This window comes from Schistocerca americana, chromosome 2 (genome assembly GCF_021461395.2).
Source record: "Schistocerca americana isolate TAMUIC-IGC-003095 chromosome 2, iqSchAmer2.1, whole genome shotgun sequence".
Lineage (NCBI taxonomy): Eukaryota > Metazoa > Arthropoda > Insecta > Orthoptera > Acrididae > Schistocerca > Schistocerca americana.
The window spans coordinates 300,838,806-300,910,894 of NC_060120.1; positions in this window are offsets into that span (position 1 = coordinate 300,838,806).

Here is a 72,089-nt window from a genome sequence, read left to right on the forward strand (position 1 = left end):
GCACCTTTTTCAGCTCCTCCACCATTAGTGTTGCGGAACGTAGGTTGCAGGGAGCCATATGCAAAGCGCAGGTGTGGGCCCTCGCCCATGGGTTTCACTTTTCTCCTGCGAAGACTTGTGTTATGCACTTTTGTCGGCTTCGAACTGTCCATCCCCACCCTGAGCTCTATCTTCAGGATGCCATGCTCAGGGTTGTTGAGACTTACCGTTCAGATGTGCCGCAGGGGAGTGTCATAGGACCGTTGCTATTCACAATATACATAAATTACCTTGTGGATAACATCGGAAGTTCACTGAGGCTTTTTGCAGATGATGCTGTGGTGTATCGAGAGGTTGTAACAATGGAAAATTGTACTGAAATGCAGGAGGATCTGCAGCGAATTGACGCATGGTGCAGTGAATGGCAATTCAATCTCAATGTAGAAAAGTGTAATGTGCTGCGAATATATAGAAAGATAGATCCCTTATCATTTAGCTACAAAATTGCTGGTCGGCAACTGGAAGCAGTTAATTCCATAAAGTATCTGGGAGTACGCATTAGGAGTGATTTAAAATGGAATGATCATATAAAGTTGATCGTCGGTAAAGCATATGCCAGACTGAAATTCACTGGAAGAATCCTAAGGAAATGCAATCTACAAACAAAGAAAGTAGGTTACAGTACGCTTGTTCGCCCACTGCTTGAATACTGCTCAGCAGTGTGGGATCCGTACCAGATAGGGTTGATAGAAGAGATAGAGAGGATCCAACAGAGAGCAGCGCGCTTCGTTACAGGATCATTTAGTAATAGCGAAAGCATTACGGAGATGATAGATAAACTCCAGTGGAAGACTCTGCAGGAGAGACGCTCAGTAGCTCGGTACGGGCTTTTGTTAAAGTTTCGAGACCATACCTTCACCGAAGAGTCAAGCAGTATATTGCTCCCTCCTACGTATATCTCACGAAGAGACCATGAGGATAAAATCAGAGAGATTAGAGCCCACACAGAAGCATACCGACAGTCCTTCTTTCCACGAACAATACGAGACTGGAATAGAAAGGAGAACCGATAGAGGTACTCAGGGTACCCTCCGCCACACACCGTCAGGTGGCTTGCGGAGTATGGATCAGGACATACAATTGGGTTCCGTGTTTGGTCCCTCCTTGGTGAACTCGAGTCCTTGCCTCTTCCATCTGCTTTCTAGGTCCGCCCACATACACCACCTTGGTGTATTCGTCGGCCGCAGCTTCAGCTGGACCTCTCACGATGGCAAAAAGATTCGGTTCCTCCTGCAGTCTTGCGCCGCCAATTTCTTGCTCTCCTAGACGCATCCCGTGACTCGGAGGTTATCTATACCGATGTCTCGATGGTTGATGGCCATGTGGGGTATGGTTCAAATGGCTCTGAGCACTATGGGACTTAACAGCTATGGTTATCAGTCCCCTAGAACTTAGAACTACTTAAACCTAACTAACCTAAGGACAGCACACAACACCCAGCCATCACGAGGCAGAGAAAATCCCTGACCCCGCCGGGAATCGAACCCGGGAACCCGGGCGTGGGAAGCGAGAACGCTACCGCACGACCGCGAGATGCGGGCCATGTGGGGTATGCTTATGCTAATGCGGACTATGTAGACCAGCGCTCCTCGCCAGAAGGCTGCAGTGTTTACACCGCAGAGCTCACAGCCATTTTTCGTGCCCTTGGGCATATTCGTACCAGCACTGGAAAGTCCTTCGTCATTTGCAGTGACTCTCTCAGTAGCCTACAGGCTCTTGACCAGTGCTACCCACACCATCCCATTGTTGTTGCCATCCAGGAGTCTGTTCACGCTCTTGAACAGCGTGGACGTTCGGTGGAGTTCATATGGACACCAGGACACGTTGGGATAGCGGGAAACGAACTCGCCGACAAGTTAGCCAGAGAAGCTACCCGCAAACTGACGTTGGAGATCGGCCTCCCGACAATTGATCTCTGATCGGTGTTGCGCCGTCGGGTCTTTGGGATGTGGGGAGACGAATGGCGCACTTTGTCTGCACGCAACAAGCTGCAGCGAGTAAAGGCGGCCACGACTGTGTGGGGTTCCTCCATGCGGGTCTCTCGCAGGGATTCTTTTGTTCTCTGTAGGCTCCGCATTGGTCACTCTTGGCTGACGCATGGTCATCTGCTGCGTCGAGAGGACCCCCTCATTGTCGCTGTGGTGCAAACATGTCGGTGGCCCATATGTTGTTGGAATGTCCTATTTTAGCCGCCCCCAGGTGAACTTTTAATCTCCTGGGTGATTTATCATCTCTTTTAGGTGACAATGTCTCTATGGCAGATCGGGTTTTAAGTTTTATTCGCGCAAGCGGCTTTTATAGATCCATATAATTTTATTGCGTCACCCTCTTTTGTGCTGTATCGTTTAATTGGTTATGTGTTGTAATTCGACTGCACCCTAATGTTTTAGGCTGGAGGTTTTAACGTGTTGCAGAGTGGCTGGCTCATCCTTTTATTTTCGTGATCAGCCAGCCACGATCCTCTGCTGTACAGTTTTAATTCTTTCTGCCTTTCTTCTCTATGTTGTTTTTGTTGCTGTGCTCCGTTTCCCATGTTGCTTTATTATTGACCTTGGGGCTTTTCTTCCCCTGGAATTTTTCTTTTAGTGCTTCGAATGACTAATGGATGGCTTCACTGTGCTCTGTGTGTTTATGAAACAAGGGACCGATGACCTTTGCAGTTTGGTCCCTTTAACTTTTAAACCAACCAACCAACCAACCTAAGATACGGCAGGACCATAGAATCTACCCCTGTCGAAATACTTACTGTCTCGCTCTCCGAGGTGCAAATATTATCTTCAATTGGTAAGGACTAAGGGAGTTGTTATTAACATACTAAATTGCTGCTGCTGTATCATACATGCACAACACCAATATGGAGGTAGCCTTTCATTTGTGTTGATCAAAAGGCCATGCCCTGATTGTGGACAATGAGGAAGTTGACAAGCTGGCTACGGTCACAACGATGATTGGCCTATGAGAGCAATCTATCCCAGCAGATGATCTCATTGTAGTAGTTAGAGATATGGTCAAGTAGTGTATCTTCCTATATTTTGCTGAGCATCCGAAAGTTGTGCGCCAAAGATAATATTCATTTCCTGCCTGCGAGCATGCAATGTGCCAGGAGTTCGGAGATCTGCTGGCATTCTTTTATGGCGTAACTTTTCGGATACAAAGGAATTGTTAGCTATCGTGCGATATAGACGGAATAAAATCTCTTTTGCAATACTACATAAAATGAATTGTAATTATTTTAAACTGTCTGGATTGTAGACGGTAGTAATAATAGTCATAACAACATTAGGCGAGGGAATAGCATACTATACTGTCTCAGCAATGAACTTCAAAGATGATATCGTATTTTCAGCGACTTCCGATTGCGATTATCTTGACCCATCTTCATAACATTATTCAGTTTGGATCATTGGAAAGCGGATTTGCGGCTGCAACCTGCACTTTGGATCGAGCCGTGTTTGGGGGCAATTTCCATTTAACTTCTTGTAATACAAAACTATGGTTGCTGGCCAGCCGAAGTGATAGTGTTACACCTTGCACAACGTAACAGAATTAGAATCAAGAACACCTGCCTAGATGAGTAACTTAGAAGTAGATATCCACGGTGTATCGAAGCAGTTTAAATCATTTTACAAAGCCAGATCTTCCGGTCCAGATTATATACCAGTTAGGTTTCTTTCAGAGTATCAGAGTATGCTGATACAATAGCTTCATACTCAGCGATTACATACAGCTGCATGATCGAACAAAAATCCGCACCAAAACACTGGAAAGTTCCATCGGTCTCATCAATATGCGAGAAATGGAACAGACGTAATCCACTGAATTACAGACCCATATCACTGACGTCAATTTGCAGTAGAAATTTGGGACACACCCTGTGTTCGAACATTATGTATTATCTCGAATAAAAGGATCTGTTATCGCATAGTCACCAAGAATTTAAAAAATCGTTTTTGTGAAAGTTATGAATGCAGTGAACATGGCTTCTGAAACTGATTTCATATTTCTTGTTTCCAGAAGGCTTTTGTGACCTTTCCGTACAAGTGGTTCGTAATCAAATTGAGTGTCTATGAAATATCACCTCAGTGCTGATTTAATGTCAGACAGGTCACATTTAGTTGTAATTGACGGAAACCCATCGAGTGAAACAGAAGTGTTATCTGGCGTTCCCCAAGAAACTGCTACGGCCCTCTGGCTGTTCCTGATCCATATAAATGATTTAGGAGACTCTATGAGTAGCCGTCTTAGATTGTTTGCAGATTACGCTACAGATGTCGTCAAAAGATCAGAACCAACTGCAAAATGATTTTGACAAGAAATTTGTATGGTGCGAGAAGCTGCAAGTGACCTTAAATAACAAAACGTATGAGGTCATCCACATGAGAACTAAAACGAATCCGTCAAATCCCAGGAATCTAAAGACTACTAATTCAACTTAATACCTTGGAATTAAAATTCCGAACAATTCAAACTGGAACGATCTCCTAGATAACGCTGTATTCGGGGAACCAAAGACTTCTTTTTGATGAACACTTAGAAGATGCAACAAATTCACTGAAGAGAGTGCCTGCATTACGATTGTCTCTCCTCTGCCAGAGTACTGCTACGCGGTATGGGATCCTTACCAGATAGGACTGACGAAAGACATAGAAGTAGTTCAAAGAAGAGCAGCTGGTTTTGTATTATTGTGAAATAAGGGAGAAAGTGTCAATTATATGATAATAGGTCGGATGGCAGTCATTAAAACAAAGGTGCTGCTCCGAGACATTTTCATGAAATCTCGTTCCAACTTTCTCCTCGAATACGAAAATGCTCTGTTGACGCCCACCAGTATAGGTAGAAATGATCATCGTGATAAAATAAGAAAAATTAGAGTTCGTACGGAAAGATTTAAGTGTTTGTTTTTCACTTCTCGCTGTTAGAAAGTGGAACAGTAGAGAAACGGCGTGAGATTGGTTCGATAAACCCTCTATCAGCCACTTACGTGTGAGTTGAAAAGTTGTTTTGTAGATGTAGATAGCGAAAAGAATTCCGCGAGATACAGAAAAGCATTTTCGTAACATAAGATTTATATATTTCTTTGTAGTTGTGGCGACTTTATTTCTCATATACAACAAAGCGTATGTGTAATACCTTACAGTTCTCAGAAGACGCACTGATACACGAGGAAGTTTTAAACGATAAAAATTGTACTGATATTCAGTATAACTTGATTAAATATCAAACTGGTGCAAATAATTGAAGCTATTTCTTAAATAGTGGTACTCATTCACGACACGATTAATTAATCACAGTGATTGTCGAAACGAAACAGTTTTAAACAAATGGGAAGCTACGATTAACTGGAAGAACACTAGGAAGCTTCTCTCATCTAAAAGGAAACAAAATCATACCACCCAGAATGAAATGCTGTGTATGAATAAGTAGGACTGAAAAGGAACTTCGAGCGCCTGCCGTAAACAGCGTCGTAGGATTGGTTGATTAACCGAAAAATCCTGATTGGTAGACAATCGATGAAAGAAATATAATAAATCGCAAAAACCAAAAAGAGTCCTCCACAAAGGCCCTACTTAACGCTCCCCTACAGAGGGCATATGTAAGACGAGTAACAGCTGACATAGAGGCATACAATCAGTCCCTGGTACCACGTGGAGTCCATTAACTGGGTGAAAACAAAATTTAACAGTAAGTAACTTGAAGCAGCAAAAAACCGTAGTGATAGCCATGCGTGTTAAGCGACACTTGCACGAGGGGGAGGCCCGGCAGATTAATGACGAGCGTCGGGGTATCGTGCGGCTTGGATGTGATTTTAGGCTGTTTTCCACATCTCACTAGGTGAATACGGAGGTGGAACTTATAGCAGAAGAACCCGAAAAAGGTTACATGCACTACAAAAGAAAGGCAATAAACAGGAAGTTAACAACTATAGAGGAATTTCTTTCCTACCAGTTGCATGCAAAATATTGTCCGAATTTCTACTGAACAGAGCAGAAACAACACTGGACAATCATTTAAGTGAATATCAATATAGTTTTAGGAAAGGCAGACAATGTTCTGAATAAATATTTAACGTGAAGTCAATCATTCACCATAGATTACTGAATTCAAAAGATATTGTAGTTTGTTTCAGAAATGCCTTTGATTCCCTTGAGAGAAAAACTAAAGATAAAATAATCAGAGAATTTGGTTTACAGTCTAAATTAAATAAGATAATTCCTGAAATACTTACACAGTACCTAAAGCGAAATTTATGGAAGCGATATCTTACCCCTTCGAAATAAAAACAAGATATACAGCAAGGTGATGGCCTACTCAAGATTATTTTTAATTGTGTCCTACAAAAACAGTGAGAGTTTTGGACGAAAAATTGACTGAATATAAAAAAGTTCCTCAATAATATTGGGAAGAGGAAAAAAATATTGGAATAAATTGTCTCTCATTTGCATATGACTTTGCTATACTTCCCAAAAATGTAACGTCTAGTGTAATACAAATCTGTCTTTTAGAAGAAGTAGCCAGTAGAATGGCTTAATAATTTCTATAGGAAAAAAGAAAAAAACAGATTGTTAATAAATTTCTGGAGAGAGATATTGGTCAAATAGAGAAGGTTAAATAATTTAAGTATCTGAAGGACATAATAAAAAAAAGACTTGGAGAAAGCCGCTATTGAGGAAAGGATACACAAAATGGGAAAGTTATACGATATAACGAGAGACCTTTACAATAAAAATGACTGTCCAGGGATGCAAAAATAGAGCATTACCATACAGTAGTGAAGCCAGAGCGACTATATGGAAGCGAATGCCTAGCATTAAACTCTAATACAGATAAATTAGAAGTACGAGAAGGAGAATAAATGGGGGAGGAATAGGTACACGAAAAGATATGGGAGGTTTGAAATTACGACGTGATGATAAAATTTATCAGAACATAGAAAGCATATCAGAAGTAATAAGATAAAGAAGACCGGAATTTTTGGATATCTATACCGAATTCAAGTGCTTAGATTAGCCAAAACGAAATTGATCCATGATGTAAAAAAGGATCGGTTAAAAATAAAAAATAAAGAAAAAACTGAAACAGGTGTGTATAAAAAAAGTATTGAACATGGATGTATTCCAATGTAGATGAGTGAAAAACGAAACAGCTGGGCAGAAGTGTCCAGAAGACAGGGAGAAGAAGCATAGCGAGCAGGTAGGTGCAAGAGTACTGGAAGAAAAGGAAAGAACGACAAATAAGAAACTGAATTTGGCATGTGGTCGTTAGTTAGCCCATACGAGATGAAATATAAATGTTAAACTGTTATCAACTCAAAAGTTTATTAGAACACCACCGTGCTTTACTAGCACATTGACTGTCACGTGAGCCAGTGTGGTCTCACAGTTACACGGGTTGTGACACCACGAAAGCTATATTTGGTTCACGTATCAGAGATGAAACGTTTCTGTGGCGTTATAATGTGGATGGACTTGGTAAAAATGCCAAATTTAGTTTGCTGTTGGGTCAAGTCGATGCATTACTCCAACAAGGTTAGCTCCATTACGTCGCGTAATCGGTTTGAAATACTCTTCAGACTATTTCATGCTTTTAGTAATGAAACTGGACTTGAAGGGGATAGACTCCACAAAGTCCAACCTCTCTTAGATCTGATAGTACCAAAATTCAAGGACACGATTGGTCCTCAAGAGGAAATTTATATTAATGAGAGAATTATCCCGTTTAGAAGATCTGTCTTTTCGACAATTTGTACGCAACAAAATGCATAAGTATGGGGTAAAAGTCTTCAAACATTGCCTTCCATCTAGCTATACATGGAATCTCAAAGGCTAAGCTGGTAAGGAAGCAACTATAGGTGTTTGTGTTCCACAAAAAGTAGTTATGGAGTTACTAGACCCTTTGTTGAACAATGGGAGCACACTGTATTGTGACAGTTGGTATAGTACTGTACTATTGGCTACAGAACTAATGAATACTTCTACCCACCTCGATGACACTCTTAGGACTAACAGAAAAGGTAACCCAGAAACTTTAATGTCTGCAAAACTGAAAAAAGGGTAAACAGTATGTTCACAGACCAATCCAAAAATCTCCGTGATGAAATGGAAAGATAAATGGGGACTAGCTGAAACCCTCAGCTGCCGACAGGTGTTGTTGATTTACCTCGATGTGGACAGCTGAAAACGTATGCCCCGATCGGGACTCGAATCCGGGATCTCCTGCTTACATGGCAGACGCTATATCCATCTGAGCCACCGAGGACACAGATGATTAGCGCGACTGCAGGGATTTATCCCTTGTAAGCAGGAGATCCCGGGTTCGAGTCCCGGTAGGGGCACACATTTTCAGCTGTCCACATCGAGATAAATCAACAACACCTGTCGGCAGCTGAGGGTTTCAGTTATTCATCATTTATTCCAGGGAAAAGCTGCACGGTCATCAACAGTATTCTGTTCTTTCGAGAACAGTTACTGTCTTCGTATATATAGATATATGGGATGTTTTGATGATTTCTACCAAACATAACGATGGTATGGTGCCTGTAAAACGTAAACATGCTGTGGCAGTTTTGAAACCCAAAGCAGTCGTGGCCTACAATGCCACCAAGTCGTTTGTTGATGTATCCGATCAGATGAGCTCTACTGAACGACACTTGGGCTTACGGTGAAATGTTACAGAAAGATAATTTTTGAAATCCTTTGTGGAACATCTGTTGTAAATGCTCAAGTGTTGACAACTTGGCAAACAAAGGATCCAAGTGTCGCATACAAATAATTCTTTTCAGGGAGCGCTTTACTGCTATTGAATGGCAAAGATCCACAACCACGAGAGGGACCAAAGCAGGGTAGTCGAAGATGTTCGGGCTGTTATAAGCGCCTGCGAAAAACAGAAGGAAGAAAGGATACTGCCAAGAAAGTGAAGAGGATGTGCACTAAATGCAATAAATGTGACAGTTTTGTGTGCAACGAGTGTTTTAGTGATATTCACAATGCTGTATTGAAAAAGCAGAATATTATAAGATCTTTATTCATGACCATTATTGTCAGACCAAGTAAAAGAAATTGTAAATAATTTTATAACCCTATGTAGCGAATATAATCAAATAAACTAAATGTTTCAATCATTTCTTGAAAAACGATTTTTATGCCTATTGTGGTTTTAAATCATGTGAGCCACATGTAGCTCATGTGGCCACAGATTATAATTGTGTTAAAATGTTGTCGTTGGGCCACGAGAACCATATATGGCTCACGCCTGTTATCAGTCTGGATCAGTCATAAATTGATATTTTGTCAAGCAACTTAATTCTACATGTTCAAAAGAAGACTTCTGATGCAAAAAATCAATTTAGCTTCAGAAGTAATATATGTGATTAAAACATGCCATAGCAACGCGTGGCCCAAATTTCGTTTTGTTAGTCAATGTGCTAGGTACGATCCTCATGAGAGGTGCTTTGGCCTAGCCTTCCTCCGACCTTTGAACTGCCAAACCAATTAGAGGGGCTTCACGAGCCCGGCACAACTTGGCACTTTTAGTATTAACGAATCTTTGCCATAGGTAAAAGAAGCAATATGTGAGGAAAACCAATCCCTAACACCGACTTGGGACAATATCCCGAAACTCTGGATTGTGATCTGGCACTTCCCCACTGAGCAACCGAGCTACAAGAATTTCACCGTAGAATGAGTGATGCCGGCCGCGGTGGTCTCGCGGTTCTAGGCGCGCAGTCCGGAACCGCGCGACTGCTACAGTCGCAGGTTCGTATCCTGCCTCGGGCATGGATGTGTGTGATGTCCTTAGGTTGGTTAGATTTAAGTAGTTCTAAGTTCTAGGGGACTGATGACCACCGCTGTTAAGTCCCATAGTGCTCAGAGCCAATGAGTGATGAAAGGAAAGCTTCGAAAACACTAATTAAGAGAAGGTGAACGATGGTAGGACGTGAGTGAAGACACCAGAGAGCAACTTCCATCGAACTGGGAAGGGCCAAAGAGGGAAAAATAGTGCGGGAAGACAGAGATGGAAATGCATGCAACAGATACTCAAGGATATATTTTTTTATTTATCTGGCCATCTTCCGCAGCAGCTAGATAACCTATTATTATTGTTTTTCACGTCTTACGCTTACTGACATTAGAGAGCATTTTACACCAGACGCATTTTGTTTTTATTAATCATCTTCTGTGATTATTCTGGAAATACGTTCACATTACATGGTTGTACATTTTGGTCTTTGTAGACTAAAAACAGTATTTCTTTTTGCAGTCGGCGTGCAATTTACTTACTGTGTTTCTGCCTCTTAATTGCATATTCTGCAAAGCACTGAGTTTTTTCTTTGTTGTTAGCTGACGCTGAGGTCGGAAAAATCTTGTTTGTGCATTCAATTTTGGGAGTTTTTCGCCTTTTTTGAAACCATTTTGTTTTACACTACGTTGGCGTTATTTCCAGGATTTGTAGAAAGAATGGTTCAAATGGCTCTGAGCACTATGGGACTCAACTTCCGAGGTCATCAGTCCTCTAGAACTTAGAACTACTTAAACCTAACTAACCTAAGGACATCACACCCATCCATGCCCGAGGCAGGATACGAACCTGCGACTGTAGCGGTCTCGCGGTTCCAGACTGTAGCGCCTGGAACCGCTCGGCCACCCTGGCCCTCACTTGGTAGAACTTCTTAATAGAATTAGAACTGCACTTGTGATATGGTCTCTGCTTCGTATTCATTTGTTTTCTGTGAAGACTGTAAGTATTTCAAAGCTATGAATGCATTTTTCTTATTCCTGTGTGTACTTGTTTGTGTGTACATGTGTGTGTGTGTGTGTGTGTGTTAATACGGTGTCTTATGTGTTCAGCAAAGGTGTGAGTGGGAGGAAGGGGGGCGGTGAGAATAATGGGTTGAGATTTGGGGTGGGGGGAAGGATAGTGCTTATAAGGAAAGCAATTGGGGAAGAAAGCAATTGGTGGCATATGTAGGGCTGTGGTCATTGTACGTTAGTACAGCAGGCACTATACTCCTACATGTGTCACCCACTCACTACCACAGAATCCCCCACCCCACTCACCACCACCACCACCACCACCACCACCACCACAGTCAATCCCATTTGCCACTGCTGCATCCTCCCAGTTGCTTTCCCTATAAACACTATACCACCGCCCCCCCCCAATCCCTACCCCCACCCCCACCCCCACCTCACCCAAAAAGAGCTCGAAGTCGAACCGTGACTTTCGGCCCCCGTCCACTCACATCTTTGATGAACATATAAGCCATCATCACTAGTGAATACTTACTCATTTACACCCACACGCACAGACACGTACATACATACACGCGCGCACACACACACACACACACACACACACACACACACACACACATGATCTCAAAAAGAATTACAATTGGCAACGCTCACAAACCACACAGAAAACAAGTAAAGAAACACAAACGCTGTGCTGAGTGGTGAACACATTCTAAAAAGTGAGGTGAATTGGTTTCCAAAGAGATGAGAAACTGACAAGCGTGAATTTACAACCAAGTTTATTTCAATTGTAGTCTCCAGTAGCAACGAAGGAATAGGCAGCGGTTTACAGAATATGTAAACGAGAGGCAGAAAAACTGTAACTAAATTGCACATCAACTTTACAAATAAATAATGTTTTAATCTATAAATACCAAAATGTACAAACATTGTTGTTGTTGTTGTTGCGGTCTTCAGTCCTGAGACTGGTTTGATACAGCTCTCCATGCCACTCTATCCTGTGCAAGCTTCTTCATCTCCCAGTACCTACTGCAACCTACATCCTTCTGAATCTGCTTAGTGTATTCATCTCTTGGTCTCCCTCTACGATTTTTACCGTCCACGCTGCCCTCCAATACTAAATTGGTGATCCCTTGATGCCTCAGAACATGCCCTACCAACTGGTCCCTTCTTCTTGTCAAGTTGTGCCACAAACTCCTCTTCTCCCCTATTCTATTCAATTCCTCCTCATTAGTTACGTGATCTATCCATCTAATCTTGAGCATTCTTCTGTAGCACCACATTTTGAAAGCTTCTATTCTCTTCTCGTCCAAACTATTTATCGTCCATGTTTCACTTCCATACATGGCTACACGCCATACTAATACTTTCAGAAACGACTTTCTGACACTTAAATCTATACTCGATGTTAACAAATTCCTCTTCTTCAGAAACGCTTTCCTTGCCATTGCCAGTCTACATTTTATATCCTCTCTACATCGACAATCATCAGTTATTTTGCTCCTCAAATAGCAAAACTCCTTTACTACTTTAAGTGTCTCATTTCCTAATCTAATTCCCTTAGCATCACCTGAATTAATTCGACTACATTCCTTTATCCTCGTTTTGCTTTTCTTGATGTTCATCTTATATCCTCCTTTCAAAACATTGACCATTCCGTTCAACTGATCTTCCAAGTCCTTTGCTGTCTGTGACATAATTACAATGTCGTCGGCGAACCTCAAAGTTTTTATTTCTTCTCCATGGATTTTAATACATACTCCGAATTTTTCTTTTGTTTCATTTACTGCTTGCTCAATATACAGATTGAATAACATCGGGGAGAGGCTACAACCCTGTCTTACTCCCTTCCCAACCACTGCTTCCCTTTCATGTCCCTCGACTCTTATAACTGCCATCTGGTTTCTGTACAAATTGTAACTAGCCTTTCGCTCCCTGTGTTTTATCCCTGACACCCTTACAATTTGAAAGAGAGTATTCCAGTCAATTTTGTCAAAAGCTTTCTCTAAGTCTACAAATGCTAGAAACGTAGGTTTGCCTTTCCGTAATCTTTCTTTTAAGACAAGGCGTAAGGTCAGTATTGCCTCACGTGTTCCAACATTTCTACGGAATCCAAACTGATCTTCCCCGAGGTCGGCTTCTACCAGTTTTTTCATTCGTCTGTAAAGAATTCGCGTTAGTATTTTGCAGCTGTGACTTATTTAACTGATGGTTCGTTAATTTTCACATCTGTCAACACCTGCCTTCTTTGGGACTGGAATTATTATATCCTTCTTGAAGTCTGAGGGTATTTCGCCTGTCTCATACATCTTACTCACCAGATGGTAGAGTTTTGTCTGGACTGGCTCTCCCAAGGCAGTCAGTAGTTCTAATGGAATGTTGTCTACTCCCGGGGCCTTGTTTCGACTGAGGTCTTTCAGTGCTCTGTCAAACTCTTCACGGAGTATTGTATCTCCGATTTCAACTTCATCTACATCCTCTTCCATGTCCATAATATTGTCCTCAAGTACATTGTCCTTGTATAGAGCCTCTATATACTCCTTCCACCTTTCTGCTTTCCCTTCTTTGCTTAGAACTGGGATTCCATCTGAGCTCTTGATATTCATACAAGTGGTTCTATTTTCTCCAAAGGACTCTTTAATTTTCCTGTAGGCAGTATCTATCTTACCGCTAGTGAGATAACGTCTACATCCTTACATTTGTCATCTAGCCGTCCCTGCTTAGCCATTTTGCACTTCCTGTCGATCTCATTTTTGAGACGTTTGTATTCCTTTTTGCCTGCTTCATTTACTGCATTTTTATAATTTCTCCTTTCATCAATTAAATTCAATATTTCTTCTGTTACCCAAGGATTTCTACTAACCCTCGTCTTTTTACCTACTTGATCCTCTGCTGCCTTCACTACTTCATCCCTCAGAGCTACCCATTCTTCTTCTACTGTATTTCTTTCCCCCATTCCTGTCAATTGTTCCCTTATGCTCTCCCTCAAACTCTCTACAACCTCTGGTTTAGTCAGTTTATCAAGGTCCCATCTTCTTAATTTTCCACCTTTTTGCAGTTTCTTCAGTTTTAATCTACAGTTCATAACCAATAGATTGTGGTCAGAGTCCACACCTGCTCCTGGAAATGTCTTACAATTTAAAACCTGCTTCCTAAATCTCTGTCTTACCATCCTATAATCTATCTGATACCTTTTAGTATCTCCAGGGTTCTTACATGTATACAACCTTCTTTCATGATTCTTGAACCAAGTGTTAGCTATGATTAATTATTATGTAATCATATTTCCAGAATGGTAACAGAAAATGCTTCTTTAAATAAAAGTGAAACGTGTCTGGTGTAAATCACTTTTTAATTAATTGCAGTAAGCTTAAAACACAAAAAGCGATAATAATTGAAATTAAAGACATTAGGTGAGGCACTGCTCTGTGTGAGAAGAAGAAATCGGCATAGGAGAGGAAATCTTGTCGGGCCAAATCTTAGCAGTCGGAAGACCGATGACAAATGAAAGTCTCTGCAACACAATTTATAATAAATCACTAACCACAGAGATATAGGAATGAGCAATATAAAGACGACGTCATTAAGCATCGTGTGCTACAGGCGCATCCAGTTGCTAACAGCATGGGCAACTATTTTTATGTTCAGAGAACTTATTCTCAAACAAAGCAACATGACATATCGTTTTTCTAATGATAACAGCTCATTCGCGTTGTGCTACTAATTTTCGGAGAAGATGGACAAAATCCACATCAGTTCGGAGGTCTCTGTCAACTGTAACCGTTTTAGAACATCCACTGAAACAAGGTAAAGAAATGAAAAATTAAACTTATCTCCATCTTCTTTCAACCTGAATTATGAAGGCTGCCTTTAAAATAGGCAACGTAAGCGTATGAAGGTGGCAAATAAATTTTGCCGTATACTGTTAACTGAACCTAACGTGGTTCTAGCTAACGCCAGCATTCTTCATCATAGGCAAAACGTCGTAACGGATGTAGCCCGTTCCAGGAAATGTTTCATGTTATTTGTTAACGAGGAGCTATCCTTTTTCGTACAAGGAATGACGGCAAGTGTTTGACGTCCACTTTTCTGCAAGAATAATCCCAGTACTATCTGGATATAGTTTCGAAAAGCCACAGGAAATTTAATTTAGCTTACACGCATGCGGAATAATATAAACTAATAAAATTTTCTTGAGCATCCAGTAGCATCTAAATATCACAGAAGCTTTCGGACGAACGCTGCTTGGCCATTGTCGAGAGATTACTCTCACAATCTGACACTGGCCGAGCAGTATTCATGCGGATGTTCGTGGATTAATGGTCATAATGTCGTTGCTTCATAATACAATCATAAATATTTTAAAAAATAAGCTCTTTCTATATTTTATGCATATGTCATCATTTTTGATTCCTCGGTGTAGACTGTATCGGCTGCTTAATACAAGACGAATTGGACGACACATTTGGGAGAATGTCTGTCTGGTGTGCTGGTGGTTCATATACAAGACTTGCCAAATTAATATGTCGAATCTAGTAGACTAGAACAAAACTTTAGCTCTCGATACTTGCTCAATATGTACATCTCCAGTTGAGAGACAACTCTGGAATTCAAATTAAGTGCCTAGTAGAGGGTTCAACGAACCATCTTCGTGCTATTTTTCTACCGTTCCACTCTCGAACAGAGCGGAAAATCGAGCACCTAAATCTTTCTGTGTGAGCTCTGATTCCTTTTATTTTCTTACAATAGTGTTTGCTCCCTATGTTGGGATGTGCCAACAAAATAGTTCCCCATTCTGAGGAGAAAGTTGGTGATTGAAATATCGTGAGAAGATTCTGTCTCAATGAAAATGCCCTTCGTTTTAATGACAGATACCTAAAAGCATGAGCTTATTTCAAATGGAAGTATGAACTAAATCCCTCCGTCCTTGCCTGGCTTCACTAAAGCCCAGGCCCCCCTGGTAGAGGTTTCCTCGAGCGACACCATAGGCTTTTTATTGTCTCTTCTATATTCGCCTTGCCTTATACACTCCTGGAAATTGAAATAAGAACACCGTGAATTCATTGTCCCAGGAAGGGGAAACTTTATTGACACATTCCTGGGGTCAGATACATCACATGATCACACTGACAGAACCACAGGCACATAGACACAGGCAACAGAGCATGCACAATGTCGGCACTAGTACAGTGTATATCCACCTTTCGCAGCAATGCAGGCTGCTATTCTCCCATGGAGACGATCGTAGAGATGCTGGATGTAGTCCTGTGGAACGGCTTGCCATGCCATTTCCACCTGGCGCCTCAGTTGGACCAGCGTTCGTGCTGGACGTGCAGACCGCGTGAGACGACGCTTCATCCAGTCCCAAACATGCTCAATGGGGGACAGATCCGGAGATCTTGCTGGCCAGGGTAGTTGACTTACACCTTCTAGAGCACGTTGGGTGGCACGGGATACATGCGGACGTGCATTGTCCTGTTGGAACAGCAAGTTCCCTTGCCGGTCTAGGAATGGTAGAACGATGGGTTCGATGACGGTTTGGATGTACCGTGCACTATTCAGTGTCCCCTCGACGATCACCAGTGGTGTACGGCCAGTGTAGGAGATCGCTCCCCACACCATGATGCCGGGTGTTGGCCCTGTGTGCCTCGGTAGTATGCAGTCCTGATTGTGGCGCTCACCTGCACGGCGCCAAACACGCATACGACCATCATTGGCACCAAGGCAGAAGCGACTCTCATCGCTGAAGACGACACGTCTCCATTCGTCCCTCCATTCACGCCTGTCGCGACACCACTGGAGGCGGGCTGCACGATGTTGGGGCGCGAGCGGAAGACGGCCTAACGGTGTGCGGGACCATAGCCCAGCTTCATGGAGACGGTTGCGAATGGTCCTCGCCGATACCCCAGGAGCAACAGTGTCCCTAATTTGCTGGGAAGTGGCGGTGCGGTCCCCTACGGCACTGCGTAGGATCCTACGGTCTTGGCGTGCATCCGTGCGTCGCTGCGGTCCGGTCCCAGGTCGACGGGCACGTGCACCTTCCGCCGACCACTGGCGACAACATCGATGTACTGTGGAGACCTCACGCCCCACGTGTTGAGCAATTCGGCGGTACGTCCACCCGGCCTCCCGCATGCCCACTATACGCCCTCGCTCAAAGTCCGTCAACTGCACATACGGTTCACGTCCACGCTGTCGCGGCATGCTACCAGTGTTAAAGACTGCGATGGAGCTCCGTATGCCACGGCAAACTGGCTGACACTGACGGCGGCGGTGCACAAATGCTGCGCAGCTAGCGCCATTCGACGGCCAACACCGCGGTTCCTGGTGTGTCCGCTGTGCCGTGCGTGTGATCATTGCTTGTACAGCCCTCTCGCAGTGTCCGGAGCAAGTATGGTGGGTCTGACACACCGGTGTCAATGTGTTCTTTTTTCCATTTCCAGGAGTGTATTTCCTATACAAAAAATCGCTGTCGAGTATTCCACTCACAAAACCAGAGCTGAAGGCGAACGAAAACCATCTGGCTATATTGACTTTCCTTGTTAGTCGGCTTCCTTCACATCTTTGGTTATTTGTCGACATATTCTTCGGCTTGCTTTGTCGTTATGTTGTATGCCGTACCTACACCGCAAACGCCGCAGCCGGAACAGAATCTGCGTCCAGCCGTCCAACTTTCTCCCGAGCTTTATTGCCTGTTACACGGTTCCATTTCTAGAGAGAACAGAGATGCAAGAAGGGTTACCTATGAATAAGAAGTCAATACAGGAACTGGTAGGCAATGGCTGCTTTCTCAAATAGCTTTGCTACTCGTTGCTCAGTGGGTCAGTCGTTATTAACCAGAAGAAATGAATGTGGCATCTTCTCACTTTACCACGCTTTGGAGCGCTTTCCAACACGATTAAAATCACAAAGACGATGTCACCGTAATAACAGTGCTGTGGTCAGTGTAACCTACAGGCGTTTTTTTAAAAAACAGTTGGAGGTAAGTATTAGCACAGTTATGTCATTCTGACTTGTGCATTCGATCTACGTTGTAGGCACCTGATTCTACGTCATTATAAAACCTAGAACTTTGTTCTGCATCTTTGTTTTTGTTGGATCGAATTCAGTCTTTATACAATTTTGTTTGAAATGTGATGACTTTCGATATACCTCTGTTTAAGCATTCAAGCGAAATAATGCAAATTATAATTTTGGACAAATGTAACTGATATTTCCGTTTCGCTCACGCGACACAAAATTATTGAGCCTTGTGCCAAAATCATTCTTCCTACTTTTCGTCCAGTGAGAATCCTTCACTCTGCAGTGGAGTGAGTATTGTAAGGAAACTGTCTGAAAGATTAAAATTGTGCGATTAATAAGTGATCGAGTTCGGAATGAGTAACGCGCTTGCTTACCTTAGTCGAGAACAGCAATGGATTCGGAAGTAAAAGTTACTTGTTCGAATGGCAATTTTAGACTGCAAGATCACTCGATGATAGTAGCTGGAATGTAATTACAGCTGCTGTAGATAATTGGTCGGCAACTGAAACTATTCAACAATTGGAGCTGGTCGGCAACTGGAGTAAGGAAAAGTGAAAACATCAATCTTATACTCAACAACCATAATGAAACTCTACAATGTCTGTGACTCGCATTATGGATGTGCGGTTGTCAGATCTCCATGTGACCAGTGAGATTTGAATTTCCACATTTTCCTTGAACCGTTCACGTAAATGAGAGAACAGTTTATTTGAATTTGCTGCAGCCAGTTTACTTTCAATCCCCTCCCTCCTTGTCTCGTCCCTGTTAGTAGTTCTCGTCTAATGGTCTCGAAAGGAAGGTAAAGATTTAACGTCCTGTCGACACTGCCGTCATTAGAGATCAGACACGATCAAGATGGGGAAGGATGTGAAAGGAAATCGACCTTCCCCTTTTGAAAGTGCCATGCCGGTATTCGCCGTAAGTAGTTGCGGTAAGCCCAGAAAAGTAAAGTCTGATCACACGAACCGTGCAAATTGCCCAAAACTGCTCCTTCTGCTATTACCTGAGCTCGATAACTAATACTAGATCTATGATTTTCTCTTAAGCACTCTCTGCAAAGTGTTAGTGAAGCATACTGAAGAAGTGTAGCAATGTTAAGTACTATCTCATTTTTATGTCGATCTTTACAAAAAAGTAAGTTAGTAACTAAAATACCAACACTGTCAGAAGAATGGCGGAAAAGTGTTTACGGGTAACGAAGTATATAGTAACAGTCTGTACGCATCAAATAAAATTGGCGTCCAACATAAAAACCCCTACCACAGAAATGTAGTTGCTATATAGGTGGCGCACTTTAAACCTTGCAATTAAACTCAACACAAGGCAGTAGTTCACTAAAACACAAATATGGCAACACATTAAATAATAATCAATAATCATGTATTAGAATAATAAAAACACAAACACTCATATTTTCTTTGATGATATGGTATGACACTGAAGTAAAAGTAATGAACAGTGATTTAACCTGCTCATCAAACACTGGCTAACCAATCTAACAGCTGTACAGTCTGGATTGCTGTCAGATAGTTCATAGTTCAAACTAAAATAACGAGAAACAATTAGCACCCTGCATTAGCTGTTCGATGATAACTTGTTGATAGTGGCTGGGCTGTAACTGTGGCAGCTGTAAATAACTGTTCAGCAATTGGAACTTCAAAAATGGTCCAAATGGCTCCGAGCACTATGGGATTTAATATCTGAGGTCATGAGTCCCCTAGAACTTAGAACTACTTAAACCTAACTAACCTAAGTACATCACACACAACCATGCCTGAGGCAGAATTCGAACCTGCGACCGTAGCGGTCGCGTGGTTCCAGACTGAGGCGCCTAGAACCGCTCGGTCACACCGGCCGGCGCAACTGGAACTGTTCAGCAGCTTGAGCTGATGGGCAATTACAGCTGGCAGGCATCTGAACCTGGCTGGCATCTGGAACTGGTCCGCAAGTGGAATTGGTTAGCAACTGGAGCTGATCATCAACTGTAGCTGACCAGCAATTGGGACTGGTTGGCACCTATAACGGTTGGCTACTAGATCTGGTCAGTTACCTGAGCTGGTCTGCAACTGGAGCTATTTGGCAACCACAGTTTGTCTCCAACTGGAAGTAATTGGCAACTGAAGTTGATGAGCAGTTGGAGGTTATTGGCAACTGTAGCTGATCAGCACATGCTGCTTATCACTGCCTGCTGGTCAGCAGCTGGAAACAGTCAGCAACTGGAACTGGTTGGCAACTGGAGCTATTTGACAACCACAGCTGTTTGGCAAATGGGACTGATTGGCAACTGGAGATGGTTGCCAACTGGACCTGGCCAGCACCTGGAGCTGGTTGGCAACTGGAGCAGGTCAGCAACTGGAACTAGTTGACACATGGAACTGGACAGCAACCAGAACTGGTCAGTAACTTGAGCTAGCCTGAAACAGGAACTGGTCAGCACCTGGAGCTGTTGATAACTGGAGCTGGTTGGCAACTTGAACCAGCCGGAAACTGGAGTTTGTCAGCAACTGGAGTTAGTAGCCAACTGGTACTGGCCAGAAACTGGAGCTGGTTGGCAACTAGAGCTGACCATCACCTCTGGCTGACTGGCAAGTATGGCTGGATGGCAACTGGACCTGATTGGCAACTGGAACTCTTCGGCAGCTGGAACTGGCCAGCAGATGAAGCAAATTAATCTGACTGTCACCTCCAGCTGGCTGGCAAGTGGAGCTGGATGGCAACTGGAGCTGTTCAGTTACCAGAGCTGGTTGGCAACTGGAACTGGTTGGCAACTATAGTTTGTTGACAACTGGAGTTGGCTGGTAACTGGAACTGTTCAGCAACTGAAGCTGGCTGACAACTGGCACTAGTTGGCTCCAGGAGCAGTCAGCAACTGGAACTGCTTGGCAATTAGATCTGGTCAGCAACTGAAATTAGACAGTAACTAGAGCTGGTCGGCAACTGGAGCTGATCAGTAACTGGAATGGGTTAGGATCTGGAGCTGGTCAGCAGCTGCAACTAATCAGCAATTGAAACTGGTCAAAGCGTGGAAGTTATTGGCGACTGGAGCTTTTCGGCAACTGTAACTGTGGTAGCTGGAACCTGGTCAGCAATTGGAGCTGGTCCGCAACTGGAACTCGGCAACAAACAGAGCTGGGTGGCAAATGGAACTGATCAACAGGTGGAACTGGTAAGCAACTGAAGCTGGTTGGCAACTGGAACTGTTCGACAACTGGAGCTGGTTGACAACTGGCACTAGTTTGTTCCTGGAGCGGCTAGCAACTGGAGGTGGTCAACAACTGCAACTGGTCGGCACCTGGAGCTGGTCGGTAACTGGAGCCAGTCATTAACTGGAGCTGGTCATCAGCTGGAGCTGGTCGACAACTGGAGCAGTCGACAACTGGAGCGTTTGGCAAGCGATTACCTGCGACAACTGGAGCTGCGGCCAAGTGAAGATGTGTCTCTTTTATCCATGAATGGTGGAACATCGTCCACCTGTAATATGATTTGTGAATGTAGGAATCAGTCCCTTGTGTCTGCGTCCTTTGCGGTAGCAGACATAACTATCGGCGGATGCAGAGTACTATTTGTAAGTCTTGTGGCAGAGGCAGAAGTTACTCACATGCTCGGTTTGCTCGGAAGTGACGTCAGTCTTAAGCGTAATAAGGTTCCTATAATGTGCGCCACTTGTTTTCAACTGATCTGGACAGTGAGCGCTGGTGGCACCTTGTGTGATTATAGGTGTGTACCGTATTCAGATAGAAGTACTTTTATTCAGAAGATATTTTTAATTTAATGGTAACACACTTTAAAAGGGGAATCTGTCAATTTTGCCATTGATAAATGTTTTTCTGAATGAATAGCAGTCACTGGTTTTCTTGTCTTTTTTTTTTTTTTTGCTACAGAAGCAGAGCAGACCTAATTTAGCCGAATGTAAGAGTCTGTAATTTCCTCAAATGTAAATACTGGGGTAAGCCGACTGAAGCAGAGAGTTAAAAAGAGAATTACGGCTTTCCGACGTATTTGTAGCTCTGATAATTGCGGACGACTCGTATGCCCAAATATGAAGTGAGAAAAGTGCATTTTCCTCATCTACATAGTCTTCTATAAAGTAGTCAATGCGAATAATGGAACTTCTGGTATGATGCTCTTTACTTCACAAAACTCATCTCCGACTTTTACATGCTTCAGGCACCGTAAGCTAAAGAGAATCGGTAGTGACAGGACATCTCTTTTTCACATTCGTTTGCTTGTCGTTTTTATTGCATTTGTTATCGATTTCCTGTCCCTCGTATTGAATATGTACGACTATCATGAGTCATTCCTAGACAAAAAAATTACCACTTGTTACTGTAAAAATTTTGACATTATAGTTCTTCTTGTCTGAGGATCGCCAACCTTGTTCACTAGTAGATTGACTTTCCTATAATGTGGAACATAAAGTTTATATAAAGTAGGAGTGTCAGACCCCTTTCAGTACACCTTACTTTTATACTGTTCTCCACTTTCAGTATAACTATCCTGCATATCTAACACCACTTTTCAATAACTGACTTTTTCGGCACTAAGTTCATCACTACTTTGCTTGTCTGTGTCTGCCCTTAGGTAATGTCACAAGTCGTTTCTCTTTGGTCGATAAAGCGCTTTTTTTCTAACAGAAAGACAAGTTGTGGAACTCGGATACGGATATTTAAGGAGCTTTGGTTCAAATTGCTCTGAGCATTATGGGACTTAACTTCTAAGGTCATCAGTCCCCTAGAACTTAGAACTACTTAAACCTAACTAACCCAAGGACATCACACACATCCATGCGCGAGGCAGGATTCGAACCTGCGACCGTAGCGGTCGCGCAGTTCCAGACTGTAGCGCCTATAACCGCTCGGCCACCTCGGCCGGCCAAAGGAGCTTTGCTCGATATTTTGAGGATTTCATGCCTGGGCACCTAAATATTGATGGCAATACGGCGATTTGAAGTGCTTTCCTCCCGAATAGTAGTCTCTCACTTCTTACTGTGTCAGTACATGAACTCGACGACGAAGGGGGCCTAGCTCTACATCCTTTCCATCTATTGAAGGCCGTTAACGGGAATGAATATTCCCATAGCTCTTGACGCTTGGAAGGTTGTTTATACAATCAGAATGCGAGCAGTGCTTCGCTGGTATCTTAGCGAGGAACGCTTTCCAGACTTGATGCGGGGAAATATGGCACAGTGAAGCCATTTTCTTGGCAGCTAGCAGCAGACAGAGAATACACGGTTAGGCTGTGGTTAAGCTGTGCCTAAGGCGCCACTCGGTACTATTAGCCGCTATACTTCGCGTGGTCATTCTGCAATTGTACGAAAGTCAGAGAATTGGTATGTGGTTTTGTAAGTTACACAGTTGCTGATTTTCATTTAGGGATCGCAGCCACCATGAGCTCAAAATACAATTGCACGCACATGTCTGGAAAAAGATGTTGAAGATTTGTGTACATTTTTTCCATATGTTCTGTGACTATACTGTGTACATTGATGTATTTGATTTCATGTGTAATAAGGCTTGTTTCATTCAAGTTCTTGCCGCATATGTTATGCCATATGCCATATGAAACTCCAATTAATTTTTAAAGACGGAAAATCCTGACAAAGGACTGTATCATGCTTTGTAACATTTCCGAAACGTCAGGAGCATAAGATTGTAAGACGTTTTGGTGACTGAAAACGCAGTTGGTGGATGGTAGGTATCGTGAATTACTTCCTTTTGTATGTGCACTACAAAGTAATTGATTCAATTTTTGACAGCTGCAGTAGCCATTACTCTAAGAAACATTTTTTTCCGTGGTGGAAATGTTAATTGAAATATGCTTTCACACTAGAAGACATGGATTACAGACAGAAAGGGCTATAATTTTCTGTGATCAAATAGTTACTTGTTTCAAATCATAACTTCAAATTATAATAGGTGTCCTTTGTGTGTCCTTTTGTAGATGGGTAGTCATCTTGCGAAGTCTGGAGCAGATTATAAAATAATTCAAGAAAAAGTTGTTTTAGCTACGTACTTCCTTAAGTATTAATTTCATAAACTTACTATCATCCAACAGCTTCAGTGTACCGGGTTCTGCAGAATGCATAGTAGGATTTCATTTATGTAATATGGCGTCGCTGTTGCCCTTGTACGAAATGAGTATGTGTGCCTTGTATTGAGGAAGGATGGACGTTTCTAATTATGCCGTTGTGGAGCTCAAAGCATCAAGCATTTGCGGCTGAGGCGTACTTGAAACACAATATATCTCTCGTCACAGTTCAGCGACTCTGTCGTTGACATTGATAGTTGAAACTACATGATAAAGTCCCGGACCATCAGATCAGTGTACGGCGAGTGGAAAAATTCCGGACTACCGCATCTGGCGCGAACAACAGGAGTCCAAGGCGACAAAGGACACAGCAGAAAGCAGAGCGATAGTCGAAGGCGAGTCAAGCACTCATTCGAAGTCATCACCATGCTGCTGCCAGACATGTCTTGGCATTAACCAATGGTAGAAAGTTCCATACGGTGGGTGCATTATCCTAAACTTACACTCATTCAGATTGCAGATCGTACAGAAACCAAACGAACAAGATAAAGTTGCGCCACGAACCAGCGCTTCCGCTTCCTGGAACTTTTAGCAGTCAACCTTCAGATGCAGAAATGACATACTAATATCAGATGAGCCCATTTTTATCTAGACGGAGGTGTAAATAAGTAGAATTACAAGTACTGGGCGCTATGTAACCCGGGTTATCCTTGTCGGCTCCATGAGAAATCCCGGCGCTGCGATCGTATGAATATGTGTTGTGGCTTGGCTTTGTTTGATATCATCGGTCCATTTTTTTCTTTAGAATATTCACGCGTGTGCAGTAGGTGTTACTAGCAATGACAGTGTCCTAATATTAAATATCTTCCTCCTTCCAAGGTTGAACAATGACATATAGTTCCAACATGATGGAGCAACAGTTGATACCGCCCGCCAGGCCATGAATGTCTTAAAGCGTCATTTTCCTGCTCGAATAGTTTCCAAATTTGGAGACATTTGTCAGATACCGATTTGTCTGCCTTTGGCTTCTTCTTATGGGGATACTAGGAGAGTTAAGTGTACGCTATGTAGAGTTAACCGCCAAGTTCCACTGAAGTCAGCGAAGTAATCTTTTCCGAAATGCAAAGCTTACTCTTATGTTACCATTAATATCTCTCTGTAATTTTTGATTGTCCACTTTTTTGTAAAAGATGAAGCACGCTGCGTCGTCTTCTTCCTTCTTCTTGCTCTGACCGTCGTTTTGAAAGGATCTGTATCTTATGTAATTCTAATTTAATTGTGAATAATAATATCTTGGACGGCATTTTTGTTCTTATTCAGTAGTATTAAATTTGTGCTTGCTGTCCGCCCCCTTAGCTCAGAGGTCAACGATTCTGACTTCCGAGCGACGCGCGCATGTTTGATTCCCAGGCTGGTCTGACAATTTCTCCGCTCGAGGACTAGGTGTAGTGTTGTCTTCATCATCATCGGGGCACAAGCCGCCAAATGTGGTGTCACCTGAAAAGAATTGCAACTCGGCGGCTGAACTTCCCCAGGTGGGGAATGCCGACCTTCATTGCCATAAGGTCATTTGATTTCATTTTTATTACTAATGATGCCACCTTTTGTATATTTTTCAGCTTGTTACATACGCCGAAAATAGTCGATTTGGCGAAGCAACTATTGCCCGCCATCGGCGCTCTATTGTTTACGTATTTCAACATCTGCAAGTCAAGGCTACAATCCAATGCCTTTAAGGACGTCCAATTAAAATTTTTATCCTCATGCAAATCATTCCATTGCACTGAAACTTAACATTAACACGAATTTGTTTCACCAAGTTCCCCGCTTAACAACGATGAGTTCTGACGCTGAACTATCCATCAGCATGGTAAAAAACTTATTCCATACCGTAGACTCAGGAGGGCTCTAGGGGAAAATTTTTATTTAAAGATAAAGTAAGTCAACCTGAATTACATATTTTCATGAGCATTGATCATCCGATTGCTGTCGACTGTGTAATGGTGACACCCTTCGTTTTATTTTACTTTCACGCTTAACACTTTAACACCAAACACAGCAAGCCAGAATTTTAGTTACACTTCCTCGCACTGTGGCTGAACTTAAGGAACCGGTATGTACAGCTGTGGAGGAGAGCCCACTGAACATGCTGAGTTGAGTAATTTAAGGTTTCCTTCGCCACCTGGAGGAATTCACAGAACGTGATGGTAACCACTTGTACAGAGTTATATGCAAAACGAACTAAGGGCACATATAATATGTAATAGCATATATTTTTCTTCCTTCGGTTTCAATGTTTGTTTCAGTAAACGTGGCAATTTGTTTTGAAGTTTTGTGCTTCATGAATTCTCTTATTCACTCTGCCAGGCCCTGTATATTCGACTGGCTGGGTGATTTAGGTCGTAATGTACCTTATCCTTGACTCGGAGCTTCTGTATTTGATAAACATAACACACATTTTATTTCATTTATTTCAAATTCAAATAAAAATTCAATCTTATGCTACATAAAATTTATATACACTGAAGCACCAAGTAAACTGGAATTGGCGTGGGTATTCACATACAGAGATATGTAAACACGCAGAATACGGCGCTGCGGTCGGCAACGCCTATATAAGACAAAAAGTATCTGGCGCAGTTGTTAGATCAGTTACTGCTGCTACAATGGCAGCTTACCAAGTTTGAACGTGGTGTTACGGGCGGCGCACGAGCGATGGGACACAGCATCTCCGAGGTAGCGATGAAGTGGGGATGTTCCCGTTAGATCATTTCACGAGTGTACCGTGAATATCAGGAATCCGGTAAAACATCAAATCTCCGGCATCTCTGCGGCCGGAAAAAGATCCTGCAGGAACGGGACCAACGACGACTGAAGAGAATTGTTCAACGTGGCAGAAGTGCAACCCTTCCGTAAACTGCTGCAGATTTCAGAGCTGGGTCTTCAACAAGTGTCAGCGTGCAAATCATTCAACGAAATATCATCGATATGGGCTTTCGGAGCAGAAGGCTCACTCGTGTATCCTTGATGACTGCACAACACAAAGTATTAGGCCTCGCCTGGGCCCGTCAAAACCGACATTGGACTTTTGATGATTGGAAACGTGCCTGGTCGGACGAGTCTCGTTTCAAATTGATGTGGCCTTTCGGACACACAGCTTAACACCTCTCCTGGGGACTGACATTGAACTGTTGATGACTGGAGACAATATTGCTTGCCGCGCGGGGTAGCCGCGCGGTCTAAGGGCGCCTTGTCACGGTCCGTGCGGCTCCCCCCGTCGGAGGTTCGAGTCCTTCCTCGGTCATGGGTGTATGGGTGTGTGTGTTGTCCTTAGTGTAAGTTAGATTAAGTAGTGCGTAAGCTTAGGAACCAATGACCTCAGCAGTTTGGTCTCAAAAGACCTTACGACAAATTTCCTATCCAATGTTGCTTGGTGGGACGACTCTCGTTTCAAATTGTACCGAGCGGATGGACGTATGTGGGTATGGAGAGAACCTCATGAATCCATGGACCCTACATGTCAGCAGGGGACTGTTCAAACTGGTTGGGGCTCTGTGATGGTGTGGCGCGTGTGCATTTGGAGTGATATGGGACCCCTGACACGTCTAGATACGACTCTGATAGGTGACAGGTGCGTCTGATCACCTGCATCCATTCATGTCCTTTGTGCATTCCGACGGACATGAGAAATTCCAGCAGGACAATGCGACACCCTAAACGTCCAGAATTGGTACAGAGTGGCTTCAGGAACACTCTTCTGACATAAACCCATCCACTGGCCACCAGACTCCACACACATGAACATTATTGAGCATATCTGGAATGCCTTGCAACGTGCTGTTCAGAAGAGATCTCCACGCCCTCGGTTCTGGACAGCCCTGCAGGATTCATGGCGTCAATTCCCCCATGCACTACGTCAGAGATTAGTCGAGTTCATGCCAACGTCGTGTTGCGGTTCCTCTGCGCGCTCGCGGGGCCCCTACAAGATATTAGGCAGATGTATCAGTTTCCTTGGCTGTTCGGTGTAAACTCGAACATATTTTTTTCTTAAATCTTTGGAACTGTTCTGCGTTGAATGTATAATACCTCTAGTAAACGAGTATTAAACTATACGAGGATTAATTCTAAACTGAATTTTCCAGCCGATGTCTCTTATTCTGAATGTCATGCGACAGAGCGTCAGGGACTGCAGTATTTTTATGTGTGTATTACAATGATCGCTGAATGACGATGAGTATCAAGCGCTCACCTCTCATAAACAATGGTAATTCCGCGTTTGGTTGTAAACGCTGAGCATTAAAAGTTGGTTCTTATTTCGTAGTTACTTGACACATTATCTACCACAATCCTATACCACGCCCATTTCTTCTGACGGCATAAAACATGGCAGAAGGTTGCACAGTTTGCTCCATTGTCGTTGCGATGTTGCCTCTCTGTGGTGTTCAGTACGTCTTTGGCTAGAAGACAGGTCAAGGCAGGAAGCGCGGTGCTGCCCGCCACTTGATCGCGGCTCGGCTGCTCAGTCACCTTGGACGGTGCTGCTGCTGTAATTGGCGACGCAAGTGTCGCATTGTCTCTGCGCTGCTGGTCTCGTGCCGGCTGACATTTGGACCGGGAATGCTGGAGCGCACCTGCTCGCTCACCGCGGCCGCCATCTGTCTCCGGTTTTCCCGTCAACAGGCTCGTTTTCTCTTCTAACAAGTAAGGTCACGGCGGTCAGCTCACATACACTACTGGCCATTAAAATTGCTACACCAAGAAGAAATTGGACAAATATATTATACTAGAATGACATGTGATTACATTTTCACGCAATTTGGGTGCATAGATCCTGAGAAATCAGTACCCACAACAACCACCTCTGGCCGTAATAACGGCCTTGATACGCCTGGGCATTGAGTCAAACAGAGCTTGGATGGTGTGTACAGGTACAGCTGCCCATGCAGCTGCAACACGATACCACAGTTCATCAATAGTAGTGACTGGTGTATTGTGACGAGCCAGTTGCTCGACCACCATTCACCAGACGTTTACAATTGGTGAGAGATCTGGAGAATGTGCTGGCCAGGGCAGCTGTCGAACATTTTCTGTATCCAGAAAGGCCCAACAGGACCTGCAACATGCGTTCGTGCATCATCCTGCTGAAATGTAGGGTTTCGCAGGGATCGAATGAAGCCAGGGGTCGTAACACATCTGAAATGTAACGTCAACTGTTCAAAGTGCCGTCAATGTGAACAAGAGGTGACCGAGACCTGTAACTAATGGCACCCCATACCATCACGCCGCGTGGTACGCTAGTACGGCGATGACGAATACACGCTTCCAGTGTGCGTTCACCGCGATGTCGCCAAACACGGATGCGGCCATCATGATGCTGTAAACAGAACCTGGATTCATCCGAAAAAATGGCGTTTTGCCATTCGTGCACTCAGGTTCGTAGTTGAGTACACCATCGCAGGCGCTCCTGTCTGTGATGCAGCGTCAAGGGTAACCGCGGGCATGGTCTCCGAGCTGATAGTCCATGCTGCTGCAAACGTCGTCGAACTGTTTGTTCAGATGGTTGTAGCCTCGCAAACGTCCCAATCTGTTGACTCAGGGATCGAGACGTGGCTGCACGATCCGTTACAGGCATGCGGATAAGATGCCTGTCATCTCGACTCCTAGTGATACGAGGCCGTTGGGCTCCAGCACGGCGTTCCGTACTACCCTCCTGAACCCACCGATTCCATACTCTGCTAACAGTCATTGGATCTCGACCAAAGCGAGCAGCAATGTCGCGATACGATAAATCGCAATCGCGATAGGCTACAATCCGACTTTATCAAAGTCGGGAACCTGATGGCACGCATTTCTCCTCCTTACATGAGGCATCACAACAACGTTTCACCAGACAACGTCGGTCAACTGCTGGTTGTGTATGAGAAATCGGTTGGAAACTTTCCTCATGTCACCACGTTGTGGGTGTCGCCACCGGCGCCAACCTTGTGTGAATGCTCTGAAAAGCTAATCATTTGCATATCATAGCATCTTCTTCCTGTCGGTTAAATTTCGCGTCTGTAACACGTCATCTTCGTGGTGTAGCAATTTTAATGGCCAGTAGTGTACATTGTGTTGCAGAAATCTGTAACAACGCGCTACAACATTCTTTTTTCCTCTGTTCTTTTACGACAGTGCTCAAGTCTCTACAAGCAGCGTGCAAAATTGTTTTATGGCTGTTCACTCTGCGCATGACTCTATAAAGCACCATTTTGAGTTTACTCTGCGTGTAGTGTATACTTTCGATGTTGTAGACTGTCTTTAACGCACACGCGAGCATATGAAATAATGTAGCGTTACAAACGACGGAGATAAGATGGGAAGTGAACTTTTCGAAAGAATAATGAATACGGATGACTTAATGGCTGTGCTGGAAAGAAAACCCCGGTTCTGGATATCATGATTGAAGCACATTCTGATAAAACAGAGAAACGGAATTCTTGGTACAGTATTTTAAAGAACCTCATTTCAGAACCCAAAGTGAAACCTGTGAGCAATAAGAATGATCTAGACAACTTTTATAATAATTTTATTTACTGAATACAGGCACTCACTTTACTTGTGAAATTTCTAATGTTTTTTACTTTACACAGTTTTTCCGTTATATTGCTATATTAGTGATCTGTAGCAGACAAGGCAATGAACTGTTGAACTGCGTGTCGAAATATTGTTTGATAATATATCAGTTGCTTCCAGCGGACTCTTTAAGACAGCTACAGAATAACTCAACGATGAATTCTTTTTTGTAAATGTTTTAGTGCAAATATGGACTCCACTATCGACTCTATACGCTTTGATCCTGCGAGTTACAGCATTCTTCAAGCATGCATATTTTTTTCGCAATATGAGTGATCTACTTACACCATTCACCGAAAACTTGGTCAAATCAACGTCACAATCTTTGCCCCTGGGGAGGGGCGGGCTGACAGCAGCTTAATACGCTGCTCTACAGCCGAGAGAAAGTTAAACAAAACAATGGGGAGAAAACAAACAATATAAAAAGGCGATAAAATGGTGACTTTGTTAATAACAGTAAAATGGCGGAAAGTTGCGGAACTTAAAATACAAACACGGCGTTGACGACGCAGATGAAGACACACAGGAAGGAGACACGCACAATTGAAAAAACACGGCGACAGGCTGGTTTCTGTTCGCGCGAGATAAAAACACAATTAGCGACAGTATGGTGGCTGTTCGCAACACTATCAGGGAATGCACAACACTTAACACTCACTTATAACAGCACTACATAGGTGACACGGCGGCAGATTGGGGGGGGGGGGGAGGAAGACTCGGACCTATGTGGGGGAAAAGGGGGAAGGAGAGTAAAATAAAAAAAAGGGGGAGCTGATGGAGGGAGGAGACATAGAAGAGGGGTTGGGTGGATGCAAGAAGGAGGGGGAAAGGCAGCTGAGGGGAGAGCAAAAAGGACTTGGGGGAGAGAAGGGAGGCAGAGAGAAGGTAGGTGGGGAAAAAACAGGATGGAAGGGAGGGAGAGAGAGCTTGGGGAAGGACAGAGGAAGGGAGGGGGAGGTAAGGATCAGAGTTGACAGGAGGGATAAATGGAGGGAGAGAGGGCACCATCCGGGAGGGGGAGTCGACGGAAGCCGTCTTGGGAAAGGAGATGAAGGGTGTAGAGTTGAAGGGTAGTGGGGACACAACAGTGAAGATGTGGCAGAGGGCGGGGGTTGGAGAGGAGAGGGGCAACATTGGGATGAGGGGGATAAAGGTGACAGGAGGTGTAGATGCTGTGGATATGTTTGACGAAGAGGAGCAGATGGGAGAAAGGAATCAGATCATAGAGGATCTGCATGGGGGAGGCAGAGGGAATGGCGCTCAAGGATCTGGAGGGGGGGATATACAGGTGGGACTGGCATAACAGAGGATGGGACGAATTAAGGATTTGTAGGTGTGGAGGATGTTAGAGGGGTTCAACCCCAATGTCCGGCCAGAGAGGAGTCAGAGGCAGTTGTGGGCTTTGGATTGGATAGAGTGGAGATGAGGAATCCTGGTGAGGTGACGGTCAATGGTGAGGCCAAGGTAGGTGAGGATGGGGGATAGGGGGACTGGAGAGGTGCAGATGATAAGGGAGAAATCAAGGGGCCGGAAGGAGCGAGTGGTACAACCTACGATGATTGCCTGGGTCTTGGAAGGACTGATTTTCAGGAGCCACTGGTTGCACCATGCAGCAAAAAGGTCAAGGTTTGCCTATAAAGCTCAGGCGTATTTAATAGTTTCATTTAATCATAGTTCTTTGACTATATTAGTGTCACGAATATCATATCACTCTCAATTGTTGTATTATGAAAAAGAGGCATATAATGCATTTCTTTAAAGAAAATGCGACTCATAATATATCACAATATTATTTTCGATTAACGGTAAAGTGTGAAAGCTTTCTGCGACGATAAGTCAATAAGCATATCCAAATTCGTTGCAATTGTCACGGCAAAGTTTGCTCGCTGCCCCTAGATGGCACCATTCTCTTCGTTTGTGGCGGGATTCAGCGCTGCCGCATTAAGTTTGCTTTGCGCTCTACCAAAGTAAACATGGCTGCGCCATCATCTGTTTGCACCAATCAAGAATAGCGTTCTCTATCCTCATTTTTGTGTTCTAAAGAGGCAGCAGAAACTGAAATTCTTGCAAGATTTTTAACACAATATCAGGACACTGCTTTAGCATGAGAGAGTGTTTACCATGGGACTGAACAATTCAAAAGCGGCCGAGCAAGCGTGACACACGAGAAAAGTGCAGGTCGTCAAGCCACATCCAGTACTGATGCCAACAACGAGCAAATCGGTGACCTGATTTAGGAAACGGACGAGTGACTCTTGATGAAATGACAAACCAAATTCACATTAATCACAGTTCTGCATATGACATCATCCTTAACAGGCTTAACTAGATTAAAGTCTGTGCAAGCTGGGACCCAAAACAACTCAGTGGAAACCACAACCGCATTCCTGCGATAATACGTCAGGAGCTAGTACAACAGGCATGGGCGACGGTTGCTCCCCGCAGGCCTGATTCAAATTTATTAAGCTAGGGCCAGCCCATCGCGTGACACTACAGCAGCGCTCTTAGCGTATGAAATGAAAACTATAGCGTCCGCGACGTTAATGTTTTTCGGGTAACGAGCCGATATGAATGCCAGCCCTTCCTCAACACGCAACGTCTACGACTGTAATAGAGACTGTTTGGAGCTAACTCATTATAAATTACCTTCAGTTTCAGCAGTTGCACTTTTCTAATACGTAATAACGACGAGAGTAACTAGAAGTAGCAGAAATGAGAACAGCGAGAAACTTAACATTAGAACTGAAGATTACGAAGCAGACGAAGTTAAGGAATTCTGCTACCTAGGCAGCAAGGTAATCCATGATGGACGGAGCAGGTAGGGCGTAAAAAGTAGACTAGCACTGACAAAAACAGCGTCCTTGGCCATGAGAAATCAGTTAGTATGAAACTAGGTTTTAATTCGAGGAAGACTGTGCGTTTGGAGCACAGCATTGTTTGGTAGTGAATCATTGACTATGGGAAAACCGGAAAAAAAGAGAATCGAAGCCTCTGAGATGTGATGCTCCAGAATAGTGTTGAAAATTAGGTGCCCCTATAAGGTAAAGAAAGAGGAGGTTCTCCGCAGAATTGGTGAGGAGAGGAATAAGTGGAAAACACTGACAAAAAGAAAGGACAGGATAAAAGTACATCTGTTAAGAAACCAGGGAATAATAGTTCATATGGTTCTGAGTACTATGGGACGTAACATTTGAGGTCATCAGTCCCCTAGAACTTAGAACTACTTAAACCTAACCAACCCAAGGACATCACACACATCCATACCCAAGGAAGGATTCGAATCTGCGACTGTAGCAGTCGCGCGGTTCCGGACTGAAGCGCCTAGAAACGCTCGCCACCGCGGCCGGCATCAGGGAATAACTTCCATGGTACTAAAAGGGGGCTGTAGAGGGTAAAACTGTAGAGGAAGACAGAGACAGGAATACACGCAGCAAGTAATTGAGGACGTAGGTTGGAACTGCTACTCTGAGATGAAAAGGTTGGAACAAGAGAGGAATTCGTGGCGGGCCGCATCAAACCAGTCAGAAGACTGATGACACCAAAAAGTACGTCCATAAAGAACAAGAGTCGTATACTAATGTTGATACGAGGAAGAAACCAGTGGCGAGCCGAGCGTCGGCGGAAATATCTGAAAATGTGTCTGGCGCAGTACAATCCTTCCTTCTCTCTATTATGAGTTTCTGCAGCGTTCTGGACTGCAACCAACTGCGAGCTGGATTGAAGCCGCCTGTTGCCTATCCGTGTTGTACACCATGAGGCTAATGAAGGTGAAATGTTTTTGAAACTAATCGTCACTGTAGATGGTATATAAAGCGTGTCGTGGGGACTCGCACAACGGTGCAGTCAGTGTCGTGATGCGAAAACGGAGCAATTTATCTGACGTCAAAAAGGGCCTGATCATTGGTTTTCAGACCAAAGGCGGAAGCCTATCTGAAACGGATAAGTCTGTAATCTATTCGCCGAGATTAAAGTACAGGGTGAGCACAAAGTCTTGCCTTGATTATAACAATTTATTACAGAATAACCGTTTGACATAATAATTTACATTTGATGCCGTTACATAGTTTAGTGTCACTAGTTTTTTTAAGACCACTTAGTTAGTAAACCTCAACGCGTGCTCCCTTGGTAGCTCGGAGAATGTCGAGGCGGTATTCCAGTTCCCTCCAGGTGTTTCGTAACATGTGTTCTATCACAGTACCCACAGCAGCTTGTGTCCTAGCCTGCAGTTCGTCGATGTCAGCAACTGGTGTGACGAAGACTCTGTCCTTGATATAGCCCCAGAAAAAAGGCCAAGGGGCGTAATGTCTGGAGAGGGGAGTAATATCCGGATCGGTGGACTGGAAGGAACGGCCCAACACCCTGGCCATCTCGCTCTCCAGACATCAAGGCCCTTGACCTTTTTCCTGGGGCTATATCAAGGACAGAGTCTTCGTCACACCAGTTGCTGACATCGACGAACTGAAGGCTAGGATACAAGCTGCTGTGGGTACTGTGACAGAACACATGTTACGAAACACCTGGAGGGAACTGAAATACCGCCTCGACATTCCCCAAGCTACCAAGAGAGCACGCGTTGAGGTTTCCTAACGTAAGTGATCTTTAAAAAAGCTAGTAACACTAACCTGTGTAACGGCATCAAATGTAGCACATTATGTCAAACGGTTACTCTGTTATAAATTTTTATAATCAGGGCAAGACTTTATGCTCACCCTGTATGTCGTGCATGGCGAAATGAAACCGATGACGAGGCAACTATGGTGCACCACGAGCCGTAGATGACAGGGGTGAACGACGACTGCACAGATGTGTACGGATGAACAGTCGTACAACTGTTGGGCACTGGACTGCTAATTTTAACCTAGGGGCTACCACGGCGTCTCTTCGACAGTTCAGCATACGAACTTCCAGCACGCCGGAATAGCTGTAATCAGCAACCTCTGTTAATTAGTGTAAAGAAAAACCAGCCCCAAGTTGCAACTTTTTTGTTAAAGTAAAATTTGGTATTTAGGACTGGTTTTCACTGTACTGAGTTCTGCAGACGTTGCTGTGTATGGGCATCTGCAGCTGGAGCCCGGTTCCTGCACCCATGCTGACTGCTGTTCATCGGCGACGGAGACTGCCATTCGTAGGCCACTACCGCAACCGGACGTCCACCTTTGCAGGTGACTCACGTTTTATACTCCATCATCTACATCTACATCTACATACATACTCCGCAATCCACCACACGTTGCGTGGCGGAGGGTACCTCGTACAACAACTGGCGTCTTCTCTCCCTGTTCCACTCGCAAACAGAACGAGGGAAAAAGACTGCCTATAGGCCTCTGTACGAGCCCTAATCTCTCTTATCTTATCTTTGTGGTCTTTCTGCGAAATATAAGTTTGCGGCAGTAAAACTGTACTGCAGTTAGCCACAAATGCTCGTTCTCTAAATTTCCTTAGTAGCGATTCACGAAAAGAACGTCTCCTTTCCTCTAGAGACTCCCACCCGAATTCCTGAAGCATTTCCGTAACACTCGCGTGATGATCAAACCTACCAGTAACAAATCTAGCAGCCCGCCTCTGAATTGCTTCTATGTCCTCCCTCAATCCGACCTGATAGGGATCCCAAACGCTCGACCAGTACTCAAGAATACGTCGTATCAGTGTTTTATAAGCGGTCTCCTTTACAGATGAACCACATCTTCCCAAAATTCTACCAATGAACCGAAGACAACTATCGGCCTTCCCCACAACTGCCATTACATGCTTGTCCCACTTCATATCGGTTTGCAATGCTACGCCCATATATTTCATCGACGTGACTGTGTCAAGCGCTACACTACTAATGGAGTATTCAAATATTACGGGATTCTTTTTCCTATTCACGTGCATTAATTTACATTTATCTATATTTAGAGTTAGCGACCATTCCTTACACCAATCACAAGTCCTATCCAAGTCATCTTGTATTCTCTTACAGACACTCAACGACGACACCTTCCCGTACACCACATCATCATCAGCAAACAGCCGCACATTGCTATCCACCCTATCCAAAAGGTCATTCATGTAGATAGAAAACAACAGCGGACCTACCACACTTCCCTGAGCACTCCAGATGATACCCTCACCTCCGATGAACTCTCACCATCGAGGACAACGTTCTGGGTTTTATTACTTAAGAAGTCTTCGAGCCACTCACATACTTGGGAACCAATCCCGTATGGTCGTACCTTAGTTAGGAGTCTGCAGTGGGGCACCGAGTCAAACGCTTTCCGGAAGTCAAGGAATATGGCATCCGTCTGATACCCTTCATCCATGGTTCGCAAGATATCATGTGAAAAAAGGGCGAGTTGCGTTTCGCAGGAGCGATGCTTTCTAAAGCCTTGCTGATGCATGGACAGAAACTTCTCTGCCTCAAGGAAATTTATTATATTCGAGCTGAGAATATGTTCGAGAATCCTGCAGCGAACCGATGTTAAGGATATTGGTCTGTAATTTTGAGGATCCATCCTTCTACCATTCTTATATACAGGCGTCACCTGAAACGTCTGAAAGCAAACAGCCGGCAACTATCGTCCGAAGGATCCACGCCGGAGGAGGGAGCATTTCATCTTCGGAATGTTTTCGTGGCATTTCCTGGGCGTCCTTGTCATTCTGAAAGACACACTGGATCAACACAAATAGATATCTATTTTTGGGGACAATGTCCACCCGTAGAAGCAGTTTATTTTTTCTTGGAACGATGGCATTTACCAGTAGGAAAATGTAATATGTCACACAGCATGCGTGGTTCAAAGAGCACCAGTATCAGTTTACTGTACTCCCCTGCCCACTAAACTTCCCGTACTTAAACCAATCGAGAATCTTTGTGACTACCCTTTGGACTGTACGCGCCATGGATCCTCAACAGAGAAACCTAGCGCGGCTGGCCGCGGCACTGGAGTCGCCAAGCCTCCACGTCCCTGTCGGTCCCCTCCAGAACCCTGCTGAATCTCTTTCTGTTCGTATTCTAGCAATCTACTTTGCAAAAGGTGGCTATTCAGGTTTTTGACAGGTGATCACAGTAATGTGACTGGACAGTGTATTTACAATTCCTCACAATACGGATAAACAGCGGACAAAATACAGGGTATTGCAAAAAATCAGGCTGTTTCAGTTAGTCTCTACAAGCGGAATGGTATTATTATCAACACTGAATGTGTGTCATATGTTCCGAGTAGGTACGCTATTTGCTGAGATGGAACGCTGTAGCGGGCCTGAACGGGCTGTGGTTGAGAACCCTTTCTACAAAAACGGTGACTGTGTTGCTCCTAGACGGGAATACCGTCGTCATTTCAGCCTTAGACGGTATGATCCTGTACCATCGGCACATTCAGTCACGTTTGGGGTGAAAAACTATGAACCAACAGGAAGTGCACTTACGATGAAATCACAAGGAAAGTCCAGAAGTTGTCTCTCACAGGAACGAATAGAGGAAGTGCGAAATGTTGTAACCGCCAATGCAAAGTGTTCTGTGAGACAAATTGCAGCAATAGTGGGAATGTCCAGGCCTAGTAAGCACAGAATTTTCAATAATGATTTAATGTTGCAACCTGAATCATTCCCGACGAATAAATAAAAGAAATAATGATTTAACCTAATGAGTTTAGACGATAACCTTCCCGTCTAGAAAAAATAATTTAACTCACTTTCCGTCTAATGAAAGAAAGAAAGAGAATTGAACTTTTTGTGCCCTGCAGCTTTCCTGTCTGGAATTGCTTTTGACAACATGTCTGATCTGATACTCTTTAGTGTACACAATGTTGTACGCCTTTTGCCTTTATTGGTGGCTATATTAATGTGACTGATCAAAAGAAGATCATTCCGACGTGAACACATAAGCTTACGCCGTGGCCCTTAGTACTGGTTGTCTATGCAGTGAACCTGAAACAACATATACATTTTCCTTATCTTTTATTTTACTGAGTCACCTCTGGATAAAGTCATCTGACTGCATGTCTGAATATACTCACTCTGATCTATTGTTGATAATTATTTGGGTTGGCATTCATTTATTAGGATTGCAAATATGTGAGCTAAAGTTGTACTTATTATTCATTTGCTTTTGTGATTGAAGTTACTGGTACAAAATTCAATGTCATTATTAAATAAAAAAATTGAGAAAATTCAACAAAAGTTAAATCTTGTGGTTACTGGGTTCAATAAAAAAATAATTCGATATTGACTGAGATAAACTGATCTGTTCCGAAAATGATTGAATGTTAATTTTTAACTCTTTATAATGATTCAATTTATAAAACTTTAGTTTGGGGATCGTTGACATAAAACAGATTAAAAATGTAACAACGAACTTACAATATGTAGTTAGCGCTTAAATACCTTTGCTGTCTTAATGACGTCGTTTTTTTAATAATTCATAAACCATTACCAATTATATAATTATAGTATTCTTCAAGTAATATATAGCTGGTGGCGAACAGGCACACCGCCCTTTCTCTACACACAACTTCACTGTACAAGGGTTGAACCAAGAGTGTTCTATCGACAATGCTGCGCACTTCTTGCCGCGCTCCCTATGTATCAATGCGCAGGCTCTCCCGCCAACAAAGAGCTTGGTGCGGATACTTGACTGTTACCATCCATATGCAAAGAACTTCAATCAATTTTACAAAACATTTTTTAACGTTTTTCTTACACACCATAATTGTTATTTACATATTTTTTAGCTTATAAATATTTTTCATCAGTTTATTACTTTGATTTATTTATGTTTTGGCCCGGTTGATTTCCTATTGACATATTCCAAACCATACCAAATAAAAGTTGTGTAACAGTTAAGTGAAAGTGATTATAATAAACCAAGGCGTGTCTGTTGAACTGGTGACAAAAATTAGTGACAGTGAACACTTTTTAAATTTGCTGCTGATGAGTGACAAGGCACATTTTCATCTCCGTTGTTACATCAATAAATAAAACCGCCGTTACTGGTGGGAGATACTCCTCCCAAAGCCCACCAGAGGTTTTTATACAGCCAGAAAGTCACCATGTGGTGTATTGTCTCATCAGTGGGCATAATCAGCCGTTTCTTTTCTGAAGATAGACGTGGACGAGAAACCACAGACAATTCTCAGCAATGTGCTGCTATGGCTCACACATTCCTCGCACCTGATCTTGAACAGTTTCCTGTATATTAGTAATGATTTCAACAAGATGGTACTACGTCTCATTGTGCTCAAATTTCAATGACAGCAGTGTTTGGTAACTACACCGTTTCAAGGAATAGGGACATTTTGTGGCCTCTCTGATTCCCGACTTATCGGTCTGTAATTACTTTCTTCGGGGGTTCCTGAAACACAGAGCATGTGATATACAAAATTGCGGAGCTGTAAGACACCAGTCGTGCAGAAATCAGGAATGTTTCTGTACTTATGATAGTTGGAAGTGCCGTAACGATTTACATCGCAGTTTGTCAGAGCGCAACGTGACTATGGTGGCCGCTTACAAGACATCATTTTCAAACCATGAACAGTGCACGAAATGGCAATACTAAAGGGATTAGTTGCTGTGGTTGAGAATGTTTTACAATATCATCCTCAGCCTGTTTCGCTGTATCCGAACTGGACGATGTTTGTGCCCAACCTGTATTTTGTTCTGTGGAAAGTGTGAGCAATAGCTAACTAGAATATCAGACGTCATATAATTGTTGCGGAACTGAGGAATGTACAACAATGCTTTACTTCCGACTCCTATAGCGAAATCTTCAAGGGAGTTGATCTGCACAGAGCTTAACATCCTAACGAAGAAACTATAAAATTATCTTAATCCAGCAAAATGGAAATGAATACCCAATCTCATTATGGTGTTGCTAGTAGAAACCACGTAACAAAATGTTTACAGCGATTTACTTATAACAGGTGTAAAAATAATGAATATAAACTTACCACAAATGTGTGAAGATGGTTTGCTTATTTTAGAGATAGTTTCTTATTATAATATTTGTATTCGTATCGCTGTCTAATATGGCAATTTCATCTTGATTTTCGTCCGGTGCTTCAACTTTCCTATTTTTTGTTTTGCTTGAAGCGTCAGTTAAAGCCCTTAACACATAAAATAACAAGTTCCTTTGTCAGTAACTGTTACTAATCACTTTCTTGTCGCTTCCTTGGGTTATATTTACAAGGTGAATATCGAGCTGTAATACTCATCATCAGATAATAATGAAACTACAAAATTACTCAGCGTGAAGACTATTTTTGTTCAATGGTATTATCGTCGTAGCCTATTCTGAGTAACGCCAGAAGAAAGAGAAGCACAACACGTAAATTATTTAAATGGTACTACTGTCTGGATCCGCTGTGGTTCAGTAGACCGCTTTATGTTTCGGACATCAAAACTCAGCTTGTTACAAGTAGTACTACACAAAAGGATACAAAGTACATTATATAGTCACAACTCTTAATCTTTTGTATTTATCGTGGCATTGAAGCACTATATCGGTTTTAAACGAAACTATGTAACTCTACCAGCTCTATTCGGTTTATCTTTAAGATCGGAGTACAGTGATGTAATACGTACTTGTTAATGTTATCAGCTTTCCTACAAATTCAAATGAAAACATTTCAAATTGGAATAGGAACGGCTCTGAGTAGGTAGGCGTCTCTTTGAGCCAACGATTTCCCTGAAAATATTCAAAAAACGTTCAAATAGGTGTGAGTTCTTAGGCACCAAACTGCAGAGCTCATCGCTCCCTGGACTCACACACTACTTAAACTAACTTAAACTAACCTATGCTACGAACAACAGACACACAACCATGCCTGAGGGAGGACTCGAACCTCCGGCGGTAGGGGCCGCGTAGTCTGTGGTGTCACCGCCAGACACCACACTTGCTAGGTGGTAGTCTTTAAATGGGCCGCGGTCCGTTAGTATACGTCGGACCCGCGTGTCGCCACTATCAGTGATTGCAGACCGAGCGCCGCCACACGGCAGGTCTAGAGAGACTTCCTAGCACTCGCCCCAGTTGTACAACCGACTTTGCTAGCGATGGTTCACTGACAAAATACGCTCTCATTTGCCGAGACGATAGTTTAGCATAGCCTTCAGATACGTCATTTGCTACGACCTAGCAAGGCGCCATTATCAGTTAATATTGATATTGTGAGTCATGTACCGTCAAGACCGACGTTCATCATTAATGGATTAAAGTTAAGTATTCCACCAGCTACGTCCGTTTTTCTAAATTCTGATTTCCTTGTCCTGTTCCAGACCTCACGCCAGCCTGCGTGAGCTAAAACGCGTGCATTTCGGCCTCCTCTAGAAACACGGTGTTGGCTCTCCTGCCAACCACAACATTGGCGACGACTCAAAACCGCGTTCTTATCAATATTGCCCTGATTTACTTGTGTAATGGCTTCGCCACAATCTCCAGATGTACTGTCCGAATTTTATCGCTTACAGAATCAGCAGTCGCAGGCCTTACTGGATGCCCTTGGACAGCTCATTCAGGGCCAACGTGCGATGCAAAACGATGCGGCAGCAGCCGCTCCACCGCTAACACAGCAACAACACACAGTTGCACCAACTTTTCGACCTTTTGATGCTGCACTGGAAAGCTGGACGGAGTGTTCACGCCAATTTGGATTCCATCTCGCCACCTACAGAATTCAAGGTAACGAGTGGTAGCCTTATCTCTTATCATCGGTCGGCATACAAACATACCGTGTGATAGTCAAATTATTTCCCCGACACGACGTAGCAACTCTGTCCTACGAAGAAATTTTGTCTGTATTAGATGCATATTTCAAAGAATCAGTCAATGTAGTTGCGAAAAGGTATACCTTCTTTCGTACAAAACGTACGGCAGGTCAGACTAATCGGGAGTGGGTTGCAACCTTGCAAGGCCTTACTAGGGATAGTGCTTTTGAGTGTCAATGAGGACTCCCTTATTCAGATACTATGGTACGTGATGCAATTGCACAGAACGTTTCTGACGTTCGTATAAGGGAACAGATTTTGAAACTAGTCAACCCCTCCCTTCAACAAGTGATGGACATATTGGATCGGCAGAACACACTTGACTTTGCTCAGGAATCATTTGAAACTTCGCCATCCGTGTGTCAAGTTAACCGGCCCGCCGGGCGAGCTGTATGGAACAGTAAACAGTCCTCGTGCCCGGCCGCGCCGCTGCCGCCAGACTCTCAGCCACGTGTGCCGCACCGGCAAGCAAATGCAGTGCTCAAATCCTGCCCGCGGTGCGCTTCTCGACATTCGCGTGAAAATTGCCCGTCACGCCAAGCTATTTGCTTTTATTGTAATAAAAAACGACATGTTCAGAGTGTGTGCCAGAAAAAGCTCATATCGGAAGCTCAAAACCATTCCAGACACTTTGCTTCGCGCCGGAATCGGAATCGAACCAAGGATACTCAGGCTCGTGAAACTTCGCCCATGGAAATTCATGTAGTTCATTCCACTCCACCCAGTGCCACTCTCTCTAACAGTGACTGTGTTTGTCCCACAAATAGTGTGCGTCGACATCGCCGGAACTCCCATCAAGTCGCAAGTGATTTTGTACCAGTGTCAGTTCACGTTGCACGAAACAGTCGCTCTTGTCGTCAGCAGGACAATAAACTTTTTGTGGACTTGGACATTAATGGCAAAGTGATACCATTCCAGCTTGATTCCGGGACTGCAGTTTCACTGATCAATCAAGACACTGACAAACTGCTGGGCACACCTCCATTGGGTGCCACAAATGTTAAGTTAACTAGCTATTCAAGTCAAGAGATCCCTGTGTTAGGACAGTGCAGCCTTCTTGCAACACACAAAGGACAAACAAAACTTGTGTCATTTTACATCCTTCGTTCTTCTTCAGCAGTGAACTTGTTTGGTTTCGATTTATTTCAGTTGTTTAACTTGTCTATAGTAAATCAGGTCCTATCAGTGAACCAGACTGTGCCTTCCGACAGTGTTCCTCGTCTATGTCAAGAATTTTCAGACATTCTTGCACCGGGCCTTGGTTGCGCTAAGAACTATAAAGCACATTTGGGACTGAAAGTAAACACACAACCGAAATTTTTCACAGTGCGCAATGTTCCCTGTGCATTGCATGATGTGGTCGCAAAAACATTACACGATTTGGAATCAAAAGGTGTAATTGAACGTGTGCAGGCTTCTCTCTGGGCATCACCCTTAGTAATTTTCCCAAAACCTTCCGGAAAATTGAGACTTTGTGTGGACTTCAAGGCAACAGTGAACCCGCAACCAGTGATTGCAACTTTTCCTTTACCCTGCCGGGAAGATCTTTTTGACAAACTGTGCCCGGGTAAATATTTTTCGAAGTTGGACCTCACAGATGCGTACTTGCAAATACCGGTGGACGAAGAATCCCACTGCGTTTTGGTGGTTAACACGCATCTTGGCTCGTATAAATTCAAACTACTGCCATTTGGGTGTGCATCCGCCCCTGCATTGTTTCAGCAATATCTACAAACTGTTTGTGCGTCGGTCCCTACTGCAGCAAATTACCTGGACGATATTGTGATCTCCGGAAAGACGGAAGAAGAACATTTGGCTAATCTCAGAACATTATTTCAGGTCTTGCTACTAAATAGTCTTCGCTTGCGGAAGGACAAATGTGTGTTTTTTGCTCGTGACTTGCCATACCTGGGACATGTACTCAATGCTCAAGGCATACATCCCAGTCCCACGCACCTTCGTGCCATACAAAACTTGCCTTCGCCGCAGCATTTGAAGCAGCAGCAGAGTTTGCTGGGAAAAATAAATTACTATAACAGATATGTGCCACATGCCTCTTCCATTTCAGCTCCGCTTCATCGCTTACGCCGTAAAGCTGTTCCGTTCGTCTGGACGACAGAATGCGAACGCGCCGTTCGCCAGTTGAAATCGGCGTTGCTTTCCAACACTTGCCTTGCGCCATTCGATCCCCAGAAGCCCCTTTTGTTGATGGTGGATGCATCGGATTTCGGGATCGGTGCTGTGCTTGCGCACAAAGATGGATCGCACGATCGCCCTATTGCCTTTGCTTCCAAATTGCTCTCATCTGCGCAAAGAAATTATTCACAGATCGAGAAAGAAGCATTGGCTCTCGTATTTGGTGTTACAAAGTTTCATGATTTCATGTATGGTCGTCACTTTAGCATAATCACAGACCACAAACCATTGCCATCGCTTTTTCATCCGACCAAGCCTGTACCTCCACGTACAGCGCAGAAATTCATTCGCTGGTCTATTTTCCTCTCGCAGTACCGCTACGATATCTTGTATCGGTCCACTGCTAAGCACGGAAACGCCGATGCGTTGTCCCGCTTGCCTGTTGCTGAGGATAGGGCATTCGATTCCTCTGAACTTGCTTGCATGTTCATTGATGCGGAAACCGATGACGTGGTCGAATCGTTTCCGATTGATTTTCGTCGTGTAGCTACAGCCACAGCTGCCGACCCTGTCCTGGCTACCGTTCTGCGTTTTGTTGCTACGCAATGGCCCTTGTCAAAGTCACGGATCGGGGATCCGTTGGTTCGCCGATTTTTTGCTCACAAGGAGAGACTTTTTGTACGACGTGGTGTTTTGCTGTTGCGTTCTGATAATGATCAGTCCAGGGTCGTGGTACCACGTTCGTTACAGTCCTCTGTCTTACAGCTTCTCCAGCAAGGACATTGGGGTATAGTGAGAACGAAACAACTTGCTCGTCAGCACTGTACTTGGTTCGGAATCGATGCCGCGATTACGAATATGTGCTCTTCTTGCGTGGTGTGTGCCGAACAACAGTCAGCGACACCGCGGAAATTCTTTGCATGGCCAAAAGCCACTTCTCCAAGGCAACGCTTACACATTGATTTTGCTGGTCCATTCTGGAAATCTCGATGGTTGGTTGTGATAGATTCATTCAGTAATTTTCCTTTTGTTGTCCGGATGTCTTCCACGACGTCATCTGCCACCATCCAAGCGTTACCTGATATCTATTGCATTGAAGGTCTTCCACAGACTATTATTTCCGACAATGGGCCACAATTCATGTCTGCAGAATTTCAGTCATTCTGCAAGGCCAATGGTATTCAACATCTGACGTCCGCGCAGTTTCCGCCACAGTCAAACGGTGCCGCTGGACGATTGGTCAGGACTTTCAAGTCACAGATGTTGAAGTTGAAAGAGTCGCATTCTCGGGAGGACGCGTTATTGCTCTTTTTGTCCTCGTATCGCTCTCAGCCCCGAGATGGTCGCTCGCCGGCTGAGTTGCTCCACGCTCGCCCTCATCGAACCTTGATGTCTTTTCTACATCCGCCGCATCAGGTTCTTGTGCAGCTGCAGACACCTGCTTTTGCCTCAGGCGACGTTGTCTACTACCGCCACTACCGAAGTTCACGGCGTTGGCTCGAAGGGTGCATTCTCTGCTGCCTCGGCCGCGCTATGTATCTGGTTTTGGGGGCCTCTGGTGAGGTGCGCCGGCATCTCAACCAGCTGCGCCTCTGTCGTCGCACGGGATCTGCCGCTCGCCGTCTGCTTTCAGCGACGGTGCAGTCCGGTCAGCGCCCTGGGGACCCATCTATTGGCTCGCCTCAGCCCCAGGTGTTACCGACTCTGCCTTACATTTGGCCCATAGCGACGCGCCGCCGCCACCGCCGCCGCCGCCTGTTCTCCCGCCGGCGACGCCCGCAGTGGACGCGTCGCTGCAGCCGCCGGGCGCCTCCCTGGGTCACGCGCCGCCGATCGCTTCCCGTGACCAGTTGTCCTCCGACATGTAACTCTTGCCCGCTCCGGACCATATGTCGTCTTCGCCCATCGGGTGCCCCGGCCAGATGGGGGTCGACCCTTCGGCCCCTTCTGTCTCTCTGCGGGCGCATACACCGCATATTGGCGTGCACCCTGCAGCAGGTTTTCAGGCGTTTCCTAGCTCCCCGCGGTCCGAATGGGAGGGTGCAAGTGGCACAGCCTCGCCTGTTGTTGGGCTCCCCACCTCGTCGCATACGTCAACATGGGGTCCTTCCCACGGCGGGCGGAAGCCTTATGCCACAACCGTACGCCGATTTGAGGGGGAGGAATGTGGTGTCACCGTCAGACACCACACTTGCTAGGTGGTAGCCTTTAAATAGGCCATGGTCCGTTAGTATACGTCGGACCCGCGTGTCGCCACTATCAGTGATTGCAGACCGAGCGCCGCCACACGGCAGGTCTAGAGAGACTTCCTAGCACTCGCCCCAGTTGTACAACCGACTTTACTAGAGATGGTGCACTCACGAAACACGCTCTCAGTTGCCGAGACGATAGTTTAGCATAGCCTTCAGATTCGTCATTTGCTACGACCTAGCAAGGCGCCATTATCAGTTACTATTGATATTGTGAATCAGGTACCGTTAAGACCGACGTTCATCACTAATGGATTAAAGTTAAGTATTCGACCAGCTACGTCCGTTTTTCTAAATTCTAATTTCCTTGTCCTGTTCCAGACCTCACGCCAGCCTGCGTGAGCTAAAACGCGTGCATTTCGACCTCCTCTAGTAACACGGTGTTGGCTCTCCTGCCAACTACAACATAGTCAGTGACATGGCGCCTCTAACCGCGCGGCCACTCCGCGCGGCTTGAAAATATTAACAAGTGTTACTACCTGTAGTACTTCCTACATTAAAAGTTTTCGCATGGTGACAAAAACAGTGCATTGTGCAGCTCATATGTTGAACAGTGAAGTGGATTGTGTCAGCACTGAGCCTTGCGGCGTCGGAGTGAATTCAGCTTACCACACAGTAACGATTAGTTGCAAGTCTGCATGCCTTATACTCCATCACGATGATGACCACGATTGGAAGAAAATACTGAGACCTGTTATAGAGGAAGACGTTTAAAGGAAACAGTTGTAGTAGCGCTCTATGACACATTACTTTAGAACAATCTCCTACCAGTATTAATCCAGTGTATCTCAGTTGCTTCGAGAGGTCCAAGAGATGGTGATCAGTTGCGTCAAAAATAGTGGCAACTGCAGAACTTTCGATTTTGCGCCACATATCAAACGGTAGAAAGATTTATTAACTTTGCTATTAATTAAAATTGAAAAATGCTGTGTAAGAGAGCAGGAATATATGTTTAAATCAAATAACGATTTTTAAAATTTAACTACCCCACTTCGAAGTAGGTTTTATTGCATAGTGACTCTGAAGTTTGCTTCAGAAGTTCTAAGTGTGGATCTGAAACGTGTTCGGTTGATGTGTAAGTTCGTAGCGTTTCTTCATAACCCTAACAAACACAACAGATACACGTAACAGAGACTTTGGTCATCGATAATGTATTGTTTGTGTGTGTTGAACTGAGGACCAAGAAACGACGGAGAGGCTTTGTCTCGCCGTAGCCCTCAGTGGTTCACAACCCCACAACAGGCCACAGTAGTTCACCCACCGCACCGCCGCCCCACACCGAGCCCGGGTTTATTGTTCGGTTCGGCCCCCAGTGGACCACCCCTCCCCCGCCCTCTCCCTCGGGAGCGTCGCATATCAGACGAGTGTAGCCCCAGATGTTTGCATGGTAAAGTAATTATGGTGTACGCGTAATTGAGTTTTTGCGCAACAATCGCCGACATAGTGTAACTGAGGCGGAATAAGGGGAACGAGCCCGCATTCGCCGAGGCAGATGGAAAACCGCCTAAAAACCATCCACAGGCTGGCTGGCACACTGGCACTCGACACTAATCCGCCAGGGGGATTCGCGCCGGGAACCGGCACGCCTTCCCGCTCGGGAAGCAGCGAGTTAGACCGCGCCGGTTGTTCGATAAAGAGTGGAAAAGGTGAAAACCTGAAGGCGCAACATCAGATAAAGAAGGTGGGTGCGGAATGACTTCCCAACCCGCGTCTTGTATAGTGTTTTCTGTCAGTCAAGCAAAATGCGAGCGGGTCTTATCATGGAGTAGCATCACTTCACGCAGTCTCCTTGGTCGTTGTTCTCAAATTGTCTCTCAGTTGGTGACAAATGTTAGCAGTGACGGTTACACCTCGGGGAAGCAATTCAAAGCACGCCACACCATCGCTGTTTCATCAGATGCGTAACATTCTCTTTTGTGGATGCAAGCAGGTCTTTGTACGGGGAGATTCTGCTTTGTTTGGGCTCAACCATTCCTTTCTTTTTCTTATGTTATCATTCAGACACCATTTCACGTCACCAGTGATGATACAGGGTAGGAACGGTAGGTGTTGTTCACTAGCCAGTTGATGACGAGCAAGAAGAGATTCTCATATGGCGACCCGATAATTTTTGTGATTTTCGCTTACAGGACGCCGTATCCATACAATCGATTTCTGAACCTTACCATTTCATGCAAATGTCGCTCGATGGTGGAATGATCACATTTCATCGCATTTGTCAGTTATTGCATGCACACAAGTGGATCGTAGTTGATTGATGCGTTTAAACGATCTTCATCAAACCCACAAGATCTTCCGTAGTGCGGAAAATCAATAATGTGAAAATGATCCTCCTTAAAACGAGAAAACCATTTGCTTACCGTGGTATGTCCAGTGGCATGATCCTCACACACGGCGCAAATGTTTCTGGCTCCCTCCGCTGCTGTCAACCCTCTACTGAACTCAAACAGAAGAATATGCCGGAAATATTCCGTTTTCTATACTTTGCTCGCCATGTTCTAGCGTCCGCAGCTCCACTCACTATCTCCAAATCACAAAAAGATAATATGCAAACTGAAATAGCAACAGTGAACTAAAAATAAAAATGACAATTTATAAGTGAATCCATTGCTGCCGGGAAACCATGAAGCAAATCATAAACGCTACGAACTTACGCACCAACATAATGCAATGAAATACTGTACTAAATAAAACAATCACTAACGTAGGGGATGTAGACAGTATTGTTGGCAATAGTTTATACCGATCGTGGCAGTATCCGGGAAATTTGCTTTCTCTACTAATAAAAGCGAGACGAGAGAAACTTTCTGTATAAATATAATTAGCATGTGTCTGCGATAGTGAATGGTAGCAAATTCTGCTTGTATCCTTGACGTTCTGACCTTCTAATGCGATATAGTCTGGACTAGCTGCATCAAACCGTGTAGTAACTCGCTTAGCAACTGCAGGTTGACAGCACGAAAGCGAAACTAAGCTACGGTGTTGCAGCTGGTAACAGCGGTAATGAGTGTGTGCAGGGCGAGTGACCTTTATATGCGTGATCGACACGTCGAGGTTCTTGTGAAAATAACTGACGGGTATGGCTCACTACAACTCAAACGAGTGGGCTTTGAAATATCTTTTCAAATATATTTCTACCACTTTCACGCGACTATCAAATGCTGCCTTTAAATAGCTATTTACGGAGAACTTGCAAGAAATGGATGGAGAACGTATTACTAGATAACAATTCCTTATGCTTTAACATATGTTCATTACACTGTCCTCCCTTTACTCATTGATTCTATCTAGAACCACGTCATTCCTTATCGATGCACTTAACATTGAGCACCCTTCTTTAATACCACATGTCACTCTTCGATTATATTCTTATCCACGTTTCTCACAATCAATAACTTTAGATACAGTACTGTTCTCCAGACGTACGATCTCTGTTATTTCTTTCGAAAATCAAGGCCTATGTTTGACGCTAAACATCTTTTGCTGAGGAATGCTCGCTTTACCTGCCTCTTATAGGTAACGTGTGGTTATAATTAAAGTGACAGTGGTCAGCGCGGCGGAATGCCACGCCAAGGGGCCTGGGCTCGATTCCCAGCTGGGACAGATTTTCTCCGCTTAGGCATTGGGTGTTGTGTTGTCCTCATCACCATGTCATCCCCATTTTCGACGCGCAAGTGGCCAATGTGGCGTCGAATGCAATAAGTACTTGCTCTACCCGAATGGGGGACTCCTGGCCCACAATGCCGTATGCTCATTTCCATTTAGTGCTTGTGACAGTGCTCCGAATGCTGCAGTCCGGGCTGTATACACCGTTGGACGCTGAATCATCGTAGGTATTTTCATTAATCGGTGCGATCGTGGAGTATGCGGAAAAAGTAGTAGTTCCACTTTCTGCCACCAGGTGAAAGTATGGTGCTGTGAACGGTCAGAATGTGGAGTGGTTGCAGGAAAAGGGGAGGAACGACCAAATACATGATAACGGTGGTTCTGGCACGTTTATTGACATGTGGTAACAAGTTACAACATGTGTTCAGTACGTCCTCCCGGCTCAACACCATGCTATACCAGTAACACTGCGTGGTTGACAGTCCCTCGCAGAGTATCCAGTGCAATCTGAGCGATAAGTCGTCTTATGCTAGTTTTCAGATTAGGAAGAGTCCGGATAAATCCCTGATAGACACAATCTTCCATATACCTCCAAAACTGCAAGTCACATGGGTTAAGGTCGGGGGATGTGGAAGGCCATTCATTTTGAAATTGCCTAGAGATGTTGTGGTCGTTAAATTACCTAAGGTTTCTCGTAGCAAATCTTTCACCTGACAAGTGACACGTCGCGTCGCCCCATCTTGCGTGAAAATAGTTGTGTGGACACAGTTGCGTTCTTGGAAATCTGGATTCAACTGTTGCACAAGGACGTGCTTATAACATCAAAATGTCGCTGGGCACTCATCAGGCCCGCGAGGTGTCATCTCCTCGAAGAAAAACGGATCGAGAATGAAGGAGATTGTGAAACCACAGTCACACAAGCTGTTCCTGCACAATGTGTGGCAGAGTAGAACCCCATACGCGACAGTTCTGTGCATTCACGGCGCTGTGCAGAATAAAATATGCCTCGTCTGCCCAAAGAATATTTCTTGGTCGCATGAAACCCGTTTACATTCGTGTCAAAAAAAGTAGCCTATCTTGAGGCTTCATTTGGTGCACATTCTGAATCTTTTAGGGATACCGGTGTAAAATGCGCGCCAAAATCTTTTGAACTGTTGGCGAGGGAGAGACAATTTTCATGACAGAGCTACAACAATGGCTGCAGAATTTGAGACATGTGTTACACGGTCGGCTATAGCTACATAAACTTCATCAACAACTGGCATCGTAAGGAGCTGCTTCCCTCTCCCTGTTGCACTACCTAACTCAGCTGTTCCCTCAAATTTCTTGATGATATTCTTTAGTCTGTTTGTTCCCTCCTCGCAGCTGTTTATGTCGGCATTATCCCCGAAATGAAGTGTTGGTATTGCTGCCGTTCTTTTAAAACAACTTTACCAATTGCGCACAGTCTTTCTTCTCAATAGTCATTGCATCTGATATCAAAATTACAAACTTCTGAACTTCTTGCACCAAGAGCACTTCACAAAAGAAATCAAGAAATGTCGCCAAGTGACAAACTGCATACTGACATCAAAACAGGAAATATTCCACATTCTGATTGCTTACAGCGCCATATTTTCACCTGGTGGTAGAAAGTGGAACTATTATTTTTTCATCATACTCCTTGAGCGTACCATGGTGTACGCAGCCCACACTGAAGTACTCGGAGCCGCGCGGCATTAGCCGAGCGATCTCAGGCGCTGCAGTCATGGACTGTGCGGCTGGTACCAGCGGAGGTTCGAGTCCTCCCTCGGGCATGGGTGTGTGTGTTTGTCCTTAGGATAATTTAGGTTAAGTAGTGTGTAAGATTAGGGACTGATGACCTTAGCAGTTAAGTCCCATAAGATTTCACACACATTTGAGCATTTGCAGTACTCGGAACACTGTCAGTTTAATTACAACCACCCTCTATATCCTCTTTGTCATTCTTGTCGTGTATTATTTTGCTTCCCAGCCTGCAGATTTCTATCTCTTCGTCGACTATGTGGTCTCTAATTTTAATGATAACTCTGTCGCTGACCTCGTTTTTTCTGATCCTCAGCACATTCGTCTTTCTTTAGAGTAATCTCAATGCGAATACTGTGTACAGCAGACTATTCCTCCACTGAACTGATCCTATAATTCTCCCTCACTTTCCTGAGAGTAACAATATCATTAGTAAATCTTATCATTTACATCATTTCACCCTGAATATTAATCTCTTTTCTAAAGATTTCTTTTCTTTTCTCTACTGCTTCCTAATGTAAAGGATAAACAATAGAGGACTTACGCTCTTTTTACAAGTAGTAATGAAAAATTCGCTCATGATCTTACAAACGTCTTCCACATTATTAAAACACTAATAATCTCCTCGTACTGAAGCTTAGCAGTAATGCACCGTTTAGAGGTAAAACACATTCTTCTTGAAAACAGTGTTATTTGAATTTGGTGTCGAATTGGTGCCACGGATACAGTCCGAGGAAACTTCTAAGATATTTTTGCCAGTTGCGACATGCAGATACCTGTTCGCCAATGTTTGTATTCACTTACCATCGCATTACCTAAGAGTCGCAGTGACTCACAAACTGAATGGAAGGCAGCTAAGATCTGCGTGAGACAATAGTGAAGGACAATCTCCGTGTCCCTGTGACTAAGTTGCTAGAACAAAGTCGATTATTTCGTTGACGTAAATCACAGTGGCGCATGTTCTTGGACAGACAAGTTGTATGCAGTTAGAATGATAAGATACTCTGTTACAAGATCGTGTTTACATTTTCTTTTGCCTCGTAATATTGAGTTCTACTTTCAACAGACAAGAAAGAAGAACTGAACATTGAATTTTTTATCATAGGAAATGCTGAATGTATGCAACATATAATTGTGGTATCAGTTAATCACAGTGTCGTGGTATTAAATTCACTGATCACCGATAACATACCTAATAGCCAGTATGTCCACCTTTGACGCGGATAACAGCGGCGACGCATCGTGACATGAAAGCAATGAGGCCTCGGTAGTTGGCTGGAGATAGTTGGCACCACATCTGCAGACACAAGTCACCTAATTCACGTAAGTCCCAAGGATGGGGCGATGAACTCTGAGGCCATGTTCAGTCACATCCTAGATGAGTTCGACTGCCCATTCGACACACGGACAGCAAGCTCACTGATACTGCGTTCTTGTGTCTTACTAACAGTGATTCCTCGACAGGACACGCTGCACACGAAATTTTTGTGCGTATTTTCGAACTACAACAGAGCCACTGAGGACAGCTAACAAATGTAACACTTTATATCTGTTATACTACAGATTTTGAAAGCTCTCTGTTAGAAGTGCCTTTCCTATTTGTATCAGTCCGCGGGTTGCTCGTCACTTGCATGACATGGAGACTATGAAGTACATGCTTTCGTCTGCTAGTAAAGTCTTTCTTTGGTTATGCAGCATATCTGCGAACAACACTTTGAACATAGAGCCATGTCAACAAATGAGGTGGCTGGGCACTGAGTTTCGATAGGGTAGCATGGGTAGTGATCCATTCGACACACCTCCTGCCTACGCTAGGAGCCGCCAAGATGTTGTCTACATTGCGCTGTATTATAAAGTTCAGACATTTTGTCTCTTGAATGATTTAAGATTATCAGTTCTGCACTGCAGTTCCCAGGAGTCTTCGTGAGAACGTTCCTTGCTAGCGTTTCATTTGTGTAATTACATTTTACATGATCCTGCAGGTGCAGTTGTGTATCTGTGTGTGCAGTTGTGTATCTGTGTGTGCCAGGTTAATTCTTTGTTCGAATGCCTCATTGTCCGAATATGTAACTATCAAGATGGGTCTTCCATTAAGTCATCCATAGATACAAGTCGAATTTCACATTATATTCCCACCCATTAAATAGTGTTATGGGGATTTGGAAGTATACAACGTTCCTTTCTAGTTTTTTAAATGAACGATATTTGTACAACCACTGTTTCCAGACATTTGTATCTAACATTCAGGATTTTTAAACTTTCTTTCGAATGATAACTAAATGCAGTTTAATTTCTCTCAAGAATTATCCTTTCTCTGAAATCATGCTTCAGTCTTACGAACTCTTAGTCAGTGGAACATGTGATCGAATAACTGTTGTCTTCAGTAGTAACAGTATGAAACGTCCCCTTAGAAAAATTAGTGAATGACTGTGCTGATAAACCACTTACGTTATTTTCTTTTCAAACAGCTGAGCTTTACTTATTCTGATCAACACTAAACTGACACACAATATTTTTAGCGCAACGCAATCTGACTTTCAAAAATCCCTACAAAAGAATGGCCCTGACTAACAATAACCTATACCTTTCATGAATCACTTACCTCACAAAAATCTTCGTTACTCAAACTACTGCAATACAGCGTGCGCCAATACTGCCAGCTGAATAAAAGATTCAAACTACTGAAGGCACTAACTAGTGATAGGCATAGTTAGCAAATGAAAGATTTTGATAGAGAACTAACAATGTATTTACATTAATAGTGTTCAAAAGTAATAATATATATATATCAGCTCATGACATCCAGTCTTACAAATTTACTCTTTCTGATGGACACACGTCCAGATCGTCCGCTCTCAAAATTCTGCCATCTCTCTCCCCACATCCACCACTGCTGGCGGCTCACCTCCAACTGTGGAACGCTACGCGCTGTTCACATCCAACTGCCCAACACTACAATAGCAAATTCCAACAATGCAAACCAGCCACAGACTGCACATAGCAGTCAGTGATTTTCATATAGAGCGCTACATGGCGTTACCAACATAAAAACCTAAAAAGCCTACTTACATAGCCCCCATGCTCCCCACAAAAAACTTTTACAAATAGTTTTGGGCAGTGGCCAATACAGATTTGAAAAAAAAATTTCATAATTACAATAACAAAGAAATCAAATGCACACACTTACTGATACAATGTTGGTCAAAAGCTAAAATTTTCTCACAGTCCATAAAGACAGTCCTGACCATTCATCACAGTACAATAGCAGTGTTTTTTTTCCTCAAAGTCTGAGCAGTAAAAGAAAATGCACACGGAAGTAATGGATTTCCATGCAGTCTTGAAGAAGTAGTGTTGTGCTTCCAACGGAAAGACAGTGCTGACTCTTGACACGCAGACAGGTAATGGGCCACAACAGAGCAAACCCTCACCAGAGTCAGTCGAAGTTTTAAAGAATATTGTTAGGTAGGTCATCACAGAGCAGACCCACTGCAGTCCTGGTAGAGAGTATGGTATTGGTGGGCCACCAGAGGTGCAGACCCACTGCAGTCGTTGTAGAAATAATGGTATTGGTGGGTCATCAAAGGTGTAGACCCACTGTAGTCCTTGTAGAGATGGCCAGCAGCCATCCATTGCGACTGTGTGCGTGAAAAGTCACCATTAAAGAGTCTTGCAGACAATATAGCAAGTCCATGAACCACCACTTGTGAAATAACAAAACATTTTTTTGAAATGTCCTTAGAACCAGCAATGCTGTTAACCAGTCCCTTTCTGAATTATTAACACACGTGCAAACACTAACAGTCCCAACTTCTCACATATTGTGCATGTACTACGACCAACAGAAACGTGTTCAGTGAAATGACACTTAATTTGAAGAACTGGTGACTATACAATTATAAATTTACAACATAAGAATACAATTACAAAGGTACAATATACATCATTAAAGAACATAACAATACAGATAACATTTGTAGTAATACAGGCTTTACAAAAGAATAGAAATAAACATATACATCAGTGTTACAGGAATTATGACATAAGTAAATACATAAAAGATCAGAAAAGCTTTCGAAAATAATGTCTAAACATCTTTATAAAGTAAATAACATAGTATTGGAAAAATTCTACAACATAACTCTCATCAGATAAACACATGATAGGAAGAACACAATTACACAAGGGTACACAAACACATAGCGGAATAACACAAAAGGAAAGGACATGGTTTGTTTTACTGCAGTATTTTGCTAACAAAACTTTCTTTACTTCTTGGAGATCTCCCTTCATTCTTCATTATTTCCAAAAAGTCCTCTCTACACCTATTTTCTGTACTTTTTTTGTATAACTTCTCATGCTTTTCTTCCAGTTCATCGCAAGTCATTCTCTTATATACCCTACCCCCTCTTAAGCTAACTTAAATCTTCTGAGCTCAGATGCATAAACTAAGGGACGAGGCACTGCAGCAGCATGAAACAATTAACACAGCAATGACAAGAAATGCAAATTGGCAAAGCTAGCAGCAGTAAATCTAAATTAGCAAAGGAAATTCAATATTACAACTAACATAAGGCACTGTGCAGCAAACAAGGAAAATAAATCAGTAGTAAAACTGGCTTAACAGAGTAATACAAAGTGAAATTCAGTAGCACTATGCCTGGAAAACAGCAGCAGCAAATGCAATAACTTATATCTAATCATGACAAACCTACAAGCAAAAAAATAGTACACTAAAGACAACAATGCAGATAAGGGAAATGTCTATTCACATCTTAATGTCTATGCCATTAAAGTGGTGCACCACAACTTATTATAAAAAACAAATTACCAAGTACTTGAAAAGAAAATTATGTATGCAGTTATTGTTATTAGTCCCTTCTTATTGTTATTTCCTTTCCAAGTGCTCCTTTTTCGAAGAATGTGGATCATAAAATTATTATTTAATAGATCTGTAGACACAAAGTGTTCACATTAGCAAATGCATTTTATTTTGTTTTATAAAACCAGTGCTGCAACACAACTGGAAACCAGATATCAAATGAAATAAGCAACTATGTAAAGCAAAGCATAAAAATATCATTCAATAGCCATGTGGCATTTCATAAGTTAGTAGAAATTCTCTCAATTCTCGTAGACAGACACTTGTCATAATCTGGTGTGCAGATGTAAGAATATTTCCCATCAATTCTTAAGCATTTCAGTAAGTAGCACAAAGTATGTGCTTCACAGTATAATCATATGTTTCCAAGTAATAGTGTGTCATATTTGTGATGCTTTCTACAAAGGAATGTCAATAGCGAGGTTAATGGCCTCTTTTTCTCTCCACCTAATGGCTTTTTTCCAGGCAGGTGGCACAGCTGGGCACCCACAACGCATTACGTCAAGGCCACTTAGTTTCTTATCGAAATATTTACGACAGCAGTTTGTGCTACAGTGACAGTCTCATATAAAAAAATATTACAGGTCGAGAATTGTGCGTTACAAATGTGTAGAAACAAAATCCTGTAAATATAAGTGTCCAAAAAAATTTCGACGGCATTGTGATACATTCACACATATACACACTTTTCATAATTCTTAAAGTACGATTCTTGGTTTCCAACATCCTTTTTCACAGACCAGAGTCCCTAACCACTACTCATTATTCCTTTCTTTATTACACATATACATATTCGTAGACATTTCTTCAATATTTCATCATAATAAATAAATAGCATAATCAAATTCCTCATATAGCATCAGCTTATTGATCATAAACATACCTCAACAGCATAATACACATTGTCATCGTAATAATAACATCATAAAAACTCACTCAAATCTCAAAAACGTAGTACCTTTCTGCAATAATTTCAAAACCTAAGAAAATTCTCTGCTCATTTCAATGGTGTCATCTACCTCAATCGTACTTTAAAATCATGATCCCATACCAAACACATCATTCAAAGCTCTCTTAGTATCACAATGGTTCCGAAAAAATATGAACAGTTCACACAATACAGACAAAATACAATTTCATAAGTGTGAAGTTATCAAACTGTGTAATTACGTAAACATGTGTCGCTGATGTAGTAAAAAACATGTTTGTCTCTCTCAGTCAAATGATCAGATAGCTGCGTAATTTATGTGTTAGAGAAACATGGTACCGATATGTAAAGTTGTATAAGCAAATACCACATTAGCTAGGGCTCCTTGTGCTTGCCAAACACATGGTACACAAAGTAGGCGTGTACCCCCTGAGGATTAATGTAATTATACCCTCAGGTGTTACAGATTACAACAATGGAATGAAATGTATCACAGAAAACCTTTGTATCCTTGTAATTCAAAAATCTTTAAAAATAAATGCTTTAAGTACAAAATTAATCACTCAAGTACGTGTACTGTAGCGCTAAACTGTGCCTCTTGTTCTAAGATAAACTCTGTCATTACTTAAGGGTAAAAATGCAGCAAGTGTCGTAATTATCGTCGCCTGTAAGCAAAGTTCTGTAGAAGTCAATGTACTTAGCTCGTAATAAACAAAAGTGAAATGCTATGCGTGTAGATATCGTAGTTATTACGTACAGTACCGTGATCAAGAAAGTACTATACTGTAATGTATTGTTGTGCTACGAAAAAGGTTGTCTCATTGTAGCTATACCACAAAAGTTACCACTAAAACATGTTTTACTTTCCAGAAGAATTCAGAAAAACTGTGCAGATATAAAACAGATACAGCACAAAAGCAACAATGTAAATTGTGTCACACATTAATAGCGTCGTGATATAATCGTGTAGCTGTCAAAGAAATCAAATACTAAGTCATCTTTAATCTCAAAGAAAGTACTTCAAATAAAGAATGTCTTTTCAAGTAAACCAAAATGTTGCATTAAAATCTCATTAGCAGTATATGTTCTAAGTATGTCAGCCTTATAGTCGTTATGTAATCATGCAACTAAAAAGCAAGAATGTACACACACAGTAACACTGTGTCTTCTGTTCACTATAACAATGCATTTGTAATTACTTGTCTAAATAAGTTCCCTAGGTTCTTGACTGGATAGTTAACTTTAAAACATAGTTGCATGTTAACAGTTTCTAAGTGTAACAAAGAGTAGTAGTAACGTGAAGTGAAAATTTTTATAGCAAAGACTAAGTTAAAAAAACAGATTATCTCTCAATAAACGGTTTTACATGTGAAATGTGGTGCAATCCTTTACTCTTTATAGCGCGCAGACTTTCAACTTCAAAGCAATTATCATGTTGCATACGTCGGTAAGGAATGCTAAAATTTTTCTCACGGTTAGCGTGTATGTTATTTTTCCCTGAGCCAGCCGGCGCACATGGCTGCCTGCGGTGCGAGTCATTGTCTGTTTCTTTGTTGGCGCGCGTCTTTATTGGGATTTGGAGATCTAACTTCTACAAATTCACCTTGTCAGAGGGCCCTGCCCTGTTTGAATTCCGCCAGTTCTGATAGAATTCTGGTCTGTCGTTTTGTCGGTAGTTTACATAGTTTCTCTTTTGTCGGTCGTGTGGTGGAGAATTTCTCCCAGAATCGTAACTGCACGGTGGACCGTTGCATCTGAAGTTATTCTGTCTCCCATGATAATAATTGTTTTGGTTCCCATATTGTCTGTTTCTCTGACTGTTTCTGCGATAGTCATTACCGTGGAAAGGTGACCTTTCCCTGGGGTGATTACTACTCTGCCAACGATTGTCATACAGGTGGTGTCTGTTTTGGTCACGATTTACGTTGTAAGAATAGCCTTGTTGTGTCCAGTTATTATTTCTGTCATCGCGGAATTGTGAAAGATGTGACCTGTAATTGTTGTGTTCGCGTTCCGTGATTGTCAGTGTCAATTTCCAATTCTTGTAACAGTCCCTGAAAAGCTTCAATGTCGTCTTTGCAGCGTCCTGCCAAAATAATATGTCGTAAGTGTTCAGCCAATTTGATTAAGCAAATGCGGATGAGTTCTGAGGGGCTGTATGGGTTTGAAAGATACTGATTCTCATGCAACATGTCTTCGAAATATTTGACAAGACTGGAAAATTCAGATTGTTCGAAATGTTTCATCATTATGATGCTATGTTTTACTCGCTCTTGTGTAGCTTGAGACCAATATGCTGAGAGGAAAGCATGATAAAATTCTCCTTCACTGTGACAATCGTGAATGACCGATCACATTCTTACAGCTGGTTCATTCTCTAAGTAGCCACACATAAATTCTAACCTGTGCTCTAATGACCAGTTAGGGGGAAAACAATGAAAGAAATGATGGAGCCATGCTTGTGGATGAATGTCGTTGTCAGAATTATTAAATGTTTTGAATTTACGTGTAGTAATGAACAGCTTATAGTCAAAATCGTCATGTCGGCGAGTCGCATATCGGTCATTGTTACTTCTTTTCGGCGGTTCCATCTCAAAATTCGGTGTACCTTGCCTGTTTCTTTCATAGTTTCCGAAGTGTCCTGTGTTATTATTTTGTGGCTGTTCCATATTTATATGTCCCTCTTCCCGTATTGGAGCGCGAGTGTCCTCTGAAATATGTAATTCTTGTATTACCTGTGTCAACTCATCTTGTACTTCCCGGATTTCTCTTTTGTACTGTGTATTGATTTGATTTTGTTTGAATTTTCTAATTTGTTCATACTCTTCTGTGTCATTTAGATCATCATCTACCTTTGTAAATAAGTTAGTGAACTGATCCGAAAGTTCGGCTACTTTCTCCGATACTGAACAGATTTCCTCAGTATGTTTTTCTGAACCAAGTTTCAGAGTGTCCATTTGTGTTGAAATCGTATCTACTGTGTCCTCTAAGTTTTCCTGAGTTTTTGCAAGTTGCGTAACCGAATCGGTAGATGCAACAGAGTCAGTTTTAGATTGCAAGGTGTCGTGATTTTCATGAACAATAGTTTGCAGTTCTTTTATGGCTGCTTCGTGATTCTGTAATGCATTTTTATGATGCGAAAAAATAGGTTGAAAATGCTCACAAATTTGTGTTTTTACGTCATTACAGACTTTTTGACATTTCGGTTCGATTGTAAGTAACTCAGCAGTTAAAACGTCACGTGTTTGTTCAAGCGTTTGTTCCACTGAGTCTAACTTTTGAAGCTGTTGCTGTGTTTGTCTCCGGTTTTGTTCCATTGTGTCTAACTTTTGCTGTGTTTGTCTCTGATTTTGTTCCATTGTGTCTAACTTTTGAATATTCTGTTACATTGTGTCTAACTTTTCAAGCTTTTGTCCCATTTGTTGCATTAATTGTAATAACAATGCACTGGTGTCTGAAACATGTTCCTGAGTGCCATTCAGCAGTGCATTTGAACCGCCAATATTCGCATTTTGAAAAGCAGAAAATGTGTCTTGACGTATTTGAGAAAACGGTGAGGACGCAATACCTGAATCTACAGTATTTGCAAGATTGTGTCGTGGCATTTCGGATTCCTGAGGCGAGCTGTTGCCGACCGATCGATCGATAATTCTTCCCTGTTCACTAATTGTTTCACAATCTACACCACTATTTGCAGCCCGCTCCATTTCCGTACGCACAGTTACCAAATTACTACTTTGAGCATTAGCTAATTCATTACACGGTGGCGCTGACACACTGCTTTCGTCTTCACTGTCATTTCTCAGTTTACTTTGGAGCCTGGTGTTACTTTTTTCACACGCCATAATTATCACGTATTTCACACGATAACAAGAAAAGCACAATTTGAAGAGCAAAAATAAGAAAACACATTAACATAGCACTGAAAATAATATCTAGTTAATTGCAAGCGCAGCTACGAAATACTTGGTACAAATCTCCATGCATGCCACAACTGTTTTACTGTACAACAACGAAAAACTACAACTACAAAGGAAATTCTCTCTATAATTACGCGCTAGCAATAAACAATAGCTACACTAATTACACAAACTACAAGAAAAAAATCAGAAGATTCCAGTGAGGTATCCTCGGCTAAGAGTCGACATATGAAACGTCCCCTTAGAAGAATTAGAGAATGACTGTGCTGATAAACCTCTTACGTTATTAGCTTTTCAAACAGCTGAGCAAAACTGAACGTACTCAGACATTACTCTCTTTACTTATTCTGATCAACACTAAACTGACACACAATATTTTTAGTGCAACGCAAACTGACTTTCAAAAATCCCTACAAAAGAATGGCCCTGACTAACAATAACTTATACCTTTCATGAATCACTTACCTCACAAAAATCTTCGTTACTCAAACTACTGCAATACAGCGTGCGCCAATACTGCCAGCTGAATAAAAGATTCAAACTACTGAAGGCACTAACTACTGATAGGCATTGTTGGCAAATGAAAGATTTTGATAAAGAACAGATATTGTATTTACCTTAATAGTGTTCAAAAGTCATAATATATATATCAGCTCATGACATCCAGTCTTACAAATTTACGCTTTCTGATGGACATACGTCCAGATCATCCGCTCTCAAAACTCCGCCATCTCTCTCGCCACATCCACCACTGCTGGCGGCCCACCTTCAACTGTGCAACGCTACGCGCTGTTCACATCCAACTGCCCAACTCTACAATAGCAAATTCCAACAATGCAAACCAGCCACAGACTGGACACAGCAACGTCAGTGATTTTCACGTAGAGCGCTACATGGCGTTACCAACATAAAAACCTAAACAGCCTACGTACAACAGGTGCAAGCACAGCTTGCTGTCAGTCAGCTGTCTTCAGCAGAATTAGTACCGCTACAAGTGCCTTCAGAGGATGAACTATTTAAAAGTTTTTTAGACAGTTTTTGGATAAATTAAGAAACGTATGGAGTTGCCGAGAACGTCAGTCTTAGTTAACTTTCTACAATATTTTTAGTTTACATGTGTCTATACAGAATAAGTAGAAGTAAAGAGTCACCTCGATATAAAAAGTGTTCACAAAACTTTGCTGGATATAGTAGGCTGTACTTCTCCAAATTACATTACATAAGTCGTATTTCATAGATCCAGTGGAGAGGGGTCTCTGGGATATGGATGGTAGTTCCAGATCTACATTCTAAGTGAGACACAATTAAAATCTTAACAGGTCTCAGTATTCCTTATTAATAACTGCGTCTTGCTCAGAGGGGTTCATGTCTCCTTATTTCCACCTTTAGACGACAAATGTGAACAGTACAAGCCGAAGGGCTATGGAGTTTCCAGCACATTTTACACTTAAATGAGGCATTGAAGTATGCAGTGCTAGTGACAACCCACGATGGTGTCCTCTTTACCTTGTCAAGTGACAGACGCCTACGAGCAGGAGCAGGGTCAATGATCTTTGCCTCTGACATATTCACATATGACGCCATCAAGAGATAAGTGCGGTAAATTTGAAAATTGGTGGAAATTTATAAACAATTGCATTTCTTCCAGCCAGTCACAATGAGTGCAGAATTCACACACACACACACACACACACGCACACACACACACACACACACACACACACACACACACACGCACACTCAAGTACTTACAAGCATCTAACACTCTTTTTAGCGTAGTATTCAGGAGTATTCATCCAAATTACGCAAACACACACACACACACACACACACACACACACACACACACACACACACACAAGCAATCATGCAGAACGCTGCATGATGTACAACCTCCCACACCTTTCCCCACTCACATCATAGTATGTTAGCCACCATTAAAATGAAAGAGCCAATTACGGTGTAGCCCCATATCGGCTGTGTTCATAATGTACGAATGATCTGAATTATTTATCAAAAAATACACACTTAAAAAATATCTGAAGCGCGTAAAATGATGAAAATTTTGTCAACTGTGCTTTCATAATTGACTTCAAAAATTTATTCATGGACTGCTCACCAGTCATATCGGTAAACTTCATTGAAAGCCATGTGTTATTCACTATGGAATACTAGAACAAGTATGTAACCTACTCTCTATAACTAATTAAAAACTAACATTTGTTTATACAGTTTAATTAATAAATTATTAAATGTAGTTGTCGAACATGAGTTTCACTTTAGATACTATTCCACAAACCTTCCGAGAAGCCAAATAAAATCAACTGCTGCTTTTATGCTCCTGCTGCTTGTTTTCGCCAACAGATGACTCCATCTGTAAGTGTAATAGGACTTGTTAGACGGTAGTTAATGAATGCTTCAATACCACTAAAACCTTAGCAGACTATATTACCTAGTCCACAAATGCAATGGACAAAGGTTAGAAAGTATAGCTTTTCTTAATTTCTATCGGCAAATTAAACTGTATGGTTCGCTTATACACGGAATCAACATCACTAACATTACTTCAGATCAAAGTAATTAACTGAAAGTTTTAATTAGTTAGAAAACCTAATGTTGTCAATTAACTTACCGTCGTAAATTTCAGCAAAATTTATAATTTCATTCTCGTGACGTTAGCAGAAATATCTATGTTGTAATTAAACCAATAATTAAATAGTAAAATTCGTAAATTTCAACTTACCTAACAACAGAGTTTTGGAAACTTTATGTCATCTGATGCATTTAACGTCGCTTGGGCACTTTATTTATCAAATCAATTACGAAAAACCAATTAGGTCACCTGTAATTAACATTTTCGCTAACGATTCTCGAACATCCTTATGTAAATGCTATCGATTTTCAGTCATTTTGATACTATGAAAATATAATATAGAATCTTAACCTGAAATTCCGTTTTAGCATTTTACGCTATGCTTCAGTTAATGTTAGGAAAAAATCCAATGGAAATCAAGATGTAATTAATGGCTTTATAATAGGTATTGTTATTCTAAGTTCATGACCAAATTTCCACACAAAAGTAAAAAGAACAAAATTTACAAATATATTCACAATGAATCATGATTTATTGTCTTTAAAACTGTACTAACCCTTTGATGTAAATCATTAACATTTCATTGTAAATCAGTGAATGTAACTGTTTTTGACAATGGACCAATAAACATACAATGTTAAGATATGGTATATACTGAGCAGTGCAAAGCACTTGAAGTCGGTAGCAGTTTGGCCAATGTAATGATGCATAGTCTGTAACAGTTGGTAGTAAACAGTTCGAACATTTTTGTAAATGCTTACAGAAAATACAGCTGCTGTAAAATGGGTTTATCAGTATGTTGAAAAATACTAGTTTTACACCCAAGTTTTCATCATGTCCGAAATCCTGGTAAATCTGCAATATAAATTCCCTAACGGATTTCGTTCGTGGAGAAGATTCGACGGTTTAAAGCTAAGTATTCCACTCTCATACTACGATGAATCTCTCATAATGAAAATACTTTACCCAGATCTGCAGTTGGAGTAACATTAAATCTGGTGGAGTCCAGCTGGGATCACAGCATGTGTGTGGATTGGATATTCATGGGCATTTGTTTCAGTTGCTAATTATAATATCCAAACTCTCATGTCACACAAGGACCTGGTGGGAGAAAGAAGTGAAAACTAGCTTTGCGTTGTAGCGTTGCTCTTGGGAGACGAAAATAAAAGGAATTGTTACTTTTTTTTAATGTCGAAAAGGTGAATATTTTTAGTGGGCCACTTGGCAACAGAATCAGGGATTTATTACGCTATTATAATAACATACGTTGACCATTAAATACCTGAATAAGAGTAGCATATATATATATATATATATATATATATATATATATATATATATATATATTTGAGATCGCTCGGAAGAAACATTATCATTTCTGTGCATTTTTATAGTCGCGTTGTAGTCATACCCGGATCAACACTAAGGGACCAGAAGATTTATAGACTTTAAAAGAAATGCAACACTACACAAAAAAAATTGGTTCAGAAATAATAGGAAAACGATAATGTTCCTTCTGCCTCATGCTGCGTTCGGCCCATCAGCGTGATCGTAATTTCTCATGATGAAGTAACACAAAAATAATTATCATTCAGTTAAATAAGGAGATGGAATCATCAAGGTTAATTTACGAAAATAAGCACACTTATCTTTAACACACGTTTTCTTTTTTAATGCTACGTACCTTTTCATATTAAATTACAATACATGACCATTGTGGTTAAATACTTTATACACTCCTGGAAATTGAAATAAGAACACCGTGAATTCATTGTCCCAGGAAGGGGAAACTTTATTGACACATTCCTGGGGTCAGATACATCACATGATCACACTGACTGAACCACAGGCACATAGACACAGGCAACAGAGCATGCACAATGTCGGCACTAGTACAGTGTATATCCACCTTTCGCAGCAATGCAGGCTGCTATTCTCCCATGGAGACGATCGTAGAGATGCTGGATATAGTCCTGTGGAACGGCTTGCCATGCCATTTCCAGCTGGCGCCTCAGTTGGACCAGCGTTCGTGCTGGACGTGCAGACCGCGTGAGACGACGATTCATCCAGTCCCAAACATGCTCAATGGGGGACAGATCCGGAGATCTTGCTGGCCAGGGTAGTTGACTTACACCTTCTAGAGCACGTTGGGTGGCACGGGATACATGCGGACGTGCATTGTCCTGTTGGAACAGCAAGTTCCCTTGCCGGTCTAGGAATGGTAGAACGATGGGTTCGATGACGGTTTGGATGTACCGTGCACTATTCAGTGTCCCCTCGACGATCACCAGTGGTGTACGGCCAGTGTAGGAGATCGCTCCCCACACCATGATGCCGGGTGTTGGCCCTGTGTGCCCCGGGCGTATGCAGTCCTGATTGTGGCGCTCACCTGCACGGCGCCAAACACGCATACGACCATCATTGGCACCAAGGCAGAAGCGACTCTCATCGCTGAAGACGACACGTCTCCATTCGTCCCTCCATTCACGCCTGTCGCGACACCACTGGAGGCGGGCTGCACGATGTTGGGGCGTGAGCGGAAGACGGCCTAACGGTGTGCGTGACCGTAGCCCAGCTTCATGGAGACGGTTGCGAATGGTCCTCGCCGATACCCCAGGAGCAACAGTGTCCCTAATTTGCTGGGAAGTGGCGGTGCGGTCCCCTACGGCACTGCGTAGGATCCTACGGTCTTGGCGTGCATCCGTGCGTCGCTGCGGTCCGGTCCCAGGTCGACGGGCACGTGCACCTTCCGCCGACCACTGGCGACAACATCGATGTACTGTGGAGACCTCACGCCCAACGTGTTGAGCAATTCGGCGGTACGTCCACCCGGCCTCCCGCATGCCCACTATACGCCCTCGCTCAAAGTCCGTCAACTGCACATACGGTTCACGTCCACGCTGTCGCGGCATGCTACCAGTGTTAAAGACTGCGATGGAGCTCCGTATGCCACGGCAAACTGGCTGACACTGACGGCGGCGGTGCACAAATGCTGCGCAGCTAGCGCCATTCGACGGCCAACACCGCGGTTCCTGGTGTGTCCGCTGTGCCGTGCGTGTGATCATTGCTTGTACAGCCCTCTCGCAGTGTCCGGAGCAAGTATGGTGGGTCTGACACACCGGTGTCAATGTGTTCTTTTTTCCATTTCCAGGAGTGTACATAACAGTCAAAATGTCCTCTTGATGCTGTTTGTTCGTAATCAGTTACCAGAAACTACATGCTTTCTGATTGAAAAAGAAATAACATTTAGCATTTTCACTCAATATTTACACATAGAATATAAAATACAGTTGCGGAACGCAGCAAGTCCGCGGCCGCCTCTCATGGAATACAAACAGTAAAAGGTGAGGCGCCAAAAGCCTCATTTGTCTTGAAAACAACTGAATTCTTTTTTATACCATTAATCGATACATGTACATAGAGATTTACTGGCACCACGCAAGAACGGCAAAGATAAAGAATAATAGATTCTGTCGCTGCCATGCGATGGTTCATTTCTTTTACTTTACAATTGTTCGATAACTTTAGGCCATCAGGCGTTTACTATTGAGCGTATATTAATTTTTGTGAGGCGAAAATTACTAATATTACACTGCCTCCCATGAGGAGGGAAGGAATACCGAAGGTATTACTTTCATCCTCATGCCCATTGGAATATTTGTAATTTTCGGGTGTAACACACAGGTTATTAAAAGTTTCATTTCATATTCATTCCATAATAAAAGAATGAACGTTTCAATTTGTAATTACTGACGGTGGATCATTGTGAATTTGTTCTGTTTTTCTGCCAGTGTTTGCGTGGATTCAGTCTTTTTTGATGATTCTTAAAATTAAGGCTATAAGCACACATATTTACAAAATTTAAAAGGAAATAAAGTCACACTTCATTTTTCATCGTAGTAAAAGTAATTTGTCTATCACAACTGGTACACAACTTTCTGTTTTGACTGTATTCATTATATTGTCATCGTCTTGTCGATTGATTGCCTTGTCCGTCGTCGCACTTAATTATACACTTATTTTCGTCGTACATACACTATTTATGATAGACTTGGATTGTAGAGCGGCCACTGGTGATGGCTTCGACAAGGAAGTCCATATCTTCCACTTTTAGGGCTCGAGTGTGGCTCTCCGAATTATTCCACATATGAAACAAATAAAATATCTTATATTAGAATAGCTTACAAAACTAATTTTATATACATGTGGGATGGGATATAGGAAGGATCGGATCCTTTGACGTATTTTCGTGCGCTTATTTTCATTCATATCGTGACCTCTCATTAAAGTTTACATTTCAACAGTGTTCAGAGGTGACCTTGTGACTTGTCTCTGTGTACAATCAGTCATTATAATAATTGCGTTAACTTCTCTATCTTAGAGTCTCTCGGAAGGTTTATGATACATACAAAATGTTTTCAGTACTGGGTGTGAATGTTTTTGCTACAGAATGTACCGCACAGCAACTGTGTTGGTGGTTGAACGTTTACATTATTTCGTCACGTGGTGGCTGTCCGCCTCCACTGTTGCGAGCAATCTTGAAATTCAGTCTGTGCGCGCGCACGTGACCGGAGCTTTCTTGCAGAGCGTTGATTTCGCGCTTGAGGTGCCGTGCGTCGCTTTTGTTCGGCGGATCGTGGCTTTGTGCTTTTCAGATTGCTGGAGGGAGCTTCTGCCACCGAAACTGCCTTACATCACTTCCTGTCCACTATCGAGTTACGGATTCACAGGTAAGTGGTAGCTACCGCTGCAACTGCATGTGTGGAATGACACTGATTATTACACACTGCACACATCAACGAATTTTTCACACATATGGTGCAGTAGAATACTGCCACTGAAAATCGGCGAACTTTAAAACTTCACTTGCACTGTGGTGAGCGTCTGCGTGAACGGTTTATTAAAAGAAATTCTCGCTTCATAACATCACACGGTGTTTACAAGTTGATTTACATACTAATATTTACAAGAGTTCATTTAAATCGAGAGATAATCTAATTGACCACTTTGAATCAAAGCAATTGTTTTTTAATTAGTCTTTTTTTTATTTATGCCTACGGTCACAGGTAGGCTATTATAAGTCCTTTTTCTTTGACCAAATCCATTCCAATCTCCTTTACAAATTAATTTCATTCATAGTAATCTTTATCACGCTTGCTTATTCATTTTGTAGGCCCAATACTTTTTTTTTTAGTGCTCGTCTTATTTGTGAGGGGAGCTTCATTTATGTCAAAAGTTTTTCTCGTATGTGCTTGTCTTTAAAGAAAGTTCGAGGACAGATTTGAAAATAGCAATTTCGTCTCTGAATTTCGTGTAGAAATACAAACAGTCGAAAAAGAAAAGGTGGGAAAAGCGGGCCTACTCGCGGATCGTCGACAGTATTTAAATTACTCCTCAACCAGGTCGAAAATTTAATTTACATTGCGCATTACAAAAGCAATATGCGCGTCGCGAACCTACTCATTTTTATATGTGCCTCACTTCCAAAGCACACGTGCATCTTTACAAGTTGATCCTGAGGAGTGGATAGGATCAAGGATCTTAAAGGATTTGCACTTAGGAAAGGGATTCAATAATCACAGAGAAAACAATAAATATTGCACTGCGCACTTAAAATAAAATCTATCATTTCAAGCATTTATATCTAATATGTATCTTGCTGCAGCTTGCTTACTACTCTTTGCTCATTTCTTAGACTAAGTCAAGTTTATGCATTACCCATTTGGGTATTAATTATCATTTGTATATATAAGCCTCTCACTAGTGTTGTTGTTTGCTGCTGTCGCGACCTGTGAAGCTTGGGCGAGATCCTTATTCTATTTGCTGCTAGCTTGTGAATTTGCAGTATCGCTAATGCTCAATAGTAGTACCGTGAAGTTGCCATAATAAACCATGTTACTCATATGTTCTTTTACTCAGCTTGTTTATAGTCTGGACTCATCTTACTTTGCGTTATATAATAAACTACCTTTTTATTCCATCACGCTTTTACTTAAGGTTAACGTCAGGCATTTTTAGAACAATTGCACTGCGTTATCAATCTGTTCATGCTTAATCCTAGGTACCTGTTTACTTCAAAGAGATGTTATTTCATCGCTGGTACAGCACTGTGCTGGAACTTACAAGTTAAATCTACCGACTGTTTTGCGCTAACAGGTGGTGCCTTATTTACGTCACATTTGAAAATAGGGAATAACCTCATGGAATCGAATTTTCTTTTGTCTGGACGTTTAAGTATTTCCTTTTAAAACAGGTCATTAATTTGTCCTCGATTAAATTTCACTTACTAATACTAAGCACATATAATCATCATTTTCATATTACTATTTAGTGAGAGAAGTGCATTATTCGCTCCTTCCTGCTCATTCTCAAATTACTATTTAGCGAGAGAAGTGCATTATTCACTCCTTCCTCTTTCCTCATTTTAGTACCTCGGGGCTAATTAATACCTCTCGAGTACATCATTTTGCTTACATACTAACATATAACTAAAATTGAAAATCGCCTCTACGACATGTCCTCCTGTTTACATAAAGATTATTCGTGTAAATACTTGTCTACAAGTTATTCTGTATTTTATTTTCCAGACGCGTTGTTTTAATACATAGGGTTTCCTTTTAGCACCGGTTAACGTCCGTAGTCAGTTCAGTTCCGTTCTTGTTACTCATTGGTTAATCCTGATCTCCAATACCTTAGAATTTTCTTATACCTTAAATTAACTTAATTCCTGGCGTTATAAAATTTTCTTGAATCATGATGGTGGAACAATCCTTTGATTTTATTCGTGGCAGGGTCAGATAACAAATAGCTACCAATGTGTGGTTTCCTCATTATCACAAAGGGACCTTGATAAATGTATTGCCACTTACGATTCTTCTTTAACAACAGGGATGGTTTAAAGTGAGTCCTGACTAATACCTTTTCTCCTTCTTTGAAATCTATAACTCTGTTTACCTTCTTATCAAATGCCTTTTTTCGGAGGTTAGCATACGTTCTCAATGATATGAGAGCTTGCCTGATTTTTGCGTCTAGGTCCAATTCGTTGTCTTGTAACTTTGGAAGGGGGTCTATCTATTCATTCCTTTCTTTTGATCTTGACATTAACTCATGTGGCGTGAATCCGGTCGACAGATGAGGAAGGTGGTTTACAATCTGTTCGAAAGGTGTTACGAAGTCTACTCACTTAGATTGCTTATTCGGAATGTACGTCCTTATAAATCTGTTAAATTCTTTGAAGATTCTTTCTGTCGGATTCGATTGCGGTCGAAACAGGGATATCAAAATTGGTTTGATTCCATGGCGAGCAAGAAATGCACGCCACGGGCGTGAGGTGAAATTTGAAGCATTATCAGACAAGATTGATTCTGGAATCCCTAATCGTGGGAAATAATCATTTTCAATGCGACGAATTATTGGATTTGCACAAGAAGATTTTACTGCGTACAGTCTTATGTGCTTAGAAAAATTGTCCAGGATTGCTACTAAGTATTTAGCGCCTCCCCTACCGGTGGGTAGTGGACCTGCCAAATCAATACTAAGAAGCTGGTTTGGCCTTTCAGCAATTATTGGACTTAGTGGGATTGAAGTGGAAATGTTTAAGGATTTTGCCTTTTGACAGATGACACAGTTTCTCAATAATTTATGGATTCTCTGGTGTAGATTCGGAACATAACAGTAATTCGAGATTTTCCTTTTACATTTTTCTGGTCCGTAGTGACCCCATGAAATGTGAGTGTACCACAGAAGATGTTCAATGAAATTTCGAGGGATGCAAACACACCACCTCTCAGATGACTCAGACGTCTTACGAAATAGAACTTGCT